Genomic DNA, 71,530 nt, shown 5'->3' on the forward strand with positions numbered 1-71,530 from the left:
GACATTCCTTCTCTTGAAAGATTCAGACTGAACCCCACAGAATGACTGTAATAAGTGCAAGAAGTAAACAATACTGTAGACTCAGGGAGCCACACTTATATGCCACCATTCTGTATTGTGAAACAGCCTCCTGATTTCCCGAAATCTACTCAACAATGAAGAAAATACAAAGAGGCTGTTGGAATCATTTCTATGTATCTTCTGATAAGGGTAACGTCTGCAACCTCAGGTAAGCTTTGAGACTTCAAGGCACGTTGCAAAAGGAAAAAAGTGAAAGGAAATCGCTCTGTTCTTGGGCCAGAATATATTTCATTCACAAAGAAAAAAAAAAAAATCTGAACTTTCTAGAATGTTTTTAACCATTGATCCCAAACAAAATGCTTATCATCTCAAATCTAATACTGGGTCCTTCCCACTTATAAAAACTGTCCCCAATGCACATGGAGAGTGGTAACTAACCCCATGTGTCAACTTCAAATAAGCCAAGGTATAAAAGGTATAAAACAGCTCCAAAGGACTATGCTTTGAAAGGAAGGCCTTAAAGCATTTTGCAAACTTCACATGCACTTGTTTTATATGAGTATCTATAGCCACATACAGCATAAAAAGAAAGCTTTGAAAAGGGAAGGAACTCACTGTACAGAAGACAAAACAATACCCTTTTTATTTTTAAAACTCTGGTGAAATAGGTTTCCATAGGACATCCCATTCAAAAAAAATTAATGTAAACCAACCTGCCTGTGGGTTAGTCACACTATACAGATTTCATCAGAGTGTTTACAGATACCTAGAGTATTTACAAATTCTATCCGTTAGGTAGTAAAGTGTTGTTGCAATTTTTCCAGCACATATTCCACAGTAAAATAAAGGGGGTATATTGGTGTTCTTGTATAAAAATCCTTAACAAATAGAGAAAGGCAATTTTCCTGAGAGAAGATTTGTTCTTGAAATATTTTTCTTTAACAATTGGAAATATAGAAATGGGATGTAGTTGTAAAAGAAGCATAAGAATGTCTAAGTTAACATTTTTCTTTTAAATTATTTTAAGTACCATTAAGTTAAAATGTTTACATTCATTATAAAAAAATGCTGTTAAATCTTATGCAAATGATTTAACACTGATTGCTGCAACGCAAATTGCACTTTTTAAAAAAATTATTGTATACATGGAAGAAAAATATCTTGTTTGCTACCCTGTTTACAAATTCTGACTGACTTCAGATCAGCCACACAATATGAACTTTGAGAAACGTCAGTCACAGTGTATGTTAAAGTTACAATGCAGTCTTGCAAACTGAGTAATATTTTTGACAAGAGACCTCATGAACCGACTCAGCCTCCAGAGATGTGTACCAAATGGCCTCAAGTGATCTTCTCCACGAACGCACGTGAAATCTGGATGTGGAAAAGGTATGAAGAAATTCTGGAACAACCAAAATTGATCAGAAGAAGCACATGATTTTGGACAAAATGCAAAATCTTTTTTAAAAAATCTCTCTCAATATTCCTTAGCAGGCAAGGCCCAGGTCCTAGTCCTGGTTTCTGGAAGCGGAGCAGGGTCCGCCCCGGAGGCGGGCTGGCTGGAGTGGCCCTGGCCAGAGAGGGAGGCAACGCGCCCAGTTGCACCGGCCCTTCCCTTCCATCTTCTCTCACTCTTCAGCAAGCCTCTTGGGGAAAACATCTCTTTCAAAATAAAGGCACGAGAATCACGTTCTGTCAGCGCAGTCGCCACTGTCTGGACTGCTGCACAAAAGCAGACACGAGTGGAGTGAGGCCCGCGGCGGAGCCCTCCCTGCCTCTTGGCGGCATGGGCTCAGGCCAGGGCCAGGGCGCACCAGGAATCCTGTCGCACCGAGGACGTGACTTCGGCCGGCGAGGCCAGACTGACGCCTATGTAGAGCCCATCTTGACCCGAATACTTGAGCTCGCTGTTCTCGGGATTGGTGCTCTCTCCCGCGCCAGTCATCACCGGGGCACCCGCCTGGCAGAAGAGGGGGACAGAGAGGAGACGAGAAGGGGAGAGGCGGTTACCATCCTGCTGGTTAAACACATGAGAACTAATGAACGGGTCAGTGCAGCCAGGGCCAGAGCTGCTCCTGGGCGGACCCAGGGCAGGAAGTGAGGTCGGCATTACTATCCCCTGCCCCCAGCAAGTGGGGGCTTTTCCCTGCATTGCACGCGGTGCCACCGACCTGACCCTGGCCACTCAAGCCTTGGAAACTTTAGAACTCAGGGCAGGAGCCACTGGCAAGATGCAGAGTTGGACAAAAGGAAGGGGAACTGAAGGAATCCTATTTGTCAAAAGTGCCAAGTTCTAAGATCTCTGACGGTGAAACAAACCTCACTGTGTGGGTAAACAGGCATTAATGATGCACGCACAACCTAATCGTTTCCAAAGAGAAACGTGCACACGTGCACACATACATATACACACACACACACACACAGCTCTAACAAGGCTTATCCAGTGATGGCAAAGTCTTTTAGACTTTTTAGAAAAGCTACACAGTTCAACATTCCCTGATAAGTGAAATTTTTTAGCACTGACTTCATGGAAAATAAGCCCGTGCATATACAGGTTTTAAAATCTACCTCATTTACCTTAATTCTTTACAAGAACAGTCCATCTCTGAAGCAGACCACATTATAAAGAAAATGCTAACATCCTCTATCTGCCATGCATGATCATGGCAATGATTTCTTTTTTTTTTGAAACACAGAGTCTCACTGTCTCCCAGGCTGGAGTGCAGTGGCACGATCTCAGCTCAGTGCAACCTCCATCTCCTGGGTTCAAGTGATTCTCCTGCCTCAGCCTCCCAAGTAGCTGGGATTACAGGCATGCACCACCACACCTGGCTAGTTTTTGCATTTTCAGTAGAGACGGGGTTTCACCATGTTGGCCAGGCTGGTCTCAAACTCCTGACTTCAGGTGATCTGCCTGCCTCAGCCTCCCAGGGTACTGGGATTACAGGCATGAGCCACTGTGCCCGGCCACAATGATTTCTTGAAGCACAAGTTCACCTTTCCCCTCTTCCATCCATTCCTCCCATTCACATGAGAAAGGCCAAATAGGAAACATCATATAATTTAGTAGAATCAAACCAAAATAACTAAAATCTGTTTAGACAACAGTTTGAATAAACTTGCTTTTGAGAAGCTTTTTGAAAAATCTCACCATAATCATGTACTTTTTTAAATCACCTTTTTCCTTCTAAAAGTTCAGGAGCTCTTATTCCTTCCAAGCTTTCAGGGTTCCATTCTATAAATTACCAGATACTTGTTATTTGACAGAGGTAGGACATTGTGTACTTTTCAAAGAATTTCTTTTTTACATACATAATCCCATTAAATCCTTAAAACAGCCATTTCTCTGGCAGTAGACACAGGCAGAACAGAAAGGAAGTATGCTGAGCCTCTGCGGCCTGCAAGTGAATGAGGTTCAACTCTACTCGTTTTTCCAACAAGATCTGGTTTGCTCTCAACCCTCACCATAAGCGCATGAGACTGGGAGGAGGCAGGACTTCAGGGAGCAAGCCCTCTGAGTCTAAACACCCAAACTTCCTTCCTCCCAACCAGACAGACCAAACCCAACCCCTCCACAGGTAACCACTCCTTCCCTTTCCCAGCAGAAAGGAGGTTTTATGAAAATCCAGCAACAACACTGGCCCCACACCCAAACTTCTGTTTACATAACGCCAGTGTAAAGACTTAAACTGAGGGTTTTAGGTGCATTAAAAAGCAAATTTCACAAAATCAGTGAGATGTCTAAAGCTTCAGATGGATTCTTGTGGCAATTCTGAAAGAGCTAAAATAATCCTGTCCAACGAACTGAATGCCATGAACGTGGTTATACTTATAAACACAGTGATTAACTTTAGCCCTTAATTCCAGACTCTACGAGAAGCAAATCCAGTGTGGATCCAGATTTAACCCTCAAATAAATAAGCAAAAGGATGATATTCCATTACAAAAGAATTAGTTATTTAGAAAGGAACTATTAGAGTGAGCTTCCTTATAATGATATATGTCACGTCCAACTTTGCATTGATTTTCTTATTCCAAAACTGGCACATTGGCATGCATCTGACTAAATCTGACTTCACCACAACAAGTGTTATTTTCTGAAATGGATAAGGTTCCTGAACTGGCCCAGGAAATAGCCCATCTCAAATGGCAGGGAAATGCCAGGACAGCAGAGGGGTCTGTCACCACCACCACAGCCCGCAACAAGAAACATAACCAGGCTGGGCACGGTGGCTCGTGCCTTTAATCCCAACACTTTGGGAAGCCGAGGAGGGAGGATCACTTAAGCCCAGGAGTTTGAGACCAGCTTGGGCAACATAGGGAGACCCCATCTCTACAAGAAATACAAAAGTTAGCTGGGCATGTAGTCCCAGCTATTTGGGGAGCTGAGGTGGAAGAATTGCTTGAGTCCAGGTGATGGAGGCTGCAGTGAGCTATGATTGCATCACTGCACTCCAGCCTGAGGGACAGAGCAAGATCCTGTCTCTAAAAAGTAAAAATTAAAAAAAAAAGAAAAGAAAAAAAGAAATATTGGCAAAGCACCAACTGACAGCCAGACACTAGACCAGGAGCCTGAAAGATAGTCACCGCCCCAGGAGCTCCCAGGCTATGTGGGGAGCCAGGATCCGTACACATTAGAAAGTCGACTGTTGGCTGCTTATCATGAATGACAAATGAATGGCTGAGACAGGAAGGTAGCCCAGGAGTCAGAAAAGGAATAGCAGAGGGCAAGGACTCCTGGGCAAGGAACCAAAGGCAGCCTGCACAGGAGCCTGGGGAGGAGGGGAAGCAGCTTGGACTCTCAAGTCCTGTCCTGATTCAGTCCCCTGCTGAATGCCGTCCCCCCGAGCCTCCTCTGTGCCCAGGTCCTCACATTTCCCACCTCAGGGATGGCTGTGACAATTAAATGAGCCCATGTTCGTAAAAGCGAAGGCAAGGTGCCTTGCCATGTTAAACATTCCATAAAGGGAAGCTATTGTTATCGGCGAGAGAAGGATGTTCAAAATGGGAGGCAGGACGGATGAAGAGAGGCGGTCACCTGGCCTGCTCAGAAGAAAAGCCAGCTGAAAAACAGAAGGATGAAGCAAAAGAGTGAAGAGACCATGTGGGAGAGGTAACCAGAAGCCTGACATACAACTCTGTGTGCCTCAGTTTCCACACCTATAAAGTGGGATAAAAAGAGACACCGATGTCATAAGGTTATTGCAAGAATTAAATTGGCTAGGCCAGGCGCGGTGGCCCACACCTGTAATCCCAGCACTTTGGGAGGCTGAGGCAGGTGGATCACCTTGGGTCAGGAGTTTGAGACCAGCCTGACCAACGTGGTGAAACCTCATCTCTACTAATACACAAAATTAGCAGGGCAAGGTAGAGCATGCTTGTAATCCCAGCTACTCGGAAGGCTGAGGCAGGCTGCAGTGAGCCGAGATTGCGCCATTGCACTCTACCCTGGGCAACAAGAGTGAAACTCCATTTCAAAAAAAAAAAAAAAAATTAAATTGATTAATATATGTAAAGCCCTTGTAACAGTGTCTGAGAACAGTAAAGATTATGTCAGTATAAGCTACTCTTGTTATCTAATTATTATTGTTAAGGTTAAGAGGCTTAGATGTAATTTATTCTCCTCATTCTATCCTTCAGCCCAGGCATGTTACCCCATCACCAGGCAGGGGCAGAAGCAGTGGGAACATAGTCGGAGCTCAAAGAGAACCACCTCCAGAATGACCCTATTCAAACTGTCACTGACAGTTCTTCACAAAAATAAATCAAAGTGTTCTGTAGCCATTCAAAAGTCTCATGACTCCCTTTTTTACTTTTTTTTTTTTTTTTTGAGATAGAGCCTCGCTCTGTTGCCCAGGCTGGAGTGCGCTGGGTGCGATCTCAGCTCACTGCAACCTCCGCCTCCTGGGCTGAAGAGATCCTCCCATCTCAGCCTCTCGAATAACTGGGACCACAGACATGTACCACCATGCCCAGCTAATTTTTGTATTTTTTGTAGAGATGGGGTTTCACCATGTTACCCGGGCTATTCTCAAACTCCTGAGCTCAAGGGATCCACCTGCCTTGGTCCCCCAAAGTGCTAGGATTACAGGCATGAGCTACCACACCTGGTCACTCATTGACTCTTTTTCAACAAGCCACATTAAAGAAACGTGAACACCCTGAATGTTATTCTTACACCTGAGTAACAATCCCAAAAGCAACTGGCCAAAATAACCTGTCTTTTTTTCAGACAAAATGTTAAGCTAAACCTCAAATTCCACGAGTGATGCACTCCTAAAAATGAATCTGCTCATTTGCAATTAAAAGCAATAGCTGAGCCTGTCAGAAGAAAAATGGGGCAACTACTTGTGCCCAATGCTTGGTAGCCTTATTTTATGTGTAGATATAATAATATTTAAACATGAAATACTGCGAAGAAAAGCTGATGTTACATGGTAACACCAGTTCCCTCACTCATGGCTGGCAGGGCTACATTCCGGTACATGCACCTTACAGAAGGCAGTTAGCTGTAGTGTCAAGAGCCATCCAGAAGTTTAGACCCTACTTCGCCCTGTAATTTCACTTCTGGAAATGTATTATAAGGAAATAATTCAAAAGAAGGGAAAGGTTCCGCAAAGGAAGCCAACCGTCGCAAGGTTACTTCTAATAGTAGAAACCATAGAAACAATCTAATGTCTAATAACATGGGAACGGTTTAGAAAAGCAGGGCACATCCGCTCAATGAACTATTATGCAATTATTAAAAATAATAAGATCATGGAGCAAAATGGAAAAAAATCCTGTAACACCATGTTAAGCAAAAAACAGCAAGATATTAATGACACGTCATAACTGCAATTTATCCATGCACATGTGTAAGTATTACAAAGGTCCCCTGGGAGGAGGGGACAAACAGGGGACTAGCTGAGAGGGCCAAGTCTATTAGGCATCTATAACTTTCTTTAAATATCTTTCTTTGAATACTTAAATTGAATTGCATAGTACATCTATTTAGGTTGGTGTCAAAGTAATTGCAGTTTTTGGCATTGAAAGTAATGACAAAACCCACAACTACTTTTGCACCAACCTAGTAACTTTGGGGATGAATAGAAGACATGAGTACCAGAAAACACAAGGCACTTGAGGGACAAGCCAACCTTGATGGGATCAGAAAGTGGCTTGAAAAATAGGAGGGAACCAGAGTCGGGGCACTAACAGAAGGGCGGGTTAGAAGGGCTCCCATCCACCCCTGAAATCATCTCCCTGCCATGTGGCATAGGACAGGGCCTGGCCAACCGCACACATGTGAAACACACAGTTCCATACAAGTTAAAACACCCAACACGTTGACTCCATGCATCAGTGTAACTTCAGCTCTCAAAACCAATATTCTCTCACTCTCACCCAGGCTGGAGTGCAGTGGTGGGATCTCGGCTCACTACAACCTCCGCCTCCCGAGTTCAAGTGATCCTCCTGCCTCAGTCTCCAGAGCAGCTGGGATTACAAGCGCCCACCACTACACCAGGCTGATTTTTGTATTTTTAGTAGACTTGGGGTTTCACCATGTTGGCCAGGCTGGTCTCAAACTCCTGACCTCAAGTGATCCGCCTGCCTCGGCCTCCCAAAGTACTGGGATTACAGGCATAAAGCCACCGTGCCTGGCCTCAAAACCAATATTCTAAAAGCAGAACGCATTCAGAGTTGGCACAACGACTCTTTTTTTTTTTTTTTTTTTTTAATTTTTATTTTTTTGAGACGGAGTCTCGCTCTGTCGCCCAGGCTGGAGTGCAGTGGCGCAATCTCGGCTCACTGCAAGCTCCGCCTCCCGGGTTCACGCCATTCTCCTACCTCAGCCTCCCGAGTAGCTGGGACTACAGGCGCCCGCCACTGCGCCCGGCTAATTTTTTTCTATTTTTTAGTAGAGACGGGGTTTCACCATGGTCTCGATCTCCTGACCTTGTGATCCACCCGCCTCGACTCTTAAGAAGCGTGGCTTGTCCGTTATTGTTCATCTTTCAAGTCCCTTTCCCTCACTAATGATAGTCAAGAGCTGCCTACTGAGAATCAGTACAATGTGTGTGTATGTGGGCCGGTTGGGGGGGCGCGGGTGGAAATCAGAGAAAAATGTAATATGATCCTGGACCTAATACACACACACACAAACACACATATAAATTTCAATTGGTTAATATATTTTCCCACAAATAATTCAACCCTTCAAAGGACTTTAGTTCAGACTGCAGACATCGCAACCCAGCAAAAGCAGGCACTTCACTAACCTAGACCAACCTAAACAAACGTTCCTGAACAAAAGGGAGGGAGAGCTCCGGAATGCCCACAGCTCAACCATCCTCCCTCCTTTCAGCAGGCAGCACAGGCCAGGCGGAGGTCCCTGCTCTCTCCCTGATCAAAGTGCAAGGAGGGTGGAGCAGAAATCGGCTCTGTGTTTCCATTCAAGGCTTATCTGCCCTCCACCCTCCCACAGACAACTGAAAATGGAGGTACTTCCTGTTGAAAGAATGTGTTATCAGGGCCAGACCCAGCCTAGGCTTACCACTGAAAGCTGGCCGGGTTAGGTGGGAGACAGGCAGAGCAGCTGGGCTGGAAAACTCTCTCCAAAAGGAATAAATGACTTCAGGGAGAGTTTGGGCTGCTACAGATTGGGACATGGAAAATATCTGCTAGCCTGAGAAGCAGCCACATTTCATCTTTAGATCACCTGGAATTTTTTTTTTTTTTTTTTTTTTTTTTTTTTCCTGTGAGGAGCCTTCACTCAATTTTGGACACATATCTGAAAAGTCAAAGATTTCTGATTGGATCAACTCATGGAGACAAATGCCCAGCAGTGTCTCTCTTTGCTGTCCTTCATTTCGCACATCCCATAATGGGGAGGGCGAGAGACAGCTTCTGATAGGAAGGCAACACAGCCCAGAAAAGGAAACCCTAAAAGGGCGTAGCCTTTTCCAGAGAAAAACATGGGTTCTTTGGCTTGTGGATTACATGCATAAATTTCCTTTGAGGAAGAAAACCAGAGAGGAGTGTATCGGGCATGCTCTATCTTCCTTGCTGGAATCTCTCTTCTTGCAGTCTCGGTCTGAAGAAAGAAAACACGGCGCCCCAGGCAGGCTGAAGGACGACCGTGTGATCCTTCCCAGAGCAGACGACTTTGATGGTGATCACACTGCCTCCTTCACTGCAAGGCAGACTGTCGGCTCCCCCAGCCTCTGATCCGTCCTTCCTACACATCTCAGTGAGATTGTGCTTTCGGCTTATTCTTGTGTGAGGGGAAGCCAGCCGTCCCTCACTGCCAAAGCTCTTCTCTGCTTTTGTAACCTCTAGGTTAGACTCCTGTGGTGCTTTATAGCTGCCTTCCTCAAAAGAGGAATTAAAAACTTTGTATAAATTCCAACAAAGGGGAAATGCTTTCCTGCAAATCGTAACTTCCACTATATAAACTACGATCATTTCAGTTTGTCTGGATGTAACAAAGGACCAGACACAAAGTGACTCATAATAGTTTAGAAGGTGACACATGAAAGACGCATGAACACACAGATTCTGTGTCCACCAGGACATGTGAAAACCAATCACAATGAAACTCTCGAATTCTTAACAACTTAATAAAACAAAAAAACACAGACAACTTCTCTCTAGAGGGAGAGTCACCGTCACCTCAGCTGATGACCTAACTATTCAGCAGAACAGTTTTGTATTTTTTTTTTAATTCAACAAACAAATTCCTTACTGGAAATTTCACCAGCTGCTCCCCGACTCTGACCCAACCCCTAACCCTCTAGCCCCTTCTAGGCCTGAGTAGGCAAGGATATAGCCACACCAAGGGATACTGCCCTTTTCAAGAAGAGGAAAGCAATTCTACGCACATAATTTATTCTGGACAAAAGAGCAAATTGTTTTATGTATCTGTGCACACTCAACAGCAAGCATGTTGTGGTGAAGAAAGGCACCAGTGAAACTTTGTAAGTACTCTGGGATTATCACCAAAACACTGATGTACAAATAGAAATTGCAAGGGAGAGGGTTTGTCCCACAACTTGAAGTCAATGAGCACCCTAAAGAAAAAGCTTATCTTCTAAATGAATCAGAATGAATCACACTACTAATCTTCAAATTAAGTGGGACAGAATCCTGAGGCAAGATTTAAAACCTGGTGAATTATGATCTTAATTTTTATAACAAAACTCACTTTTCAGGAGATGGATGAGCATCTTAATCTCTCCATCTTAATTACAGAAAACCTACCAAGAAGCATTTACAATGCACTTAAACCACAGAAAGCATTAGGAAAGTACTAAGTATCAGAAGGAATAAAAAATTTGCTCTCAGAGAAATACAAATCTCTAAAATGTGTTTACTTTCTTAACACCATAACTCTACACCTCTAAATTTCCCCATTAAGAAAGTGAGGATCTTATTCTAATATCTTGGGATGAAAAAAAAAAAAAAAATGCCATGCAAATAAAGCTGATCACTATTAACTTCCAAGACCCGTATTTAAGTAGTGCTATTCTTCTTAAACTTCAAAGAGGTCTCCAGGCATCTCCCACTTACTCTACACAATACTCCTAAGGACCAGATGGTAGGAATTACTTTTCCCCTTTAGTAGAAGGAGGAAAACAGAGGATTTACAGAACCTTGGCAGCTCGCTATACTCACACAGACAGAGCTGGAACTAGCGCCTGGCTGCTGGAATCCGTTTCCTCCCAGCTGCTAATCCGTGAACCCCCAGAATAAACTTTTGACCATATTCAGGCTTCACCACGAATCAAGCAACTAAATTTAATGACAGCTTTAAATGTAAAATACTTGTGTTTAATAAAATTAAAATATGGTTCTGCAGCATGTGGCCCAGCTCTGGTGAAAACCGTGCCAGGCCAACAACCAAAACAGGCAGCACACCATCAAGTCGGATCATGATTTAAGCATCGTCAGATGTTGACTTGGAACTGTTTACTCATAAGACCCCAACAGGACATTAAAATCAATGCCTTGTTATGTACTTGTTCAAATCATTCTTAAAATATGAGGTTAATAATGTCTTTGTGCTCAGTCTCACAAATTCCGAGTACCGAGGCTTTTAAAAAGCCTGATGTGATGGGTAGCTGACTGGTGAATTGTCATACTGCCAACACCTGTCTTTGGAGATGCTTTTTTAAATTATTAAAATTTCAGAGAAAATTAACAGGTAGGTCTAAAGACGAACAGAACTAACAGATTGTACTTAATTCATATCCACTGGATCTTCATACTGCTAGTGACTCTTCTGGCAAACACCCACGAAATGCATAATAAATTACTTTTGTTCCAGTAAAGGAATTCGTTTTCTTCGAAGATTCATTTAGCAATAACCTTTCAGAGCAATCTAAGCCAGATTTCTTAAATTTGGCCATGTTTTCCCGTAACATTATTTCATGTTTTCTGACAACTTTGTATATTCTTATAGGGGTGGTGGGGAGGGGGGGAAAGAAAATTGCAAAGAATCTGTAATTTGAAAGAAAAGCTGTGTTCTGGGATGAGGCTATAAGAAATGGTGAATAACTTCTGCCCATACTTATTCTTTATCCAGTATTCTGGCTATCAGATAGTGATAATGAGTCACTTATTAAATAAACCACAATTCTGTGATAAATTATGTGGACATATGTTACAAACTATTTAAAGCTTTACTGTTTTCTAATGTACATACAAAGCCATTGGAATTGATGTAGCACACAGTGCATTTTTCAACTACTTCTTACCATCCTCCCTCTCATACACACACACACACACACATACACACACACACACAGAGGATTCAAAAAAAAAAAAAAAAAGGAAGTCTAGAAAAAGCCTTGAGATCAGAATGAAAGTATGCAAATCCACATGCTTGAACATTCCCTGCTGGGGTGACGTGTGACTTTCATGCGAAGGCCAATGTGGTCAGACAAGAACTGAGTTATTAGAAGGGGCTGTGAACGTAGAAAGAAAAGGAGCCTGGCACATAGGGAGCATGAAGATAAAACGCCAACGAAATATTTATGTTCATGGCTTGTAGCATGTGGCAAGTGGGATATTAATAACTGTGATGATTGGTCAACTCCCTGGGAGTGGTAACAGCTCTGGACTGGGAGGCAGGAGACGTCGGTTCCAGTCCCGGCTTCAACACTGGCTTGTTTTGTGACCTTAAGGAGTCACTCCGGATCTTGGTTTATAAATGAGGCAATAATAATATCTAACCACACAACTCTCTCACAGACCCTTTGGGAGATTAATGATTTTTTAACCCCTTTGCTACTCATTTAGAAACGAGTGTTTTGGACGATAGACTCTGAAAAAAAAAAATAATAGGCACTTGCCTATTAAGAAATGCTTTTACAGTGATTTCTTCATAAACATTCATTAAAGATAATTTGAACATTCTGAAAAGTTCCAAAACTTAGCATTTGCTTGTGTATGGATTTAAATCGTAGCATTAGAAGGATTTCAGTACTGCAATCTGTGTTTCTCTTAAAAGAACCTTGTTATAACCACATTAGCTATGTCAACAAAAGTTAATTTTTACTACTTTTTTTTTTAACTTAATGTTACCCAACTGCCATATTCTTACTACCACTACACATTTGTTTTCTAAGTATAACACTGATAAGAAAATTTGCATTAAGTGCCTTAAATACATTCTTGGTCAAGAGCAAAAAACTTCTCTCATACTGTTTTCCCACCTGTTTCAGTGGGAGGATATCTGATGCTGAAATTATTAATCAAAGTTAGTCAAATTTCTTTAAGAAAACATTCTTTCTTCTCTCTAAAGATTTCAAAGAAATGAACTGATATCACATATTAATCTAACACGCTGTAGTGGCAACAACATTGACCGCATCAGCCAGACCTGCGGCCAATTGCTTCTCAATTTGACACCGGACCTGGGAACTGTTCTTTACCTTCTGCATCTCACTTAGAAGGAGGAGTAAAAAATAAAATGTAGCTAAAGCACCTGGCACATAAAAGGTACCTGACAGAAACTAATTTCCTGCCTCCCTGTGTTCACTATCTTATAAGTGAGAGAGTATAGGAAAAGGAAAAACTTCCCCAGAGCAAGAGCACTATGATAAAATCGAAGACCAATCCACCACTGTTTGGCTCTCGAGTCCTCTAGAAGCTCTGTGGCATATTCAAGTTAAAAATGAAGCAGTAATTTTCTGCTCCAGCCCCAGCAGTCTCTTGCATTAGAGTTCGCCTTCATAGGTTCCTCGGAGCAACTTAACAGTATAAGCACAACACAAGTCCTTCACAAACGTTCCTTTCAGCTCTTTCACAGGAACTATAATTTTGTGACCAACCATAGTGCACAGTAAATCAAAAATAATTCCATCACTTGGAGAAAAAGACAGCAGAGTGTAAATCTGCTAATAAAGACTCCCCCTCTACTGGAAAATGCATAGTAAGCTACAGGACCTACTAAGGTGTTTTTCTATTTTCACCACGGGATGCAAATATTATATATGAAATAAAATCCATAAAAACAATTTAAAATATTTACCTGCCTAAGCTTTCTTCAGAGGCCTTATAAAGCACATCATATAATCTTAACTTGAGTCAGTCCCTAGATCACTGCTGTTGGCCACAAGCACTTATGGGTGCTTAACTCCTTCAAACGACCACACAGCTCAGGGGTGACTACAGTAGGGAAATAGGTCTAGCTAAGCACGCAGAGTCCCAGAAGCACACAGGGGACAGGAACGATGACACCTATTTACTAGCAAGAAACAGAACAAAAGAGTGGTTAAGGTACACCCAAACAGGCCCAGATGCAGCCAGCGAGGAACCTGAGTCTCTATCTCTCAGGTTATTGTCCACCTCTCTTTGTGGAAGTTGTGTATCACCAGCAATGCCCCACAAAGGTGAAGACACACATTTCCCATCCCTAACACGCCATGTCTAATATGTTTCCATTAGAAGAGGTAACCAGGCAGCCACTCCAACCACCCGGCCCCCAGAATCCCTGAAGGCAGAGAAATCCAGTGCCGGCCTAAAGAAGGTCAGCGCATAGAACCAGCTGGTCGGAGATGTTTTTCCTCCCTAATTGTGAGGAGGAAACTCTGCTTGTAAACTTGACAAGCAGGCGCATGCTACGTTTGTTTACATCAATTATCAAAATACAGAACCCTCCAGTAAGAAGGTCCTAATTGTTGGACTCAAGTGTACAGACAGAAGACACATTTGTCACCAAAGCAGGATTTAAATAAAGTCCATCACATCATTTGGGCCCTGACGTTGATTTGAAATATTTTCAACTATCTACTTTCCACCCGTTCTATCAGCCTCACTTCCTGCCTTTGGCTTCTTACACCCTACACTCCAGGCACAATGAACTAACTATTTCCCTTCAGCTCCAAAGATTCCCATGCCTTCTTCTTTCCTGGATACCTCTGTCCCAATTTTTTCCTTGTAAAAATCCTAACTAATTGTAATTTCCTCTACTCTGTGAAGCCATCTCCAACTCTAGCTATCACTCCTTTAAAGCACGTCCAAATCTGACCAGTAGTAAGATCTATGTCTATACCTGTCTCTCTCCACCCACCCCTACCACCTGCATGTTTTAAACAATTCCAGATGTGGCACTTTGTTTTACTCAAATGGAACAAGGACCAGTAAAGCAAGGGCTGGTCAGATATATTTCTCTCTCCATTTACCTTCAATACTTTATGTTTAATGATGATTTCAATATTATATGGGTAGTTTTAATATTAACTTAAATAGGGTTTACATTTTTTTTTCTTTTTATTTTAGAAATAGAAAGAGACAGGAGTCTTGCTATGTTGCGCAGGTTGATCTAACTCCTGGACTCAAGTGATCCTCCAGCCTCAGCCTCCCAAAGAACTGGGATTCCAGGCATGAACCACTGCACCTGGCCTAATTTTTTAAAACAATTATTTATAGAAACTATTTTTAGGCAGGCATAATATGTTCAGTGACTTCTCATTCTCAGACATTGTCTTATTGCTAATTTTTCTGTAGCCGCCATTTTCAGATATTATTGCTAATTTCATCTCCAAATTAATCCCTATTACAAAAGAAATTAAGAAGACAACTTTTTATCTATAAAATTTGGGGATTGAGCTATAAAGTATCCTCCAGTTTTACAAATTTTGAGTTATAAGAGAAATAGGAGGAGGAGGGCCATTTGTGGACTACTTATTAAATCTTATTGCAGAAATAGAACATTACCATGTTTCTCTCCTAAATAACAACCAAAAAAAAAAAAAAAAACTATAAAATACAATTCAGTCAATAAATGAAATTTAAGGGAAAAAAAGATTTTAATATTCTTACAATCCATAGAGAATAAAAGCCAAAGAAAATTTTTTTTTTTTTTTTTTCCCCCGAGACAGAGTTTTGCTCTTGTTGCCCAGGCTGGGGTGTGACGATGCAATCTCAGGTCACTGCAACCTGCAACTCCCAGGTTTAAGAGATTCTCTTGCTTCAGCCTCCAGAGTAGCTGGGATTACAGGCATGCGCCACTGTGCCTGGCTAATTTTGTATTTTTAGTAGTGATGGGGTTTCTCCATGTTGGTCAGGTTGATCTCAAACTCCTGACCTCAGGTGATTAACCCGCCTCGGCCTCCCAAAGTGCTGGGATTAAAGGGGTGAGCCACCGCGCCCAGCCCAAAGAAAATCTGATTATCTATTTAGATCAACTAAATATACATTTTTTGGTAAATCTGCATGGATAAGAAAATTCTTAGCCAGAAAGAAAGACTATTTTTGCCACAGAAAGAAACCATCTATCACAAATTAACATACATTTTTAATAAACAAAAATAATTTCAAAAGAAAAAAAATAGGCAATATTTTAAGCAGGGCTGCATGGCCATGAGGCCTCCTGATCTCAGACAGAAACACACGGCCCTCCCTGTGCCTGCGGCACACGCACAGCCTATATAACCAAGAGAAACTGAGTCACCCGGTGGCGAGGGCATTGACTTACTGACTCTTATCTGAAGGAATGTCTCCTTTCTGCGCAGACACAGGTCTCATGAAAGCACAGATTAACAAGTATATAAAGCTAAGACATGAGGTTTCAGAGCAGCACAAACATTTTCATGGCATTATGCCGTGCCCTAGGAATTATGCCCACACCTTCATTCCTGCTAGGGGAGGGGAGCCCTGGAGCCCCCTCTCCCAGAAGCAGACAACCACGATAGACCCCTTCCACGATACTCAGCTCCTGTGGCTCCTTTCACGCTGGCCAAGAGAGCTCAGGACGCTGGTGCCATGCTAAGGCCCTGGTGCCATCACTTAAATGGCCACATGAAAGGCAGGTCAGAACCCTGTTCCTGTCATGTCCCAGGAGTTAAAATAAGCCTGCTGGGAATGCCTACCAGTGATCTACAACTGATTTTTCAAGGGGGGATTAAAGTAAATAGCATGTTTCATATGGGCCTCTAGAACAGTTTTTTACTTCCTTGCTATAACTCACAGTCATTAAAGAAAGGCAGTGATACTGCTACTTATACCTCTAAATGGAGGGATATGTGGCCCCCAGTTCCGTCTTCTGCTGGGAGTGTGCCTGAGATCGCCCTTTGCTTTGTAGCTCCGTGGCCCCATCAAACTAGGGTCACCCTGCACTACTAATTTCTACCAGTCAGTCACAGGGAGCGCTGGAGATCCGTGGGGTGGACGCATTACCTTAGGAGGCTTAAACTCCAAGCCAGCCTCAGTGCTGTGTATGTAATACATATACTTTCCAAACACCAGATACAACCTTGCTATGTGGATCTGATATTTTCTTCACACACAGCATTTCACAAAATCCTACAGGCAATCAGTCACAAAGCCAGCTGCCTTCTAACATCACGCACTGTGACCAAAATGGGAAAATGACACACCTTTGTCAACACAGCCACCTTTTAAAAATGCTTCTACCAGCTGTTCACAGATGGCTCCTCCAGCAGACTCTTCATAGCTACTCGGCTGCCACATGGGCCATGCCATACACATGAAGGCTCAGCCCACCCAGAGAGGACATCAAAAAGTGCTAAGGGATCCACGGTCATATGCGGGCACGCCATGAAAACAACCTGGGGAAACCACTCAAGCCTACTACAGGTATTCTTACAGGGGGACAGCTTCCAAAGGCAGCCAGCAGACGAGTAGCTGTTTCCCCACAATGGCCACAGCAGGTAGAGGCTTTTGGAGACATCCATGAAATAAAACCCTGCAAGCCCAGGCACCAGCCGTGTGCTCGGAACAAGGCCAGGAGTCAGTCCCTGGGGAACTGGGGAGGTCTGTAGGCAGGCCGGCAACCCTACCCCCTGCCCAGGTAATTGCAATCAGACAGCGTTTCTGCAGCCCAGCCCAGAGGCTGGAGAGATGCCCCCTGGCTGCAGCTCACACCAGCCACTCCCAGCTTCTCAGTCCCCACGGTGGCTGCCTAGGCTACGGAAGGGATGGAAGCTTGCAGCTGAAGACCTGGTATGAAACTAGTACACTCAAACTCCATCGTTAACATCCTTGTTGCTTTGCCTCCTCCCTGGTGGGGAACTGATCTTTCCTCTGAAGAGCACTGACCAGCAAGCCACCTCCATTTGCTCTGCCCCTGGCAAGAGATCCTTGGACAGTAAGCCTAGGACCACAGATAGAACTCCCAAGGCCCTTCTTCTAGCCAGACCTTGGCCCTTTCCACTGCCTTTTCACTCCTTTCCCTGGAGGGCAACTGATAGGACTTGCTAATAGCCAATTTGGAAATTTTACATCACAAAATCACAAGACTCCACCCACAATGGTTCCAAGTCCCCAAGCCCACTTTGGGTATATATCGACTTCAGTGCAATTTATCATTCAAATTAGTCTTTTTGCCACATTTAAGCTGGACTGTACCACCAACAAAAGTGACTTGGAGCTGGCAGCAGTCCTCATTTCAGTTAGGAGAGAGGCAGCTCCCTCCCTGCTTTAGAAAACCAAATTGTTTTGCCTCTAGCTACACAATTGCTCCTGAGGACTAGGGCATAATAAAGGATATTTTTAGGCCAGGCATGGTGGCTCACGCCTGTAATCCTAGCACTTTGGGACACCTAGGTAGGTAGATCACTTGAGGTCAGGAGTTCGAGACTACCCTGGCCAACATCCCATCTCTACTAACAATACAAAAAAAAAAAAAAAAAAAAAAAAATTGGCCGGGCGCGGTGGCTCACGCCTGTAATCCCAGCACTTTGAGGCCGAGGCGCGTAGATCACGAGGTCAGGAGATCGAGACCATCTCGGCTAACACGGTGAAACTCCGTTTCTACTAAAAATACAAAAAGATTAGCTGGGCGAGGTGGCGGGTGCCTGTAGTCCCAGCTACTCGGGAGGCTGAGGCAGGAGAATGGCGTGAACCCGGGAGGCGGAGCTTGCAGTGAGCTGAGATCCGGCCACTGTACTCCAGCCTGGGCGACAGAGCGGAGACTCCGTCTCAAAAAAAAAATTAGCTGGGTGAGGTAGTGTACGCCTATAATCGTAACTTCTCGGGAGGCTGAGGTGGGAGGATTGCTTGAATCCAGGAGGTGGAGGTTGCAGTGAGCTGAGACTGCACCACTGCACACTCCAGCCTGGGTGACAGCAAGACTCAGCCTCAAAAAAAAGAAAAAAAAAGTTTTTAAATAATCTTTTCATTTCTCAAGAAACATGTTCTATTTACCACTTTCAATCCTCAGTTACATCTAACCTGCCTGTAAAACACAACGCCGTGGCAGGGAGTCCACCTTTATAAAGCCTAAAAACATGCTTTACCATAAGTCTGCAACAAAAAACAACTAAAAGGTTTCTTCCCTTGTGAAACTCTGAAAAGATGTTTTGTTTCATTACAGAAAAAGCTCAAAAGAATTTGGGTCGCAGGACAAAGAAAAATATCAAATATAATTTTAAGCACGGTTTAAACATTCTGTTCTAAATATTTAATTTTTGTTTGTTAAAGCCAGTAAAAATACTGGTGGAAAGAAACCAGGGCTGTGGTTCCCAAATACCTCCGGGGCAGTAGTTCCAATTTCACCTGGGGCACTTGTTCAAAAACAGATATCCAAGCCCCACACCCAGAGACTCTGACTTGGAAAATCCAGGGTGGGGCCCAGGAATCTCTAGTATTTTAAAGTACCCCAAATAATTTCAGGATAAAACTAAATGTAGAAAACAATTACTAAGTAAATAGGCATTTAAATGCTGGTGTTTAGTCCTAATCTAGTCTCTGTATAGTCCCAAGGGTCATAAGGGTACATTTTAGAGTCCTGCTTACCGGAGGCCCTGCCTTGGAGCTCACTGAGGTCTGAGGGAAGGCCCAGTATTTTTTCAAAGTGCATTCCAGGTAATTTGGGAAACATTAGGGTGGGAAAATGCTCTTTACTTGAGGCAAACTGAGTTTTGGTCACAGCTTTACAAAAAGCTAAGTCTGTGATCCTCATAGAGACCCAGGCATCTCCTGTCCGCAGTGGCACAAATCACTCCTAGGTTTTGTCGTAGCTGAAATAAACCCCGGTACAATTAAGGTGCATTAGAGGAAGGCAAGCTCTCCCAGCAAGAACACAATTGGGCAAAGGAAATCAGTGAATACAGCAGCACATAACGCTTTATGATGAGCTTTGCTTTGGGTGGATGATAAAAAAAGGCTGGAATCGATACAATAAACAAAAGCTACTTAAATGTTACAGGCACTGTGATCGATGGCACCACTGACCTCATAGTTCTTCTGATCTACATTAGAAATACATAAATATATACATATAATATATATAGCAACTCTGATAAAAACCTGGAAATAAAACAATTTAAAACTCTTTAAACCAAAACTTCTTGCTTTTACTTAGGTTAATTTAGCCATAAAGAAAATGATACAGATCTTAATTAAGAGGTTTGTAAAGTACTTAAGTTTGTCATTTTGTTGACATTTAAATGTAATTTCCTCTGAAAACTATTCTTAGGTATCAACTAACTAAACTGAACTGTTGCTTTAGATTATTGTACTACCAGATAAGATAAAATTTGAGATAATTTACTAGAGAGCAACCCAGTCATTTAGGAGTCTCTGCTGTTTTAACACTTACCCCTGAGGCTGTAGGTTGTGTTGTGGGGGAAGTATTTTTGCTGCAATCATCTGAGTTAGAAGAGGTGGAAGTTGGAGTCATGGGAATGGAATTATTGCTATTACCTGCAACAGTCAAAATTAACCTTATAAATACACATATGCTCTGCTGTTAAGGTTGGCAAATACTTTACAGTCAAATGTCATTTTAGTATATTTACCAGAGCAAGTCTTTGATTTATTTATGTTCTTAGGTTTTCGTTTCCTGGTTTGAATTCCCTCTTTCTTCATAGCAAGTGGTCTGGGCACCTAAAAAAGTTTCACATAGGCCATAAATTTAATAATATATTGAAGAAAAATCAAAGATCCAACATTGGTACTAAAAGCCCTCATTTAAAAGAATTTGGCAGCCGGGCGCAGTGGCTCATGCCTGTAATCCCAGCACTTTCAGAGGCTGAAGCAAGCGGATCACCTGAGGTCAGGAGTTCAAAACTAGCCTGGCCAACATGGCGAAACCCTGTCTCTACTAAATATACAAAAATTAGCCAGGCATGGTGGCAGGCACCTGTAATCCCAGCTACTTGGGAGGCTGAGGCAGGAGAATCACTTGAACCCAGAAGGTGGAGGTTGCAGTAAGCCGAGATAGCATCACTGCACTCCAGCCTGGGCAACAGGAGTTAGACTCCATCTCAGAACAAGAAAAAGAAACAAGAAAAAAAAAGAACTTAGCATAAATTTCAATCCAATTTTTATACACACTCAAGAGATCCCAAGTGCACAAAGACTACACTTTCCTCATCAAATGCAGAGATTCCTGCAGAAAGAATGAGATGATTTGTCAAGGAGAATTTAATTCCTTCAACTTAATGTTTATTGTTTGAAATGAGTAGCTATTCAATGAATAAGAATTATTTCAAAGAGATCATGTATTTCCTTCCTCCTACAGATGCAAGGTTACTTTTCTATTTTTTAAGATTGAGGTGTTTATAATGCTTTGTGCAATCCTTTAAAATGAACTATGAAATATTTCAAACTGTAACTATTAAATGCATTATTCCTTTGCATAAATGTCTGATTACATTCAAAATTTTTAAGAGATACAGACCAGTGATTGTGCATTTGATTGATTTCCTTAATTGTGCAGTTTTAAAAATGGTTACTACCATATTATCCATTCTAAAATACGCATTTTTCACATTTTTGCATTTTGAAAACTCGAATGTGTCTTAAATGAACGTTTGCAATAGTTCAATTGGTGGCATTTTTTGTCTCCTACTTGTGCATAAGATAATATTTCATATTATAATTAAAATCACCTTCGATTCAATAAATATATTCAGTATGTACACTGAATATATTAAACACATTCAGTAATAAATCATATGCATTCAAATTTTTCACTTGAGTATCTTTCATTTGCTGATTTTTTGTAACTGAAATCACATACAAACCAGACACTAAATATAAGTGAGCAGAATGCATGGCATACCCCATGGAGTTTCATGTAGAGTCCACAAGCATTGCACACGGGTTCACCCTCGGCATTTCTGCGCCATAAGGTGGTAGTTGTGGTGTGACAGTTGGCACATGACAATCCAAGCCGCCGTGATGAAGGCTAGAAACAGTACAAGAACGTAAGTGGAAAAACATAAGTGACATATATATACACACATATATATATATGCTACATACATACATAAAGGTATTTTGTCCCTGTCATCAATAAGCATGTATCTGTTTTATTATAAATGAAATGGTCCTTAAGAAAAAAAATTGCAGTGTACTTAGACTGACTTTTCTGGACCAAGAAATCTGAGGTCTGCATAGTGTGCTAGACCCTATAGATTTGATTTACTCCTCCAGCTACCCTGTCTCTATGGATTCAAGAATACCAGGGAGCAGTCATATAGTTGGCCAACAACTTCATGCAAAGCTTTTACTAGCGTCCTAACAAGGAGAGTTTCACCCACGGTTTCTTCTCCAATTTAGAGTTTCCCAGATACTACTGGTATCTTTTTTAGGGGAATTAAAAGATTTTCTAAAAGTTGGCCAAATAAGAGTTATATTCAAAACACACCGGAAGTAACAACACAGGTAGACATCAACATGAGAGTGCCCCACCTCCCCCCCAGCACACCCCCTACCGTGGACAGCAGTTGGCCGTGCACTATCACAGGTCTGAGATTTAAGTCATGAAATGCAATCACAAGCCACTTGCCAATGTGCTAAATGGCTCTGGGCAGTCTCCACTTCCCCTGAAAACTGGAGATCATCAGGTCTGTTTCTCAGATATAGGTAAAGGAGTAAACCAGAAACTTTGAAAGGGCCTTTGAAAGTAGATTAATGGAAACTTTAAAAGTACATTAATGGAAATGGATTTCAGAAGAGGGGTAAATGTTTTGTAAAAAAAAAGAAATACATTTGAGCACATTCCGTAATTACCATCATGATTGCCTGCTGCCCGTATTTTTGTTTTATTTATTTTACAAAAGATACAAGCCAATTTTATGGCATCACCTTAATGCTGCCATTGTCTTAGATGCAGTGATACCAATATATTTGCCCTATCAGTATCATTCTCAACTTGTGTTCATACAAAGGGTTAATTGGTATTACCAGAAAAGGTAAAAGGCCACCTGTCTGCCACTGTCACTCCCATTTCCATGTTTTCTTTATGCCCACAACATCCTTAAAGGGAATTTATTATCTCTAGATTCCTACATGTTAATTATAAAGGATGGGACTTTAAGCTAATATAATTTCCTACCCAGAATGGCAAAATATGAAACTTGTTTTTAAGTTGCCAAGCTTAAATTTCCTTTTAAATGCTGTAAATTACTATAAAAATTGTGACACAGCTTCAGTTAAAAAAAAAAAAAAAAAAAAAAAAAATTGGATGCTTGCTTCCATAGTAAAATTGGAAGGATACAGAGAAGATTAGCATGGCCCCAGCACAAGAATGACACCCAAATTCGTGAAGCTTTCCCTATTAAAAAAAAATAAATTAGAGAAAGATTCGGGACCAAACCAAGTTGAAAATTACAAAATTTGCGAAGTTAAGAAAAATCAATTGTAAAGAATGGAGAAATGTAAATTGAATCTGTATCGAATATTCACAGATTACAGGACAGAGACTTCCAAAACTTTTGCTGGCAAATTTAAAAGATGAAATTAAAATTTGCACTTATGATTCACATCCTGTTGCATTACTTAGCATCACTCTTTACAGATAAGTTATAAACACAAAGAGACGCTGGCAAACGTTTTAGTACTACAACATTTCAAAGAAGTCAGCGCTAAGAATCAATTTGCCTTTAGTTGAAATGAGTATGCTTGGCTCACAGGAGAGCTACCTGGGAAACTGCTTTGCTAAAATCACAACAACATATTAACAAAACTTTACACATCCAGGCTTTTCTTTTTTCTTTGTGATTAAAAGAAAATAAATTTTTAGGAAAGGATTCCTTTCTCTTCATAAATGTGAAATCAGTAAACGAGGGACAGGAAGGTTCACTTTATAAACCAGTCATTTATGACAGTTTCCAGTGGAATTTGGAGTCAATGTGAAGCAAACTTGTTATCAGAATTTGCCATTATAACAAAGGACTTTATGACTGTCAACTGCAGATCATAAGTGAAGCCAGTCCTCATAAACATGTGAAATGCAGGTGAATGGGTTATAAAAGTTCCTTGTAACAAGTGATCTTAGTCATATTCCTCACTGACAAGGAATTCAAGTTACACCATAAATCTCTTATTTTGCAATGTATTGCAAGTTCAGATTCACAGTGATTGGTTCTATACTGCTGGCTAAACAAACTTGAGTTCAACATTCTGTTTCTGAGAACTAAGCCAGATCCATCAAAACCATAAATAAGAAGCCCACAAGGAGACCTCATTGATAGTGACACACCCTTCAATTGGTATCATTTATAACCCATTTACAAAGCATATTTGCTGACCTTGGTTATAGCCAAGACACCTGCTAAGCACAAAGAAAATTAATTGATTCAGAAATGCTAAAAACTGTTCTTTTTTTTTTTTCTTCTAAGTTATTTTTACTGGTACATGCACAAAACAAATGGCACTATCTAAATATGTTACTAGATCAAATTTATAATGCAACTGGAACCTAAATGGCTATTCTTCCACCACATTTTTGCTCAATCTCTAGAAAATGTTACCTTTGAGAGTTCAGTTAGTACTCAGCTCAATGTGCCTTTCCAGAAAAATAAATCAGTTTCATTGTTCATGTGTTGTCTATTATATGAAAACAAGGAACTTCTGTGGGATATTTTCCACTTACTACTTTTTCTTCTTTAGTATGATGCATTTAAGAAAAAATGAAACCCACAGAGAGTCACACACTGCAGTTAAAATTTCTTTAAAGAAAATTTTAAGCTGTGGGAGGTTGTAACGAGTGTAAGCCATATACATTCATTAAATTAACCTCAGCCACTTTATTTTAAATGCATTAAAACAAAACCAACCATAAAACTAATTGCTTCTCTTTAAGGCGTCAGACTTACATTGTGATGCAATTTCACTCTAATCTATTTAACACAAACAACATGTGTAGCATTTGTTCCTGCTAATTAGAGTATAACAAATAAATTACTGGGATACTTAAGACGTCTGGCATCTAACTGTAACATATTTAGCTTTAAAGGGTTATTAGATTATGAGTACTTCGCTAAACAAATGTTAGCCTTACAATGGGGCTGGTGAAAGCTTTCCTTTATTTTCTCTAACCTTTACAGTGGTAAATACTCTCTCCGGCTAAGAAGCACACATAACAATGACAATATAAGATTAATCCCTGAAATCAGGATTCCCTTACTTTAAAACATGGTGGCCGGGCGCGGTGGCTCACGCCCGTAATCCCAGCACTTCGGGAGGCCAAGGCGGGCGGATCACCTGAAGTCGGGAGTTCGAGACCAGCCTGACCTACATGGGGAAACCCTGTCTCTACTAAAAATACAAAAAAATTAGCTGGGCGTGGTGGCGCATGCCTGTAATCCCAGCTACTCGGGAGGCTGAGGCAGGAGAATCGCTTGAACCATGGAGGCGGAGGCTGCGGTGAGCCGAGATCACGCCATTGCACTTCAGCCTGGACAACAAGAGTGAAACTCCGTCTCAAAAATAAATAAATAGATAAAAAGTACAACGTGTGCGAATTAGTGAAAATGCTCAACTTAAGAACATACAAACCACACGTTTTCTCAAGTTCTACAAGATTCTCTGATTTCGAAATAACAAAAGTTAGAGCAAATAAATTTTCAGCAGGTTCAAGGGCAATCCAAGATATGGAATTTGGGGATACACCTGAGGATAAGAGGTAGAAGTGACCAAGAAGGTGGAAAGGACAAAGTAAAAGGCACCCAAAAGAATGTGGCTGTGAGGCGGCGAGAGGGTGGTTGGATTTCTGGCATATTCTATTCGGGGGGTGGATGGTATAAGTGACCATGGTTTTTCAAGGATAAAATCTAAACCATACCCAGTGAAAAAAGTCTTCCTTCGTCCAGCCTCCGTAGGTCTGTTTTTCTCCTCGGGTTACCATCACCATTTTTTGGCCTATCTTACCAGAATTATTACAGTGCTTTGGCAAGTACACCTAGAGATATATAGATTTTTTTTTTCTTTTTTTGCTTGAAACATGGTAACATTTTGCACCTTCCTTTTTTGTTTGTTTTTGTTTTTGTCATTTAGGAACGTCATTCCCTGCGCGTAAAGATGGGGAAAGGCTATCTTGGCTTCCCAGACGCCGGTTTCGGGGTAACCTCTGCTTGGGCGCCAGCGGGTAGGAGTTGGAACAGCCAGGACAGGATGGTACCGCTGGGTCCCCGCTCGGGTGGGACTGGGGCGGCCGCATCTGTCCCCAGGGAGGGGGACGCCGGAGGCAGGCAGAGCCAGGGCGGGGCGGGCAGGGTCAGGAGAGCCCGGGGCCCGGCCGCGAGCCAGGGGCAGGGCGGGTCACACTCACCACGCGCTTCTGCGGCTTGATGAGGGGCCGGCTGAGGCCGTTCATCTTGCTGTAGAGCCCGCAGGCGTTGCACAGGTAGTGGCCGGTGCCGTCCCGCCGCCACAGCGGCGTCTGGATGGAGCCGCAGTTCACGCACTCGCGGCTCTCGGACAGGTCCTCCAGCAGGTCTGCGGCGACAGCGGGGCGAGAGGGCGGGTGAGGCCGCGCCGGACCCGTCCCTCCCCGCGTCACCCGGGGGACCCGGCCCCCAGCCCCGGTGCCCGGCTTCCCTGCCCGCACCCTTCCCGGCTGCGCTTTTCTCCTTGGCCGCAAAGCCAGGAGCAGGGTTTTTATTTCGTCACTATCGATCCGCTGACCATTTGTCCAATACTTCTGCACACCCGGGGCGCCCCAGTAGAGACCCCGGGAAAGAGACAGTGCTGGAAGCAGAGGACGTCAGAGTCCGAGATGAGCGGTGGGGAGGAGGTCGGCTTGAGTCCCCTGACCCCTACTCTCAGGCTGTCCCCGAGCTTTTAAAGACTAAAATCCATCATCATTACAGTACGTCGTTGCCAAACCCGAGCAAGCCACACAGCAATACTGACCACTGAGCCCCGCTGCAACCCACAAATATCCGGGGACAGAGCAAGGCTGCCGCATTAACTTTTATCTCAAGTTATTTTAAAAAGTATTTTCTACATCTGCCACCGGTCCATATGTGCCTCTTCTCCAATTAAAGATACACAAGTGAAATTAAAAGTACTATTCTTAGGCACCTATGTTAGTTAGAAACTAGAAATGAGAAAATTACTCTCATCTTTTCAGGGGGAAAATGCACTAACATTAAGCACAGAGTTTATTTTCATGCCACGAAGATCAAATGCTAAAATCCCCTGATTTAGAAGTGGGTCCAACTGCTTCTATCCACAAAATTTTTATAAAAGGTTGATACCTTACTCATTGAGAAAATTACCAAGACCTTTCCAGTGATCATTTTGAGTTATACAATCTATTTAAAATGTGTTTATTTTACATAATGTTATTATTATTATTCTTTGGTTAGTTTTCAGAATTCACAATAACCTAAACCTGCTAATAAAACAAATCTTAATTAAGAGTAAATGTAACATTTATTACTTCTCAAGAAGGTTAAATATGGAAGAATAAATGTCTCTAAAAATGAGATAGGTACTTATAAGTATAGACTTAAAAAAAATGTATAGACCACCATTTAAGGTTCTTTAGATTATAGAAGGTTTAAATGTTCTAGTTTTGCATTATTGAAGAAGCATTTCTGAATCACTTTTTAAAGTAAATAAACATTACACTTTAGAGTTTTAGCTGAAGATTGTGTGCTAGTGAACCTTTTTGTTCTTTCTCATCCCCTTGCAGTTTATTGCTTGTGTCTACCATCAACTGTGGGGTAACCATATTTAAATATGACTTTAGCATAAAAACTCTTTAATTCCATTAATACTATTTACAAAACAAGTCTCCTTTCTCATTTCTTATTAAGTTTTAAAGAAACTAGCATCCTACACAGTTCAAAGTTGTCATGGGGATACCGCAACTCACAACAGATCACAAAGATTTATTCTTCTCCGCTCTAAAAGCCACTATTGACTATGGTAATCAGTAAAATACTCAGGACTTCAAGGACACTGAAGTTAAACAAGGTATTTGTCTTTGTTGTTGACTTTAAAATGTTACCTATCAGAGCCCCTCTGGACAGAGGAGTGGGGCATTCCCTGGAAAACCCAGTCCTCTGCCTGGGAACAATAAGAATCCCAATAGAAGACAGCGTGAACTCCCCAGGTAGAACTATTTAGTCATCTGAAAACCCAAAGACAAAATTTAATTAAAAGTCCACTTTGAATAAATAATAAATACAATCTAGGAAGTTTGCTTATTTTTAGTTAAATAAAATCTCTCTCATTCCCTCCCAACCTCTTTCCCAAACCCACCAAGCAGCTATAATCCTCTAAATGACTAAAAAGGAAAAAAAAAAAAAATGCTGTCTGTATATCTGATTGTGCTGGAGGCTTGCTCACCAAGATCCCCCTTTTCAACTCACCATTTCTCTCCTAACATGGCTGTTTGGGGTGCCCTTGGGGAGTGATAGATTCAGAGCAGAAGGGCACCACCACCTGTCTTTCTGTGTGTGACACCAAGACACACGGACTCAAACACAGTTCTGCAGGAGCTTAGGAGGGTGTAGGACCCAGGAAATAAAGGGGTGTGAGAACTCTGAGATCACCCCAGAGTAAGCTCATCCCATCTACCCAGTCAGCAAGAAGTGTATAGTGTGGGTTTCCAGAAGCCTCCAGATTGTGCGGGTTGATCAAGTTCAGCACTCGGGTTTTAGCTCTGGTGTTTAAAGTGTCTGCCTCCAAAAACGGTTTAAAAAAAAAAAAAAAAAAAAAAAAATCTAAGAAACAGGAAACCTAGCTAGGAAGCTGGCCCCAGAGTACCTGTGAGGACAAGCAAAGTTAGGGTCACTCACTCCCCACCCTTCACCCCAATACAGGCTTGGTCCCAGTCGCTTCCTGATTTCCTAACAGACTCTATGCAAAAGCTGGGTGTTCCCAAATCCCTTCCCATTTTTTTAAACATACTTTTTTTAAAAATGCTTAAAAAATAACAAATCTTCTAGGTCTACAGAAAATTTCTCTAACTGTGGTGTGCCCAGAAGATGAAAAAATTAAGGAAAGTATAGGCTAAATTTAAAACAAAATGCAACATATTAACTTGCCCACAACTGCCCCATACTGCCTCTAAAGGGATTTCGCATACAGAACCAGTTACTGTAAACATCTAAAGACTCTCTCAGTCATATGAAATGCTGGAAGATTGGAGGAAAGGAACCTGGAGATCAAGCTAAGGTGTGTCAAGAAATAGGCAGAGTTGCAGGCGCTGGCTCAAGCTGCAGCTAGCCCTCACCCAACTCACACACCCTTGCACATTCCCTACAGAACTCCCCGACTGACAAAAGAAGCTTCACACCCAACCACTGCCTCCTTAGAGATTCCCAGTCTCTCCATCTCTGCTCCTGGGAGCCAAGCATGGGTCCCTATGCAGCAGTAAGGAAGAGAGCCCTCGACTCTCAAGTTCCAAGCCAACAACAGTGCAAATCTCAACAGGGTCCCCGATCCCATTCCACACACGGGAAATATGTTCTCCAGGGCCAGCTTTGCAGCAGAAGCAAAAAGAGGGAATTTCGCTGGGCGTGGTGGCTCATGCCTATAAGCCCAGCACTTTGGGAGGCCGAGGTGGGTGGATCACCTAAAGTCAAGAGTTCAAAACCAGCCTGACCAATATGGCAAAAACTACTAAAAATACAAAAAGTAAGTGTGGCGGCACGTTCCTGTAATCCCAGCTACTCGGGAGGCTGAGGCAGAAGAATCACTTGAACCCAGGAGGTGGAGGTTACAGTGACCACTGCACTCCAGACTGGGTGACAGAGCAAAATTAAAAAGAGGGAATTTTGAGACCAAGTCTTGCAGCACTTGGAAGAAGACAGAAAGAACTTAGGTTATCAGGGAGCTGTTCAAATTTGTTCCTTCACTTTCAGACCACTTGCATTTCCAGGATGTCTTTTGCAGACAAGGTTGGGAATGTCCCATTTTATCCTAAGGAATCGTGGCCCCTAGAAGGACTGACTTGCTGTCCCTAAAGGCAGCATCGAGGCTCCCACGAGAAGCACAGACCTGGGATACACAAGACACCGGGGTAGGACTGTTTGGATTAATGTGCCTTCCTCCACTCTGCCACCTCTGTGACTCAAGGGGCCTCCCCCACACCTCCTCTCTAACAACCAACAATAAAAAAAGGTGTTGTTTCCTTAGAAAGATTATCAAACAGGTGAAATATATAGTAAGAGAAGCCAGCTGAAAGCTCCAAAGACGCAGAATGTTGCATCTGAGAAAAGCAGCCTAACAGGGCTCACACACTCCTGTGCTGGAGTAAACAAAACACTTTTCAAAACGAGGTATTTCCAGGTATTTTTGACAATAGCATTTTCACAGTTTACCCCCTAATGGCTCCCAGACACAGGAATTAAGAGTATGAGTCAAATTGGAAACTGAAAAACTGGTGGGCTAAACTTCGAAGGGAGAATAGGCGCCCCAGCTCCAGGATGCCTGAGTTGCAGCCTGGCCATGTGAGCAGCAGTCCCAGACCAGGGCCCAGCTGATGCCAAGCAAAAGGGCCTATCCACCAGCTCTCCTTCAGCATAAAGTCACAAGTCTGACCACTCCAGGTGCCCTCTCATCTTTTCTTTCCCTCTCTCCCTTGTGGGAGAGAAGATGCCAACCAGCTTCCCTAGGAACATCTAAGCTCTTCTGTTGTGCTTTGCTAAATACCCTTCTCTAGGAAAACACACACACACCCTTTGGAGAGTTAAACTGGGTGAGTCTGCAAGTGCTTTGTATGAGTGTTTGGGGGTGGATCAAGTGTCCGCCACTCTCCCAGACTTACTCCCATCGTGGAATCTCTTCCACTCACCCAAAGTAGGGTCTGCGATGAGGCTCAAGCGCTCGTAGTTACCTCCCAGCCTCATTTTTCCCCAATAGCAGAGGCCATTCACTACTCATCAAGGCCCTGAGCTTCTCCAAGGCACAAAGGTACAGATGTGCATTTAGTCTCTTTCGTGGAAAGGAACTTGGCACAAGAGAATCGCCTCAGCGCTACCAGACTCTCGTCACCCAGCCACAGGCCTGCAAATCCTTCCTGGGACCAGGCCGACCTCCGTGCACCCGGACGAGAAAGTCCTGAAAACAGTGCCTCAAAGTCCTGAAAACAGAGTGGAGTAGCTGCTCCACGTCCCCCGTGCGCCCCAGCGCTTTGGACCCGCAACCTGACCCTGAGGCGCGACCCTTACCTGCACTGGGGCCCCGGGGCACCGGGAGCGGGGCTCCGGCGCGGCTCTGCAGGCTGTGCAGCACCGGGGTCTCGAAGGGTCCGGCAGGCCAGGCGGGCGTCAGTGGCGCCCCCACGTAGGGCGAGTAGGGGCTCGGATGATGATGGTGGTGGTGATGGTGGTGATGGTACGTCCCGTTCAGCGGCCGCGCCGCCGACAGCGAGCTGTACTGGGGCTCGCGGCCGCCCATGGCCGCCAGGCTGCTGCCGCCGCCGCTCACGCCTCCCGCGCCCCCACTACCCGCGGCCGCGTAGCCTCCTGGCTCCCGTGCGGCGCCATTGGCCATGGGCGGGCTGGGCGAGTAAGGGAAGCGCGCCGAGACGTGCGCCGCGGCCGAGCCAGCGCCGCCTGGCCCCGCGGCCCCACCGCCAGCCGCTCCGCCTCCGCCGCCGTACGGGGGGCTGTCGGCCGAGGCCTGGGGCCAGCCGGGATGCGCGCCCGTGCCGCCCGCGTGGTTGGCTGGCCCACTGCCCGACCCCTGCAGGTGGTACGGTAGGCCGGGCAGCATGGAACCCACGCGAGTGGTGGGCACGTAGACCGGGGAGCTGGCCGCCGCCGCGGCTGCTGCCGCCGCGGCCGCAGAGTGCACGAAGCCGCCGGGCGCACCATCGTAGGCGGCCGGACCCTGACTGGAGAGAGCGGCGAGGGTCTGGTACATCTCCTCCGGCTGCTCGGGTGCGAAGGGGCTCAGCTTGGCGCCGCGGCTGGACCACAGCAGCTTGCTGGCGGTCGCGGCTTGGTCGAGGTCAGTGAACAGCAGCAGGTCCTCCCAGGTCGACAGGTTGCCCCCGGGGCCCGCGACCCCAGGCGCCGAAGGTCCGTGGGGAACCCCGAAGGGATGCGAAGCGTATGAGCTGAGCAGCAGCGAGCGGGCCGGGGGTCCAGCCGCTGCCTCCGCGTCGAGCTGAGGCGTCCCGCAGTTGCTGGCGCCGCCGGGGCCCCGCTCTCCGCCCCGGGAGCAGGAGGAGGACGAGGAAGAGATGGGGGAAGGCGGCGTGGAGGGGTCCCGCGCTAGAAAGGCTCCGGAGTCGCTGGCGTCCGCACCCGCGGCCCCGAAGCGCTTCGGCAAGCACCAGCCGCCGTCAGTCAAGGCCATCCACGGTCCGGCGCCGCTGCAAGCTGACGTCTAGCTCCTGAGGCGAGGTGGGGGAGACGGGGATGGTAGGAGATAGACGAGTTACCAAGAGCGTAGGCTGCACACACTACCTCGGTTCCACTCCTTTATTCTAGTTCAAATGGGATCCACCTCCAATGGGATCTTTGAGAACTCAAATATCCCATTTGAGACTTCTCAAAGATCCCATTTCTGCCTGGGGCGTGGGGATTAATAAGGGAGAGGGGAAAGGAGCCTGTGCAGCCGCCACAGAGCCCTGGAAGGGCTGGGATATCAGCCCTCCCTCAAAGGCACCGCTCCGGTCCCCGCGTCCTCCCCGCCCACCCCCTCGGCCGCATCCTTTCTCCGTGCGCGCGCCAGATCCCAGGGGTGATCTGCAGAAGCTGGATGAGGCTATCCTTCCGCCCTAAAGTGTCTTCCCCGGGCTGATGACACACAAAGGAATTTAAGTAGCTGTGCGTGTTGGCACCGCAGCATCCCGCCTCTCTGCGGATGCCCCTCTCCCGAAATGCCTCGGGGTGAGGGTTCCCCACGGGAAAACCGTTCGCGTAAGGAAGGCAACCTGTCCCCGAAAACGAAACCGCCGCGTTCTCCTATACTGGCTCTCCCAGAGTTTCCTGGACTGCGCTGACCAGCCCGAACGCGAGCCCCAGAGAGAAATGCCATTCGGCCCAGGGAAAGTGGGACGCCAGGGCGGGGGCAGCAGTCCAGGTCCTTCCCAGCAGAGGCAGAGCAGGGAGCTCGCGGGGCGGGAATCGCCAGCCCCACCGGCGTCCCCGCGGCGCCGCACACCTTAGACACTGCCCGCGCCGGCAGCCACCAGCGTGCGCGCTCACGCCGGCCGGGCAGCCCGGCCCACCCCGCGGTCATCCCCAGCAGCAGAAAGGCCGGACCCTCCCGGAATCGGACGTAGCGGGGTGGAGCGGAGAGCAGAGAAAAGGAGGGGGAACGCAAGGGGCTGGGGGCGGGGGGGGGCGTGAGACTGCCCCAGAGCCGACGCGACCCCAAAGGGGAGAGCAGGAAGAATGACAGGGAGAATCGGAGGAGTGGGGGAGGAAGGCGAAATGCAGCCGGGCTGGCCTCCTCTAGGCTGCTTTTCCAAATCGCCTCGGCTCATCGGAGATTACCACACTAAAATTAATGCCCACACACAGACCTGGCTAGATAGCAAGAAAGAAGTTTCTCTGCCTGCTTAACTACCGGCTCCCGCCCCTTTGCGCCGAGATAACTCGGAGATAAGGCTGCGCGCAGATAAGCGCTTCAAGGAGAGGAAAAGAGACTAGAAGTTGGTCCGCGGTGTCCCGGGAGCCTGGGAGCCGCCTCAGCCCGCCCGGAGGGGAGGAGGGAGACACCCTCGGAGCCGACTGCGGCCTGGAGAGGGCCGGAGCGCCGGAGGCCCAGGGGCCCGCGATGAGTAGGGGTGGAGGGGAGGGAAGCTAGGAGATCGCGCGAGGAGGAAGCAGCCGAACCTCGGGCGGGCGCTGCTCATGGAGAACGGCCGCGGCGGAGGGTGCTCCCAGGCGTGGAGAGAGGCCGAGGGCGCCAGCGGGCGAGCGCGAGTCCGGGGTCTGCGCCGCGCTGCTGGTGAATAAAAAGGAGAGAGGAGGCGCCTCTTACTGCTCTGCCGGAAAACTGCAGCCTGCGCTCCTGATTGGACTCACCGAGCCCTAAACAAACAGCGCTCGCCGAAGGGTGCCAGGCTGTGGGTCGGAACTGCGCTCAGCGAGCAGCTGGGCGCTGGAGGTGAAGAGGAGGAGGAGGGATCTAGGGGAGGAGAGAAAAGAGGGTGGGGAGGGGACGGCGAGGGGGAGGGGAGCGCGCCGCCCAGGCAGACAATGAGCGCCGCGCTGCCTGCGGGCGTGGGCTGAGCCGCGAGCCCTGTCCCCGGAGTGGGGGCGAGTCCACCCGGGGGGCGCTGAGCCCAGGGACGCCGGGGGAGGGGCGGAGGCCACAGAAAGCCTGACCTGGCTGGCGACCCGCACCCACACAGCGGCTGTGCACCCTCCCGCTCCCGCAGTCACACACACACACCCACACGAGGGAGGAGGGAGCCTTGGCACGGGAGGAGTTGGCAGTGCACAGCCCCGCGCCGCCGCCGCGGCGGGAGGGGCGCTCCAGCCCCTGGGTCAGCACGCCCCCAGAAGGAGGGGAGAATGTGCTCTGCGCCCCCCCGCCCCCCAACCCCCGCCTAGCCCCTTCACAGCAAATGTGCTTTTTGCCCTGCGGTTGTGTGAGACCGACCTTAAACTTTCTCCGACCCTATCTCGGGATGCTAGGGCTCAGGTCGTGGTGGTTTCGGGAACCTCACGACAAAATTCCCCAGTTGACTTTTGGGAACTTTAACTCGGGTGGTCCTGTACGGAAAGGTAGTCTATGGGGTGCGCAGAATGGAAAAGGGCTTCCACATCAGTGGTGTTCGAGGACGCTCTCCAACTTTTGATGTCCCGTTTGCACGGAGATTTCCCTGGAGAGTTTCAGGTAAGTCGCAGATAAGTCACTGCGAAGAGGGGGTGTCACCTTCCCTGGACCCAGAGCTGAATGCTGCTTCCCCACCCCCACGTTCATATACACACCCCCTCTTCGCTCCCTCCAAACAGTTATCACAACTCTGTACAAACTGATACGGTCCCTAGCGGGCAAAGGGACTGGAAATGAACGTCGCGGGGTTATCAGCGCCGATCTGTCAGCGGCGACTCGCGCGGCCGCAGGCTCGTCCGCTGCAGGAGCCGTGATATATGTCTCGCTCCCTTTCGCTCACAGAAAGGATTTCTTCCGACAGACGTGACCCCAGAAGGCTGCCGAGGGAGAGTTTAGGACAAGAGGAGTTGTTTTTGTGAGAATGCATTTTTATACTTTCCCCCGCCCGCTCCTTCTCCCCCCCGCCAGGTAAATCGAAGTAAATGATTTTCTGAAGGTCGGTCTCCCAGAAAGCGTTTGGGCTCTGGTTTTTTGTTTTGTTTTTATTTTCGTGTTTTCCCAGTTAGGGAAGGGAGAGGAGCCTTTGCAGAGTTGAACTGGGGTGGGGAGGTGCGTTGTAAAGTATGGTTTCCAGAGACGGTGAGACCTCGTCGCTAAGCGTTGTTTCCTCTGCATGTAACTGTGAGTTGTGAACTTGTGGCTCCTGGGGGAGCGGGGACAGGTCCTGGCAGTGCGGAGGAAGGGGCGAGGAATTCAGGAAGTTGGAGAGAATTCTTCTTTTTTCATTCTTCGTTGTAAATTGCTTCTAAACACTTCTGAATTTTAAATTGCTACCGAGAAGGTCCAGAAACCGTTCTAGTCCAATTTAGTCACTTTTACTACAATCCACTTTGCCTCCCCCAATCACTGCGGCGGCTCCCAGTTTCAGCGTGGCCGCATTTTGAAAAGGCTGAAGGTAGAAAACTCTGGAATGGAGAGGTTGGCTACTGGAGCAGGATCCAGGGGCTTTAAATTTTAACCTGAGTGCGACTGAATGCGCGACTCCCAGAAGAGATAGCCAGGCGTCCGCCCGGCCGCTCAGCCCCGGCCAGGACCCGGAATGCCTTGCTTTTGGTTCTTTTCGTGAGTTCCACCAAATGTTTAAGTGGACTGCGTTCTGCAGAAGCTCAATTGTAAGCAGTGACGGAAATGTGTTGTGGACATTTGATTTCCTTTGATTCCAACGTTTTGAAATAATGTTTCTCAGGTTTGCTATTAAAAGCAATTTTCTAAAAACTATCTTGTTTGCTAAAAATAAACTCTCTGGCTCAGTTTGCGTCCAGGCTGTGAATGGCCTCCAACCCTGAGCCCCGAGGAGATCGAGCCCTGGCGCGAGCCTGATCTCTGTCCTGTGTGTTTCTTTGTATTTGCAAGTACAAGGATGTCTGCGTGGATATCCCTGGACACTCGATACCCCCCGGGGACCTGCTTTTCCCGCAGCTCCGCAGACACAGCAGAAGGGCGCGCTGGCCCCGGCGCTGCTGGGACAGAGGTGAGCGGCGGGGTGGACATTGACCGATTCGACAACCTTCGGGCTCTAAGGGCTCGGGAAGGGACCCGGCATTTTACCCTCCAGATTCCCAATCTATTTTTAAAAATAATGTTCAAAACAAATGGGAAAAATAAGTGATTGCTCCTTTTCATGGTCACAGATTGTATTTATTTTTTCAGACTGGTTTTCCAACCAAACGAGGGAATGGGTAGTGCATGTTGTTGTTGTTTTTGTGTGTGTTGGTTAATTTCAAAATAAAACTGTTTAACTCGTACAGTTGATTCAGACAGAAAACCAAGCTGCCTGACCTCTCCAATGTGCCTTTTCCCCAGTGCATCTTTGGCGCTAGGGACAACTCTGGGGAAGACAAGCATGTTTTCAAAGCCACTCCCATGAGCCCCAGGCCCGCGCGTGGAGCTTCCTGGGCGCGCCCCAGCTGGTCTAGAAGGCCGGCAGATTAGGAAGTTCTGAGGGAAGAGATGCACCCCAAACTAGGGAGAAACCCAAGAGCTGGGGAGAAGGCACCCACTAGTGTCCAAAGTACACGGACAGCTCTTAAAAGTTCCTGTTTTCTTCATGGGTATATATATATTTTTTTCTTTTCCTTCTTTTCCTTTTTTTTTTTTTCCACCCCCGCCTGTCTCCTCTTTCGGGATTTGCTAATCTTGAACGAAACTGTTTCTCTCTGGACTGTTTAGACCCAATGAGCGGCCCCTCCTGGGCGAGTCGTCCCCCTTACCGTCACAGAGGGCTGGCTCCCGGGCGCGGCCTGTCCCCAAGATTGATTTATTTGGGCCGCGCCACACCACTATTCGCGATTCAAATCCACCCAGAACACTGCAGCCAATTGGGCAGGGGGCGGGGGCTTGGCTGCCAAACGGGAAGGGTGTTTGGGGACCCAGTCTTGCGCCGCTTCCGGAGGAGCGGCGAGACCCGGCAAGGACCATCGTCCCGGTGCACCTCCACCCCCGCGAACTCACGCTCATTTTACTATCCTGTCACAAACTGGCTGCTTCGGCGATGTTTCATAAAGAAAAAGAATGCATTTCTGACTTAAAACATATTTTTAACTTAGATTTTTAACAGCCCAGATTTATGAGGCCTTCTCGCTTATACCATATTTCTTCCCGTCTCGGGACGCTTTTACCCAAGGACCCAGGGTCACCTCAAAGCCCCCCACCCCTGCCAGCGTCTGGGGCCAGTGGCGAGTTCCGGGCGGCGTGTCCCCCACTCAGTGGTCGCACTGCACCGTAGGCCGTCGACCAGAGTCCTGGCGGTGATTTTCTTTCTTTCTTTTAAGTTTAAATCTCGGAAAACCAAAAACACTCTTTAGAAACGTCAGGTGGTGGCGGCGGAAACTCAAAGGTCGCCCCCACCCCCAGCGCCGGCTCCCCGCCACCGGCCACTTCGGGGGAAGGACCGCGCAGAGCCAGCGCCGGGGTCCCCGGGCGGTCGGAATCGAGGCCCGGCGCGTTGCGCAGGCCAGGCCCGGCCCGGAGGCCCCTCGCCCGGCGCAGCCCCCGGCCGACCCCCGCGCGCCGCCGGTGGCCGCCAGCACGGCGCGGAGGTGGGCTCGCGGCGGCGGCGCACGAAAGGTCACCGCGGTGGCATTCCTCTCCGCGCTGTTTACGTGACTTAATGTACTCGCTGCGCCGCGGGTATGTTCGGGCCGCGATAAGGGGGCGGTCGGGGGAGGGTCGCCGTAAAAGCCCCACGCCGGGCGCCTCCAGCCCTCCCCTCATCCATTAACCTTTTTACTTTCTTCTCCCCTCTCTCTCCAAGTCTGTTATCTAGGCCACCCAATGACCGACGAAAGATTTTCCCTCCCTGCTTCTCCCGTAGCCGCTTTAAACCAAATAAATTTAGCTATTAAGGGCCAAAATGTCTGACAAAAGATCGAAAGGTGTCTTTCCGTGATCGCTTAAAGAAGCGAAGGAGAAGCTTGCGGCTCTCAAATACCGATAAAGAAATTCCGCGCCGGCGCCGGCCTCCCTCCCCAAGGCCTGGTTGCTCCCTGACGCCCTAAGATCCCGACTTCGGCGGCCGCAGACCTCAGATGGGCCCAGCGGGACCTGTGGCTGCCGCCTGGGGAAGGTGGAGGTTCCCGGGCTGCGGGGCCAGGGAGTGCCAGGCCCTAGGAGACGGGGTGGACACGGGGGTCCCTGGGAGCTCTGGAGCTCCAGGTGGGGATCTTAAAACGGCCCCCCTGCACTTCGCGGAAAAACTAAACCGAGCTCAGGGGGCCGAAATTACCACCCTGTTTTGATTATTTTCTGACACTAAATAATAAAGATAAAACCCAACCGCCCCCACCTACCATCCCACTCCCTGTGGGTCTGCTAAGGGGCAGTGTGCTGGTCCACGTCGCTGGTCCTGGGGCAGCGCTCCCTTTGAATCCCAGGCTGAAGGTGGTGGGTGGAACTGAGGCTGCCCGGGAGGGTGTGGACTCAAACTACACGCAGGTGGGAGGCAGAGGTCCAATCATTCAGTCATCCTCGGCTTGGGTTTGGTTTGAAGTGTGGTATTTATTATCATTATTAATTGCTACTGGCATCACTACATAAAGCCTAGGGCTGCCAGCTGGGCCGAGGCCCTGCCCCTGGAGTGATCCCTTCCCTTTCACCAAAGGGTGACGGCAGGGAAGATCCAGTTTCCTGATCCTGAATACTAAAAAGTGAGCTTGGGGAGTCAGTTGTGATGTTTTTGAAGTTTTCTCCTTCCCTTAAGTAAAAGGAGTCCATATTCCAGACCAGCATAAACCTTTTCTACCTCTTTGAAATAGGACAAGGAGGTGATGGGGTGGGGATAAGTTTCAGATGAGACCCCTTGGCTTCCCGGGGGCTTTCCCAAGTCTTCTGCCTCCCCCAGTGTGTTCTCTGGCAGATGGTGGGGGCAGGACTCTCAATTCCAAAAGGTACCCCAGGGTCTGCTGTCTGCCCCCTCACACTGGGCTGGGAAGTGGAAGATGCTTCTCTTTTTTTGTTATCTTTCCAAATAAGGTGAATGCCAAAAATCATCCGTCCTATCTAATCCTTACCCCACCGGCCTCTGGGGAGGGGAAAATTAGCGCATCAGAGGAAAAGGGAACATTTCTGCTCCCAAGAAGGTGAAAGGGATGGAGAAATGTCCAACCCACTAGACAGGCAGGACCTAGGCTCTTCCTGGATTTTGCTGGTATCACAAGGTGTGCAGGCCACGCCAGTTCTAGGGCCAGGGTCCATATGCCACTGTCTCTGGGCTGTCTCAGCTCAAAGACCTTCCTGACTGTTCAGTAGTTTTTTGGTTTTGTTTTTTCAAAACCAAAAAGTGTGGGACAGGGAATGCTAAAAGGAAGCAAGGAAAAGAAGGAAATCAGCTTTTGGAGACTTGCTAAATTACAAATGCTCCACTTTGAGTCAATTAAAGGGGCAAAATGTGCCCAAGAAACAAACAAAAAAATTACCCAGAAATATGACCTCTCCATACAGCTATGTTGCAAATATGCAGAGAATTAGGACCAAAGGCTTGTCTACCAGGTTGCCGTCCTCCAGTTCCCTGCCACTTGCCCAGTGCATACTGAGTATGCACTGCACAAGGAAGAAAGAGAAGAGTTCGCTCCTAGTTTTGAAGTGTTTACAGTCTAGAAGGTTGGCACCTCTGTAAAGCCAGTTGGGCAAAATCCCACTTTCCAAGATGGAAGGAGATGACTGAGTCTTTTTCCCTTCTCTAAAAAAGTACTCAAGTCCAGATTGCCCTCTAGGCAACCCAGTGGGTTTGAAAAGAAAGGAGTGGCTCATACACTGAGGGAATTTCTAGGAGCCATTGGGCCTGCGCAGGACCCTGAGCCAGCCTGCCTGGGTTTCAATCCTGATGCCACTGCTGACGAGCTATGTGATCATGGCAAATAGCCCAACCTCTCTTTGCCACAGTTTCTCCATCTGCAAAATGGGATAATCAAAGTACTCCCCTTATAGGATTGCTAAGAGGATGAAAAGGTTTCTTACATGTAAACTGCTAATAGTACCTGGCACATAGTAAGCGCTATATGAATATTATTACTAATATTTATTGTAATAAACTTTCATATACTACACCAAATTTTGATGTCTTATTTGGCCCAACAGGAGCAAAATTAATTCCCAGTAAATAACTTCTTTGAGCACTCATTCAGTTGGGACCTGTGATTGACCAGAGGTCTCAAGCCTTTTCTATGTACCAGCAGTGAAGACTTTATTTATTGCATTATGGTAGGAAAGGAGGTGAAGGGTGAGACAAACATAGGTTCTCTACTTGTCTTTGGTTCCTTTGAAGAGGAGACATCCCTTGTTGTTCCCCTTGCAAATGCCAGCAACAGACCTTCTGCAATGCCTTCTGCAGGACAAAGACAGTAATCTTGAGGCTCCTCCTCTGCTCCAACAAAAGAATCCCTGTCCCAGCAGCACCCCTTCCTGGGAACCTCTTTCTGGCAGTAGACAGGAGTGAATTAACAGATCACTAAGAAGGGTAACCTTGAGGACTGGCATTCGATATTAGCAGGGGTGGGGAGGGGGGAGAGAACTAATGAAAGTCACCCAATCATCTAACTTTAGACTTCTCTTATGCCTTTTACTCTTCAATTTGGTTTTGCTATATATGCAGATTTATTATACTTTAATCACATTGTTTTTTTGAAGGAATAAAAAAGATCTCCGAGAAGCTAGGGAACACGTTAGTGATAGGGAAAAAAATCTAGGCCATTCCAGTCATTTTTCAACTGATTTTCTGTTTTGTTTTGTTTTTTTTCTTATAGCACCCTATCTTCTAAAAGAAGATCTAAACCTTCATAATGAAAACTTTAAAAAGGAATTTATGGGATATAACAAATAATACTCTTCTCTAGATAAAATGACAGGGAAAGAGATTTGTTTTTCAGAAGGTAAAGTCTGGAGGGAACATAAAAGTCTTCCCGTGCCTGCAGCTTTTCTGCCCGGTTTGTGCCCAGCGCCTGTTTTTCTCTTGTCTTTGACAGTTCTGATCTTCTCTACGTTTGATTTACTGAGTGCTGTCATTTCTCTGCTCTTTACTTTCACAATCACACATTCAAACCTGATAAAGTTCAAGACCCTGAATACTTGCAGCTCTCCCAGATTTACAACCCTCCTGCCCCCCAGCCCAGCCAGCCGTCCTGAGGCTGATTGAATCCTCATGGACAGAAGCCTTTGGGAATCAGCGGAGAGCCAGAAGGTCCAAAAGGGCCAGGCCCAGGGGGAACGTCAGCCCCTGTGTCAGTTCTGTTACACATAGCAAGCCTGGGTAGGTCCCTTCCCCTTGAAAGCAATTGTCAACATCCTCTCACTTCCAGCCTGTAACCTGCCTGTGGGCAAGTACAGGAACTGTAATTCACAAAACAGAATTGGTGAGAATTCAAGAGGCTGAGATGGGGTATCACTTGAGCTCAGGAGTTCAAGGCAGCAGTGAGCTATGATCACACCACTGCACTCCAGCCTGGGCAACAGAGCAAAACCCTCTGTCAAAATAAAAACAATAATTTTAAAAAGGCAAGGTGCGGTGGCTCATGACTGTAATCCCAACACTTTGGTAGGTTGAGGCGGGCAGATCACCTGAGGTCAGGAGTTCGAGACCAGCCTGGCCAACATGGTGAAAGCCTCTCTCTACAAAAACCACAAAAATTAGCCAGGCATGGTGGCGTGTGTCTTTAGTCCCAGCTAGCCGGGAGGCTGAGGTGGGAGAATCACTTGAACCCGGGAGCTGGAGGTTGCAGTGAGTCTAGATCACTGCACTCCAGCCTGGGTAACAGATTAAGACCTTGTCTCAATTTAAAAGAGAGAGAGAGAGAGAGAGAGAATTGGATGCAAAATTATGGTCAATGTGCATGCATGAGTGCTAGATTTTCCTGGACTACTAAACAGCCTTGTAATCAAGGGCAAGACACTTAACCTCTTCGTGACTCAGTTGCTCCATACATAAAATGGTAAAAATATTGTTTTCTACAAACATTAATCACAAACTAATGACTTGAGTCCCCTTTCCTGCATGTACATCTGTCAGGGCCCCAGGAAGGCCGCTAGCATGCATGATCTGGCTCTTTGGTTTCTGTCGGGTTAAATACAAACTTACACATTAATCTAAATACTACACCAGTGGGCTAAACAAAAGGGATGATCCATTTCCAAAGGCTGAACAGTTAACTTAGAGTCAAGATTTTCAAACCACTGAAATGTCTTCCGATAGAAGTTGCTATCTAAATTATTTATTCTTTGCCTGTGAAGATAAGCCCACTGAACCACAGAACGCTGACCAAAAGCAATCACTGAGGATGGACTCCCTTATTCTCAATGATTACTCTAAGGGGACTTCATACTTACCAAATAAGCAATTCTTTTGCATCAGCTAATGTTTTCATTTATTTTGAACTATCAGAGTTTTCTGACTAAGGTAAACATTTTAGGTGGCAGCAGTTTAAGTAGGTTTTTTTTTTTTTTTAAATCACTGTTCTAAGTCAATGGACTAAGAAAGGTATGATTCCCACCCCCCCCCCCCCCCGGCCGCCCTGCCTTTAATGTTCATGTCCTACAGAGAGCCAAATTGTCACGATACCTAAGGGGAAAATAGTATTAGCCTGTTAGGGAAGGAAGCAGAGTAGTTGCCTACCTTCTTCAGAAGGGGTTTTTATTTTTAATCTATCCACTCAAGAGATACCCTTTAGAGTATATTACAATGTTGCTTTTTCCTGGCCATAATAATATTCACCTCTACAGAGGTAGATAAAGATAGAAACCTGACTTAACGGATATCAAATAACTTTTTCTGGCTACTCTTAAGCTAGATTACTGCTGTTTATAATACCACAAATTAAAGGCATGCAATTATCCAACCAACAAAAGTGTGAATATTATACCATTTTAAAAGATTGACTACCAGTGCCCAGCAAACTCTAGCCAAAAACCACAATGTGGATCCACAAAACTGTCAACCTTTACATTTCAAAGTCATCTTTCTGTCCAGAGCTCAGCACACTTTGGGCAGAAGTGCAAAAGGCTAGGTGCATAGGAAAGGGTCTACCCAGTGCAACTGCTGCAGCAGCTGCCTGCCCCTCTGCACCAGTTATGGAGGCATGGGTTCAAATCCCAGATATGCATCTTGCTGTTTCTCTTTAGTTGTGTGATCTTGGGCATGTTCCTTAATATCTCTACTCCTGGCCAGGCACGGTGGCTCACGCCTGTAATCCCAACACTTCTGGAAGCCGAGGCAGGTGGATCACCTGAGGTCAGGAGTTCAAGACCTCCCTGGCCAACATGGTGAAACCCTGTCTCTACTAAAAATACAAAAATTAGCAGGACATGGTGGCAGGCACCTGTAATCCCAGCTACCCAGGAGGCCGAGGCATAAGAATCGCTTGAACCCAGGAGGTGGAGGTTGCAGTGAGCTGAGATCATGCCACTGCACTCCAGCCTGGGCAACAGAGCAAGACCCTTCTCAAAAAAAAAAAAAACATATATATATATGATTTTCATGAAGATTAAATGAATTAATATTTATAAAATGCTTAGAAGAGTGTTTGGCTCACCATACAGGCTGTTTGAGATGTTTTGATAAATAAGCAAAAACACAAACGTCTATTTCAGGCCACTTTTTAAGAGGAAGAGAGGAGGTACCAAGGCCTCAAAGAAGTGAGGTAGGAGGGTGATCAAAACTAAAAAGAAAAGACAAGAAAAAGCTTTTGTGAGCATCAGACATTTCCTACAGGGAATTATTTGCAATCATCAACTCACCCTGTTTGTCCCTAGCTGATAGTGCAAGTAAGTTTTTGTTTGTTTTATTTGGTCATTCAGTCATTCAAACTCCTTGATCCTGCTGAGACAAACACTATGGCGGGTACTAGGGGTGCAAAGATGCGTGACAATGCCCTGCCCTCAAGCTGCTCCCAGACAATCAGGAGAGGCAGACAAGGTTACAGAAAATTGTCACACCAGGTAGTAAGTGCCACCGTAGACAGAAATCAAGGGACTGTTGGAGTGCAACCAGGGAAGGCTTCCTGGAGGAGTCTTAAAACTCACTGAGTTTTAAAACTCTTAAAACTGAGTTTTGAGAAATGACTTAATCAGACAAGGTTTAGGAAGTGAGAAGAAGCAAAGATAATTAACTGGAGCCTTAGTGTGAAGTGCCAGCAAGAAAGCGGAGAGGTTGGCAGGATTCGGATACATGCAAAGATTTTTTAACTACAAAATTATACCAAAACTGTAGATGCAAAAATACACCTTTTACAACAAAAGATAAAGAGTGTCAATGAGGAACAAATGATCAGATCTCTAAGTGTATTCACCGGAAAATTGACCTCAAGGATGAAAACCTCTTCAGACAGAGAGATCACTGTTGCATGCTATGAGGGCCAAGTCCTGACTGAGTCTCTTAAGTAAATTATAATTAGATTTGGGGCATTAAAGTGGAACTCAAAATAATAAAATTAGGCTGGAACACTAGAATGTAAGCTCAACACAGCCGGACACGGTGGCTCACACCTGTAATCCCAGCACTTTGGGAGGCCGAGGCGGGCAGATCACGAGGTCAGGAGATCGAGACCATCCTTGCTAGCACGGTGAAACCCCATCTCTACTAAAAATACAAAAAATTAGCCAGGTGTGATGGCGGACGCCTGTAGTCCCAGCTGCTTGGGAGGCTGAGGCAGGAGAATGGCATGAACCCAGGACGCGGAGGTTGCAGTGAGATCGCGCCACTGCACTCTAACCTGGACGACAGAGCGAGACTTGTCTATTCTGTTCACCATGGTTTCCCCAGAGCCCAGAGCAGGGCCTGGCCCATAGCAGGACCAGCCTGGCCAACATGGCGAAACCCTGTCTTGCTAAAAATGTAAAAATTAGCCGGGTGTGGTGGCACACGCCTGTAATCTCAGCTTCTCAGGAGGCTGAGGCAGGAGAATCGCTTGAACCCAGGGGGCAGAGTTTGCAGTGAGCCAAGATCGCGCCACTTCATTCCAGCCTAGGCAAAAGAACAAAACTCCATCTCAAAGAAATAAAAAAGAAAAAAGAAAGAAAGAAAGAAATTCAAACTTCCTCCTTTCCTATTCCACCAGTCCCTGAGATTCTACCTCCTCCATGAGATCTCACCTGACAAATTAGAAGAGGAATAGTGGGTTTTGTTCCTACATAATCACCTCATGTCCATGGCAACAATACTCATGAATAGTCCAGAACCAATTTAACCTCAGCATACAAGAGGCCTCCCATGCTTTAAGTGCTAGTTATGTTTCTGAAGAGTTGTGGGCATGTAGCATTTTTAAAATTCAAATTATTCAAGCCCACCCTAAGTGAAGAAAAAAAATCAAACCACTTTCTGGTTGATTTACACTACAGCTTTTAATTCTTCATTTCAAAGTAGTTATCAAGTAGCAGTAACCTCCAATGTTTATAGTTTATGTTTCTCTGTTCCCTATTGACTCTCCTTTAAGACTATAATGATTTTTTTTTTATTTTTTTATTTTTATTTGTTTTTGAGATAGGGTCTTGCTCTGTCACCCAGGACAGAGTGCAATGGTGGGATCTCAGCTCAATGGAACCTCTGTCTCCTGGGTTCAAACAATTCTCATGCCTCAGCCTCCAGAGTAGCTGGGATTACAAACATGTACCTCCCTGCCCGGCTAATTTTTTTTTTTTTTTTCCAGTAGAAACGGGGTTTCACAATGTTGCCCAAGTTGGTCTTGAATTCCTGACCTCAGGTGATCCATCCGCCTTGGCCTCCCAAAGTGCTGGGTTTACAGGTATGAGCCACCGTGCCCAGGCAAGACTGTAATGATTTTTAAATAAATAAGTTCATAGTTAATGCACTGGGAAGTACAGTTTTTACTTTCAGCTCTTTAAATTCATCACCTATATATTTTTATATATTTGTAGCAGAGGCTGCTCTTTGCCCTTTAATATTTGCTCTCCTTTGTATTTTATTTTTTGGGGATGGAGTCTCACTCTGTCACAGACTGGAGTAAAGTGGCATGATGTCAGCTCACTGCAACCTCTGCCTCCTGGGTTCAAGCGATTCTCCTGCCTCAGCCTCCCGAGTAGCTGAGATTAAAGGTGCCCGCTACCATGCCCAGCTAATTTTTGTATTTTTAGTAGAGACAGGGTTTTACCACATTGGTCAGGCTGGTCTCGAACTCCTGACCTGGTAATCCACCCGCCTCGGCCTCCCAAAGTGCTGGGATTACAGGCATGAGCCACCGCGCCCAGCCCCTCCTTCCTTTCTTATACAGGAAAAGACGTTTTAGCTCTGTTAATTGTTGCCCAGCTAAAGACTACATTTCCCAGATTGTTTTTGCAATTAAGGGGGTCTAAGAGACCAGGTTCTAGATAGTGGGATGTGAGATAGAATTGTAACTTCTGGACCGGGTGTGGTGGCTCAGGACTGCAATCCCAGCACTTTGGGAAGCTGAGACCAGTGGATCACTTGAGGCCAGGAGTTCAATATCAGTCTGGCCAACATGAAGAAACCCATCTCTACTAAAAATACAAAAATTAGCTGGGCATGGTGGCATGCACCTGTAATCCCAGCTACTCCAGAGGCTGAGGCACGAGAATCACTTGAAACTGGAAGGCGGAGATTGCAGTGAGCTGAAATCATACCACTGCACTCTAGCCTGTGTGATGGAGTGAGACTCATGCCCTCCGCCCCACCTCCAAAAAAAATCGTAACTTCTGGGTCATTCCCTTAAAAACAAAGAAACGTGCTTTTCCCCTAACCTTTGCTTAAACTACTGGCTGGAATTTAGACATGATGGCAGGCACTGGATCAGCCACAATGAGACAGAAGCCACATATTGCACAAAGTTGCAGTAAAGGGTGTCAGTCTGTGACATCATAGAGCTTTAGAAAAGGATCACTTATTCTCAGACTGTTCCATGAAAGAGAAATAACTTTTAACTTGTTTAAGTCACTGTAATTTTGGTATTTATCTTTGCAGCAAAAACATATAAATATGTACACTTATAAGAATATATGTAATATATGTGTGTGTGGTCTATAAGAATACTGAAACAAAACCCAGTGCAGGTATTGTCCAGCTTAAGAAATAAAACATTATCAATATTGGTTAGGCATGGTGGCTCACGCCTGTAATCCTAGCACTTTGGGAGGCCAAGGCAGGCAAATAGCTTGAGCTCAGGAGTTCAAGACCAGCCTGGGCAACATAGCAAGACCCCTTCTCTATTTCAGAAACTTTAAAAAAATAATAATAATTTTAAAAAGACATTATCAGTATCTCCGAAGCCCTTGTGCGAACCTCTTTGGTCATTTCCCCCTTACTATCTCCACAGCCAGCAGCAATCAATACCATGAACGTTTCTGCAGATAGATAGCTCAGTTTTCTGACAGGCAGCACCTGGCACCGGGCCCTGTGCACGTCAGCATTTAGCAAGAGTTAGTGCTGATGGAAACGGTAATATTCCTGTGGTCTCTTGAGGTTTCAGGCTGCCCTTCAGGCCAGGGCTCAGAACCCCCAGGGTCCCCAGGAGATACTCTTGCTGCTCCTGCCCAGAATCCCTGGTGCCCTGCATTCCATGGCTGGGTCCCTCCTCCTGGATCTCTGCTGGCCAGAGTTTCCTTCACCCACACAGCAGGTGGTATGTCTGCCTTCACCAATGGCACTCTCCTTTGGCTCCCCGGGCAAAGCAAAAAATGAGAAACTGTATCATCCATTGTTGACAGTCTCTTCCTTGGAGTAACTGCATAGAAGAGTTTAAAATATCTATATATCCATAGATCCACAAAATTATCTACATAGATCTATAGTCAGCTATTAGCTTACCGAGTTGTTAAGACGTAGAACATGATCAGTCAGTGTCTAGTGAGTGAATTCATGGTTCTATGATTGAGATTGAGGCAAGCTTTGAAGATTAGTAATGTTAATAAGAGTTAATATTGGACAAGCACATGCCTTGTAGCAGGCATTGTTCTAAGAGCTTTTACATTTTGTCTCCCTAACTCTTTGAGGTAGGTACACATTTTACAGGGGAGGCACAGAGAGGCTAAGAAAATTCCCCAAGGTCGCTCAGCTAGTTAAATGACAGAGATTAACTTCAAATACAAGCAGTCTGGTTCTAGAGTCCAGGGACTGTCGTTTCTTTTATGCCTAAGACTTTCAAAATCATGCTGTGGATTCTTCTTTTTCATCCAATCCATCTGTTAAATCTAGACTTTTCCTTGCAGCAGTGAGAGGCTTTACAGACCAATCTCTCAAAACAGAGACTAGGACAAGATCAAGTTCCTCTTCTTGCCACCACTCAGAAAGGAGCTAGTATTAAAATTATTTATTGAATGGACGACTTAAAATAATCTCTTTGTAAATGTGATTTCCGGCCCCCAACATACTGGCCTTGTTCCAGTAAGTCCAACTCACAAGTCTGACTCTCAATTCAAAAGAGCCCCATTCATTCACTCTCTGACACATTTATCAGCAATTTTGTAAAAACAAAAAATCATACCTAAGTATATATATACATTTGTATGCACACATACATTTATAAATACATATACACACACACACGCATGCAGTTGATTGTTATTATTAATGATAGCTATGTGCTATAAAGTTACCACAAACACTCAATTGGTGAGTACCGAGCCATTGCTCCCAGGGGAAATAGAGGGTTAAGTTTCTATGAGCCTCTGGTCACCATGTTTTCATCAAGCTTGTTTTATGTGTGTTTCTGTTTAAAGACACCTTATTTCATATGTAGTGTTGATTCATTAACATTGAATTCACAGCCAATAGCACCATAACTCATGCTTGAATGAAGCTTCTCTAACACATATCTTTTCTGGGTAAGGCACATTATAGCTTTCTTGCACTTAGGAACACTAGACAGCACCTTCATACTATGCTTAGAGGCCATTTCAAACAGCAAAATCACCAACAAAAGGCACAAAAATGTGAAAAACGTGGCACTACAGAGACTTTGAAAGGACACTTGTTTACAGTATGAGTGCTGAAACAAGGCAGAACATAGTCCTGTTCAGCCTCAACTGGAAACAAGCATGGTGAACAACTCAGATTTTTTACTGCTCTGCACATAGCTGAGAATGACCAGGAAAGCACCGTGAGTATTGATTTGGGGATTACCAATAAACATTATTGAGTGTGCAAATTTGCAAATATCAAATCTGCCAATAATGAAGATCACATCTATATAGTCTCTTTGCCCTTTTTAAATAATCTATGATAGACTGGGCATGGTGGCTCACGCCTGTAATCCCAGCACTTCGGGAGGGCGAGGTGGGCAGATCACGAGGTCACCAGTTCGAGACCAGCCTCGCCAATATGGTGAAACCTTGTCTGTACTAAAAATGCTAAAATTAACTGGGTGTGGTGGCACACGTCTGTAGTCCCAGCTACTCACGAAGCTGAGGCAGAAGAATCGCTTGAACCCAGGAGGCAGAGGTTGCAGTGAGCCGAGGTTGTGCCACTGCACTCCAGCCTGGGCGACAGAGGGAGACTCCGTCGATATAATAACAATAATAATAATCTATGATAACCAAAGTGTGGGATCAGCATTAGACAGTGATTCCATGATGTCAAACCTTCTGATTTAAAAGTGAAAACAGGCCGGGTGCAGTGGTCATGCCTGTAATTCCAGCACTTTGGGAGGCTGAGACGGGTGGATGATTTGAAGTCAGGAGTTCGAGACCAGCCTGGCCAACATGGTGAAACTCCATCTTTACTAAAAATACAAAAATTAGCAGGGCCTGGTGGCAGGCGCCTGTAATCCCAGATACTCAGGAGGCTAAGGCAGGAGAATAACTTGAACCTGGGAGGCAGAGGTTGCAGTGAGCTGAGATCGCACCACTGCACTCCAGCCTGGGTGACAGAAGAGACTCTATCTTAAAAACAAAAAACAAAAAAGTGAAACATTTTATGTGCCTTCCAGTGTGCTGTCTACACAATGACAAATATGTCAATAATTTCAAATATGGAAATGTTCTTCCAAATACCTAGGAATAGTACTAACAGCAGCTAACATCTCCCAAGTGCTTTCTGTGAGCCAAACGCTCCATGTGGATTGTCTCAATATAATTCCCATAATGGCACTGCAAGGTGGGCATGGTTATTATCCTGAGGGTGAGATGAAGAAACTGAGGCCTGAAGAGTTCAGAGGCTTAACCACAGAGCTCATCACTCCAGTTCTCCAGCCCACGTGACCGCCTGACCAGCCCGAGAGGCCAATCCCTTCATTATTCTCTCTCTTTATGTTATGGGTGAGGGAACAGAAGCGAGGAACTAGCCAAGTGCTGAAAACCAGTCATACAATTGGGGTAAGACTCAGACTTTCCACTCATCATCACTGCACCATTTGCTCCCTGAGTCTGTGAGATCTAAGGAGGGCCGATTACGTCTCATTCATCTTTTTATTCCCCTCGACGCAGTGTCCAGCACACAGAACTCAGTAAATGCTGGTTGAACAAGTTGTTGCCTAAGGTTTTAGATAATTCCCCAAGCCCAAAGCATACATTCCAGCATTATCCATAGCATACCATTCCACACTAAAGACAATGATCTCTTTAGATGGCTTTTTACATTTCAACTTTTTTTTCCTCTCACATCCTCCTAAATAGAATTCTAAGTCAGAAGGTTTGAACATCAGTTTTTGGGAGGATTCCACATTGAATAGAGTTGATGATCAAATGACATCATAAGTCATTTTCTGATCCAATTATCTGAATATAAACAAATCCTTACTGTAGCCGGTGGAAATTTTCTAATCCCAGGCATTGTACAATTGGTCTTAAAGGGATTATTATTGTGAGGGTATTATTGCATTGGGCATTGTTCCTGTACTTCTCAGACTTTGAATTTTTATAAACTTTATATTTCACAACATTCCACTCCTTCAACTTCAACTCCAATTCTAGACCCCCAACTTCAAAACACACTCCACATTTTTTCTCGAATTCAGCCACTTATGAATATTATGTTGGTTGTATTTATAATTCTGAATTGGCCAATAACTTATTAAGCCTCTTAAAACAACTGCTGAGGCAAGAGTTTGAGACCAGCCTCAGCAACATAGGGAGACTTCATCTCTGGAAAAAAAAAAAAAGTCAGGTACGGTGGCACGTGCCTGTGGTCCCAGCTCCTCAGGAGGCTGAGGTGGGAGGACGCTTAAGTCTTGGAAGTCAAAGCTGCAGTGTGTCATGACTGTACCACTGCACTCCAGCCTGGGCAACAAAGTGAGATCCTGCCTCAAAAAAATAAAAATAGTGGGAGGCTGAGGTGGGTGGATCACCTCAGGAGTTCGAGACCAGCCTGAATAACATGGTGAAACCCTGTCTTTACTAAAAATACAAAAATTAGCCAGGCATAGTGGTGCACACATGTGATCCCAGTTACTTGGGAGGCTGAGGCAGGAGAATTGTTTGAACCCGGGAAGCAGAGGTTGCAGATTGCACCACTGTACTCCAGCCTGGGTAACAGAGCAAGATTCCGTCTCAAAATAATAATAATAATAATAATAATAATAATAGGCCGGGCACAGTGGCTCACACCTGTAATCCTAGCACTTTGGGAGGCCAAGGCAGGTGGACTGCCTGAGCTCAGGAGTTCAAGACCAGCCTGGGCAACATGGTGAAACCCTGTCTCTATTAAAAAAAAAAAAAAATTAGCTGGGCGTGCCGGCATGAGCCTGTAGTCCCAGCTACTCAGGAGGCTGAGGAGGAGAATGACTTGAACCCAGGAGGTGAAAGTTGCAGTGAGCTAAGATGGTGCCACTGCATTCCATACACAGCAGCCTGGCAATACAGCGAGACTCAGTCTCAAAAATATATAAAAATAATAATAAAAGAATTAATGGCTAATAAGTACAAATCACCATGAATTTATTAAACGCCAACAATGTCTTCAGCACCCTGAATGTAAAACATAGGCATACCTTCCATTTTCAGGACCCAGATCATTCTCCTCTTTTGTTTTCATCATTCTAATATTAAGGAACAGATTTCAGTCTTGAGAGTGGGCAACTTCCTTTTGCCATTAGGTATAACATAAAGAAACAGAATGATGACTGGCACATGCCAAAACAAAAACAAACAAAAAGAGTCACACCAAAAATAGAGAGAAAAGAGTACACAAGAAATAAGGGTCACTGTGAAGGGCTCATTCAAATAAAATGTCAAGGTTTTCCTTTTTGTTGATCTCAATTTAAAAATACCATCACTTGGTCAGGCACGGTGGCTCACGCCTGTAATCCCAGCACTTTGGGAAGCCAAGGCGAGCAGATCACAAGGTCAGGAGATCGAGACCATCCTGGTGAACATAGTGAAACCCCATCTCTACTAAAAAAAAAAAAAAAAAAAAAAAATTAGCAGGATGTGGTGGCGTGTGCCTATAGTCCCAGCTCCTCCAGAGGCTGAGGCAGGAGAATCGCTTGAACCTGGGAGGCAGAGGTTACAGTGAGCCGAGATCATGCCACAGTACTCCAGCCTGGTGACAGAGTGAGAATCCGTCTCAAAAAATAAAAAATTAAAAAATAATAATAAAAGGAATACCGTCACTTACATTTTCCACTGCTTTGTTCAGCATGGACTAGGGGGCCAGGGCAATGCATAGTGTGAGAACTGGTAACTTACTTGAGGAAAATCAGCCATCATCCTTACCAGTGCTCCTCCCTTCCTGGAAGCCCCCAGTACAGGGAAACAGGGACAAGACTGCCAAGCAAACAAAGTTTAAGCACACTTCACATAAGACACAAGGCAGAACTTTTATAAAAACACTAGACTGGGCGTAGTGGCTCACGCCTGTAATCGCAACACTTTGGGAGGCTGAGCGGGGAAGACTGCTTGAGTCCAGGAGTTCGAGACCAGCCTGGGCAACATGACGAAACCCCATCTCTGTTGAAAAAAAGAAAGGAAGAGAAGGTAGGTGAGGTTGCTGCCCTACAGAATCCTTTTTAAAAATGTGTCACCATCAGATATTTTACCTAATGGATGCACCCCAAATAGATCCATAGCAGAGAGTCAGCAGAGACTCACATCAGTTCCCCGTCCTTCTGTTCCACAACACCAAGAGCAAACATCAGTATCATCCTTTCTCTTATTTGCTTCATATCTCTCTTTTTTTTTTTTTTTTTTTTTTTTTTTTAAGATGGAGTCTTGCTCTGTCACCCAGGCTGGAGTGTAGTGGCGCGATCTCGGCTCACTGCAACCTCTGCCTCCTGGGTTCGAGCAATTCTCCTGCCTCAGCCTACTGAGTACCTGCAATTACAGGCGCCTGCCAGCATGCCCGGCTAATTTTTTGTATTTTTAGTAGAGACGGGATTTCACCGTGTTGCCCAGGCTGGTCTCAAACTCCTTATCTTATGTGAGCCGCCTGCCTTGGACTCCCACAGTGCTGAGAGTACAAGCATAAGCCACTGTGCCCAGCCTTACTTGCTTCATCTCTAACACAGCTACAAGGACAGTGGGCTGGAAATGAGGAGGAAACAAAGGAATTGTCTGTCACTTCCTCCCCCTCCAAGCACCGAATCAGGGGCCCACTGAAGAGGCATTATTCCTGGATATAATCCTAAGGCAGTCATTCTGAGGAGAGAAGCAGCATCCAAACAGCTGTTCTTTTGCCAAAGAGCAACTGCCAGGCCACAGCAGAGGGGCCCCAGTGAGACTTATTGATAGGTGACCATACATTAAGGAGCAAGAGAGCAGAGAATGGGAATGATGTAGAAGGAAGCTGTCTTCCAATGTGAACCCTCAGAGACTCAAGGAAAATGAGATCCATTGACTTCTTTTGAATCAAGATACATAGGAACACCTGAGAAAAAGCCATGAAACGAGCCAGATGGTCTTTGGGCCCCTGCTCCCATACCCAGAGCTGTGTACCCAACAGGGACTTTCAGTAGGGTACCCCAGATTCAGTCCTTCCTTCCTCTATTTCTCAGCACTCACCCCCCAAACAGGTGGCCATCAGGCTGATCTCAGCTAGCGTGCCACTGGGAGGTAATGGGTTAAAAAACTTTTTTTTTCCCCCCCAGTGGACACTCTGTAGCACAGTTTCTTTAAAGAGTGATTGGTAGAATTTCAGACTTCTTGGTGTAGTCTAATGGGAGAGAGTTTTTAGAGGAGTCTCTTAGAAACATTTAATTCCTGCCAGGTAGACAATCACTGACCACACCTACAGGTAAAGTAGGTTTTGCCTAATTATGACCACAGACACGGATCTTTTTATTTCAAGGCATTCTCTGTGCTTCCTAGACCACTTATTTTTCAATCTGTAACTTAAATATTGAACCAAAGTATTATGAACCACTGCATTTTTGTGTTGAAACTACCTCAAGATGGCCAATGTCTCTACTCTTAGAAAAAGTCCCTACTTTGACTAACACATGGGTGGAGAAGGAGGAAATTACTATTTGCTTTTGCTTAGAAATGTGAGCCTGTTTGGATCTCTCAGGTTTCCATAAAAACTGACAAATCAAAATAATAAGTTTGCTGCAACAAATAAGGTATTTTGTGTATAAATATTTAGTGGCAAGATGTGAGTGCTAGAATTTCAAAAATAGTTAAAATAATGATGGTAAATCCTCAACTGCTGTGAAAACAAACAAGATACAGCTTGCTGAACAGGGAATGAACAATCTTCAAGTGCTGTATTATTCAAGAATGCTGCCCTATTTCAGGAATTCCATTTAACTGACTTAAAATGAACCAGTAACAAAGATTCATAGAATGTTAAACTTAGAAGATACCTTAAACTTCATCTAATATGACACCTTCATGGGAAACTTGAGACCCACAGAGTCCTGACAATTTCATTTGTAAGTTGCTTATATGGAACTTGTAACAGATTTATCCATAGAAATAATATGATGCCAGCCTGGGCAACATAGCAAAAACCCATCTCTACAAAAAATACAAAAATCAGTCAGGCATGGTGGTGTGCACCTGTGGTCCCAGCTACTCAGGAGGCCGAGGCGGGAGCATGGCTTGAGCTTGGTAGGTTGAGACTGCAGTGAGCTGTGATTGTGCCACTGTATTTCAGCCTGGGAGACAGAGGGAGACCCTGTCTGAAATAAAAAAGAAAGAGACAAAGAAAAGAGAGAGAGAGAGAGAGAGAGAGAGAGAGAAAGAAAGAAGGAAAGAAAGAGAAAGAAAGAAAAAGAAAGGGAGGAAGGAAGGAAGGAAGGGAGGGAGGGAGGGAGGGAGGGAGGGAGAGAAAGGGAGAGAAGGAAGGAGGAAGAAAGAAAGGGAGGGAGAGGGAGGGAGAGAAGGGAGGGAAGGCAGGAAGGCAGGAAGGCAGGGATAAATGATGGTTAGAGCCTCAAATACTGCCCTTCTCCTCCTCATTGTACAATGTTGTATACTTGAACTGCATTGTTTTCTGCTATTGTTAACTTCAAGGGTATACATTTAATCTACATTCTAGGTGCATATGAGCAATTAACTACCATTCATAACATCATGTCAGAGGGAAAACATGGCCCCCAGAGATGGGTGTACGGAGGCACCTCCAACCCTTGGTAAAAGGCTAGAATATTTTCGGTTCCAAGAAACAATATCTTCTCTAACTGGGTTAACAATAAGAACATTTATGTGTTCATGTAACTGGAAGTTCAGAGCAGAATTGGCTTTAGAATCACCTTAACCAGGATCTCCTGCTGCATTTCTCTGCCACTCCCTTCCATGTGCCTCTGTCATTCTTTGGACTTCATCTTTAAGTTGCTTTTCTTAGGTGGCAAAAGGAACACGATGGTTCCTGCACATCCTGGCATGCAGATGAAGGGCAGTCTGTCACAGGTTCCCAAGCAGGAGTCCTGAGATACACCTTGACTGGACCTGGTAAGTCACATGTCCACTCCTGAACAATGGCCTTCAGTGGGAAATGGAATGCACTGATTGGTTTAGCCAACCAACTGTTAAGGTTGAGATCTTCTCTTCCCCAAGTACATGGGTGACGATGTAAACTAAAGTAAAATGTGAGTTCATTGAGATAGGTGAAGGGAAGAATGGATAGATAACCCACCATGTCCACTAACCTGTCTCTCCCCGTAGTCCCCATCCCCAACCACCGCGGGGAGGTATTGGGTGGCAGAGCTGAGGAAGCTAGATTATCCCAGGCAGGCACACGAATGTGGGGAGCAGAGAAGAAAATGGAAGGATTCTACTTCTGTTCACCCTACCCTAGTGTATACTCTACCCTCACGCTTTAGAAGCCCCAGATCATAGACACCCACCCCGTCTCAAATCCCAGCTACACAGACTTTCACTCCAGTTTAAAACGTTAGGATCTGCCACCACCACTAGAAAGAAAAATATCAATAGAAACATACATTTTTCCTGCATAATTTAGAAGCATCTTATGTGTTTTCTGTCTTCCTCTCAACTCTACTTCCTTGCCAAAGAGAAATACAGCAGCCCTAGAAATATAATGGATTCTGGCCGGGTGTGGTGGTTCATGCCTGTAATCCCAGCACTTTGGGAGGTCGAGGTGGGTGGATCACCTGAGGCTGGGAGTTCAAAACCAGCCTGACCAACATGGAGAAACCCCGTCCCTACTAAAAATGCAAAATTAGCCAAGCATGGTGGTGCATGCCTATAATCCCAGCTACTTGGGAGGCTGAGGCAGGAGAATTGCTTGAACCCAAGAGGTGACAGTTGCGGTGAGCTGAAATCGCGCCACTGCACTCCAGCCTGGCAGCCTGGGCAACAGCGAGAGACTCCGTCTCAAAAAAAAAAAAAAAAAACAAAGTGTCCCCAACTGTCTACAGAATATCTTTCTCTTTTTAGCTTATGATGAAAACAAACGTATTAATAACTTTAAAAATGCAAGATCTCAATCACCAGAATGTCCAAATAACCTAAAATTTTTTCTCCTACATGCCACTTTAGAAAATACAAAAAGATAAATGACAAGAAAACAAGACAATGTAGAAGAGGAATTTGAAAAACAAGAGCTGACAGCCATTGGTTTTAAATGGGACTACCCAATGAGAGTGGCTGTTCACATTGATGTGAAACATTGTCCAGTTTTAAGGTAAATACTTTCCTCCAGTTTTGTGTTTGGATTCTTTGAAGAGTGGAGATCCTGCTATACATGGGAATGTTAATTAACCAGAACCTCGTCACTATTCTGGATAAATGGAAGCTTCTGTGTTCAGAATTTAAAGTTGTTGTTAAGAATTCAGCTTGGGCCGGGCGCGGTGGCTCAAGCCTGTAATCCCAGCACTTTGGGAGGCCGAGATGGGTGGATCACGAGGTCAGGAGATCGAGACCATCCTGGCTAACACGGTGAAACCCCATCTCTACTAAAAATACAAAAAAATTAGCCGGGCGTGGTGGCAGGCGCCTGTAGTCCCAGCTACTCGGGAGGCTGAGGCAGGAGAATGGCGTGAACCCAGGAGGCGGAGCTTGCAGTGAGCCGAGATAGTGCCACTGCACTCCAGACTGGGCGACAGAGCAAGACTCCGCCTCAAAAAAAAAAAAAAAAAAAAAAAAAAGAATTCAGCTTGAGGTAAAGATAAATTTTGTAATTTATGTCTATAAGAAGCTTCTATGTAAATAACTACTATTGTTGTTTGCAAATAATAGATTGGATTATAATGGGTGAAAAAGTATATAATAATTAGCCAAAAGAATGGTAATCTTTTTTTTTTTTTTTTGAGACAGAGTTTTACTCTTGTTGCCCAGGCTGAAGTGCAACGGCGCCATCTCGGTTCACTGCAACCTCCACCTCCCGGGTTCAAGCGATTCTCCTGCCTCAGCCTTCCTGAGTAGCTGGGCTTACAGGCATGCGCCACCACGCCAGACTAATTTTGTATTTTTAGTAGAGATGAGGTTTCTCCATGTTGGTCAGGCTGGTTTCGAACTCCCGACCTCAGGTGATCCACCCACCTCGACCTCCCAAAGTGTTGAGATTATAGGCGTGAGCCACCGTGCCCAGCCTAAGAATGGTAATCTTATTGATAATGATTTTATTTAAGAGCAAATATACCAAAGGTGTCAAATGAGGGGGAAAAACTGAAATAAAAAATGAAAGAGCAAGCAAATAGCCGAGCATAGTGGCTCATGCCTATTGTCCCAGCTACTGGGGAGGCTGAGGCAGAAGGATCACTTGAGCCCAGGAATTCAAGGTTACAGTGAGCTACAATTGCACCACTGTACTCCAGCCTGAGCAACACAGCAAGACCTGGCTCTAAAAATAAAAATTAAAAATGGTAATAGTTGTAAAAGCAAATGTCTTTTCTTGAAGACATACCATGTTATCTGTATAACAGAAGTAATGTAATTTTTAGAGAGGTCCTAGATAAGTACTAAAAAATCTCTGGGCACTGGAAACTAGTTCTAGCTGTGCCCCTGTCTGATCTGAGACAGTGTATCTATATCTCAGGTTTTAATTTTTCTCATCTGTAGAACTGATTCTTTGGCAGAATTGTCTATACCTAGCTGAGGAAGACAGAAAGTCACGCATTAATCAGATACATGAAGATGTCCTTCATCTCGGTGTGTGTGCCGGGCAGCTCACCTTTGGTGGTTTCTCTGTGCTTTCACAACAGGAACAGCACAGAATAAGTGATAGATTACTATTCTCTTCTTTTGCTTTAACTAAAGGAAGATTTAGGCCTATTTAGGTTAAGGATAAAGCTTGTCAAGTTAAATTACTACTAATAAACATAGAACAATGAAACTAGAAAACTACCATCTGGAAAACACCACAGTAACAATTGGTTAGGAGATGACTCATCAATGAAATCTAGGCAGTCACATTATGATGAGAAACAAGATTTTTACATAGTCACAAAACAGGTCCCTAGAATACTTACTGAGGAAACAATCCTAAATTTACAGTGGAGAAATCTGACAGATACCCACTTAACCAGGCGATTAAAGTTAACGTTACTTGTCATGCGACAGACCTGTATCACATGCCTCCTGAGACGTTCTGAGAAGAATCCAAAGCCTCTGCGGTGGCATGAAAATTCCATGAGGAAATATGAGACAATCCAAAACTCAGGCCATTCTATAAATAATGGACTAGTACCTTTCAAAGGCGTCAAGGCTTTGAAAAGACAAGGAAAGATTGAGGGACTGTTCCAGATTAAAGGAGACCAAGGAGACATGACAACTAATGCAACCTGGGGTCTCCGGTTGGATTCTGGGCCAGAAAAAGGACACGGTGGGACAGTTGCTGAAATCTGAATCAGGTCTGTAGATTTGATAAGAGTATGTATTAAACTTAATTTCCTGATTTTGGTAATTGTACTATGGTAAGGCAAAATATTCACTTTGTGGGAATCTGAGTGAAGATTATACCTGTATTTTTTGTACATTCGTATTTTTTCTGTATACTTGAACAAAAACCATCTAGGATAGGCAACGATACAGAAATTTCTTAAAATTATTTTTGTGAAAGTGATACTCAGAGGAAACAACAGAAATCTAACTAAATGTAACATACATCAGAGCATCTCACAAGGTGCCCCTTAAAAAGAATTAGAGAAGATAATTTGAGAAGTGGCTTGCATTTCTCTTTGCCAAACATAGAATCTCAGTACTGGAAGAAACCTTAAAGAGAATACCGGAAAGAAAGAAACCAGCCACAACCTTCCCGTCCAACAACAGAGGAATAATTCTTTAGGGTTCACCCATTCCCTAGACTTATACAACCATTAAAGTGTCTACTGATGAGAAATCGTGTAGCAAAATGGGAAAATGTTTTTATTATAATTTCATTTATTTAAAAATCAGGATACAAGGTATATGTACACTTTCTGGCAGGGATTGGTGGCTCATGCCTGTAATCCTAGCACTTTGGGAGGCCAAGGTGGGCGGATTGGCTGAGCTCAGGGGTTTGAGACCAGCCTGGGCAACATGACAAAACCCTATCTCTACTAAAAATACAAACAACACAAAAAACTAGCTAGGTATGGGGACACATGTAATCCCAGCTACTTGGGAGGCTGAGGCAGGAGAAAAGCTTGAACCCAGGAGGCAGAAGTTGCATTGAGCCGAGATTGCGCCGCCGCACTCTAGCCTGGACGACAGAGTGAAACTCCAGCTCCAAAACAAAAACGAAAACAAAAACAAAGCATAGGTACACTTTCTAAATCCCACTATTTAAAATATACACACATGAAGAAAGACAAAGGACATACATGATGAATTTGATTAACATGGTGAGATTGTCAGAGTTTTGTTTTTTTTCCTGTCTCTATTTTCTGAATTTCCTATGACATTTTAAATTTCAAGTGTTTTCATAAAGAAAAATAAAAGTCTTCCCAATTTTGAGCCAAAATTTTCACCTTATTCCATATAACTACCTCTTACCTACACCCCCCCCACCATGGGTACCTGGGGACTTCCACAGACACCAACCTCACCCAGCCACTGGGCCCCTCTCCATGGAGGCAGCCAACCTTCCTAGGATCTTGCTGCCCTAACTTGATGATGGGAGACTAGTCCTTAAAGCCCCTGAGCTGTGTAGCTTTAATATCACTGAGTTAGCCCACAGCCTACCAGGCATTGTGTTGGTGCCTCTTTTTCATTCTTCTTCCTCCCCTAGGGTGCAGTTTCACTCCCCTGCTTGGCTGCTACTCTAACATCCTGCCTGGGCCTTGCCAGTACTCCTCCTCTTCTCAGGGGCTGAATCCTATTCCCCTTGTAAACAGTTTGCCCGGGCCACTGTGACAAAGACCACAGATGGAGAGGCTTAATAACAATAATGCATTGTCTCAGTGAGTTCTGGGGGCTGGAAGTCCAAGTTCATAGTATCAGCAGGGCTTGTTCCTTCTGAGGGCTGTGAAGGGGCTGTCCGTTCCAGGCCTCTCTCCTTGCCTTATAAATGTCCATCTTCTCCCTCTGTCTCTTCACAGTGTTTCTCCTCTGTGTGTGTATCTGTGTCCAATTTCCCTCGTTTAATAAGGATACTCATCATTGGATTAGGGCCCCCCTAGCCCAGTATTCCTCATCTTAACTTGATTACATCTACAAAGACCTCATTTCCAAATAAGGTCACATTCTGAGGTACTGGGAGTCAGGACTTCAACATATGAATTTGGTTGGGATGGGGACACAATTCCATTCATATCTCAGGTACTAATGGAGCTTTGCTCCAAAAGAGATAGACCACCCAGCCGGGCTCAGTGACTCATGCCTATAATCCCAGCACTTTGGGAGGCCGAGGCAGGCAGATCACCTGAGGTCAGGAGTTCGAGACCAACCTGACCAACATGGAGAAACCCCGTCTCTACTGAAAATACAAAATTAGCCAGGCGTGGTGGTGCATGCCTGTAATCCCAGCTACTCGGGAGGCAGGAGAATCACTTGAACCCAGGAAATGGAGGTTGCAGTGAGCCAAGATTGCACCATTGCACTCCAACTTGGGCAACAAGAGCGAAACTCTGTCTCAAAAAAAATAAAAAGAGAGAGAGAGATAGACCACCCTAGGGCATCAGGGTGCCTCTGACCTGACACTTCCTAGATGCTCCTACTGTTTAATTTTTATCAAAGTCCTTTGGACAGCCTCATGATCCTTGGCTATAGGTGGTTATTAATCTGGCTGGAGGGTTGTCCCCACAGGCAAAACATGAGTGTGTCTGTCCATCATAAAGAATCTGTTTGTTATATGCGCTCTTATGCTTATAGCAGCACTTTTCACAATGGCAAAGATATGGAATCTCCCTAAGTGTCCATTAACAGGGATAAAGAAAACATGGTATATATACACAATAGAATACTATTCAGCCATAAAAAAGAATGACATCATGTATTTTGCAGCAACATGGATGGAACTGAGGTCATTATCTTAAGTGAAACCAGTCAGACCCAGAAAGACAAATATCACATGTTCTCACTCATAAGTGGGAACTAAAAATTGTGTATCCCAGGATGCAGAGAGTGGAATGATCCACAATGGAGAGGTAGAAGGGTGAGAGGATGGGAAGGGGAGTGGATGATGAGAAATTACTTAATAGATACAATGTATGTCATTTGGGTGTTGGATACCCTAAAAGCCCTGACCTGAGCTCTCTGCAGTGTAAGCATATCACAAAATTGCACTTGTACCCCATAAACTTATACAAATTTTAAAAAAGGGGACCAGGCGCGGTGTCCCATGCCTGTAGTCCCAGTACTTCAGGAGGCAGAGGCAGGTGGATCACTTGAGGTCAGGAGTTTGAGACTACCTTGGCCAATATGGTGAAACCCCAGCTCTATTAAATATACAAAAATTAGTCAGGCATGGTGGCATGTGCCTGTAATCCCAGTTACTCAGGAGGCTAAGGCAGAAGAATCGCTTGAACCTGGGAGGTGGAGGTTGCAGTGAAACAAGATCATGCCATTGCACTCCAGCCTGGGCAACAGAGCAAGAATGCATCCTAAAATAAAATAAAATAAAATAAATAAAATAAAATAAAATTCTATTTGCCTTATCACAAACATTACATTTGTCAGTGAAAAAAGGAAGTATTCTTAGACTCCCTATATTTCAATTGTTTCACATTTTTAATAGTTACAAAAACATTTTACTTTTTTTTTTTTCTTTTTTTTGAGATAGAGTCTCACTTTGTCACCCAGGTTGGAGTGCAGTGGCATGATCTCTGCTCACTGCAACCTCCACCTCCCGAGTTCAAGCCGGGTTCAAGTGATTCTCCTGCCTCAGACTCCTGAGTAGCTGGAACTACAGAGGAGTGCCACCACGCCTGGCTAATTTTTTGGTATTTTTTGTAGAGACAGCGTTTTGCCATGTTGCCCAGGCTGGTCTCAAACTCCAGAGTTCAGGTGATCCACCTGCCTCAACCTCCCAAAGTGCTAGAATTACAGGCATAAGCCTCAGCACCCGGCCATTTTTTATCAGTGATGACTATTGAGAATTTCAAGAGATCATTTTGTAAAAGTCTTTGTCAAGAACTATACGTAGGCATTTCAAGTATAAAAATTGGTATAAAAATTTATGAAATCACTCATATTTCTCATTAAAATGTTTCAAGGGATTTTCTTTGAATGTCATATAAATTTTGTATTTAATATTTTCCCTATTTTTTCTCTGGTCAAGTGGCATGTAGTAATTGCTTTATTTTATTTTATTTGAGATAGAGTCTTGCTCTGTTGCCAGACTAGAGTGCACTGGCACAATCACAGTTCACTGCAGCCTTGACCTCCCCAGGCTCAAGTGATCCTCCCACCTCAGCCTCCTGAGTAACTGAGACTACAGGCACGTGCCACCACGCTAGGCTAATGTTTGTAATTTTTTTGTACAGACAGAGTTTTGCCATGTCGCCCAGTCTGGTCTCAAACTCCTGGATTCAAACAATCCACCTGCTTTGGCCTCCCAAAGTGCTAGGATTACAGGCGTAAGCCACCATGCCTGGTCATTAATGCTCTAACGTTAAATCTCCTTCTAAATATTCATCTTTATGCTCTTCAGTGGGCTTCCACTTAGTTTCTCTACAACACACACCAATCTCCTTCCTCACCTCATGGCTATGTTTCTTTTAAACAGGATGTGAATTTGATTTCCTAACTGGATGTCAGGCTCAGGTCCTATCCCACAAGGTTTCAATGAGATCGTGTTTTACAGCCTGGTGTTATAATCCCCAGTTTGCCCTGTTTGTTACGTACGCCCTGTGTGTTTGTATATAGACATCTAAAACCTCAGTATTGTTTCTGGCCTCCTTCCAGCTGTTTTCTCATGTGAATCAGAAGGCCCCTCCCGCTTCCCTGTTCTCCATTCTGCATTGTGCCTATTACTCTTCAGAGTGGCTGGGATCACAGGTTTACCTGCCGTTTTCCTCCCTTCCTCTTACTCTTTTCAAGCTCCATGTAGAAATTAGTATTTATACACTAAACTCCTGGGTTAATCATTATTTCCCAATTTTGTGAGATGCTCTCCATCCCAAACCAAAAGGCCATCATTTCAATAGCATAACTACTCAGAATCAGGATCCACAAATCCAAATTCAGTAACAAAACATCTTGATGGCCTGCCAATCACGTCTCAGACCTTCCCTCTTCCAGACTTACAAACGTCAGTAGTGAGATGCAAAGAAAATAACCAACTGGGCTCCCAGGTCCTAAACTTCACAGACTCTTAGAAATGCCTCCTTTCGTTTCTGATGAAGCCTTTCATCCCCACAGGAGGAAGGGTGATCATTTTTCAAAGTCCTAGGTATTATCTTCAAGCAGGCCATCCTTCTGAACACTCTTCTCAGTCAATCCATTGTTCGATCAATTCTTCCTCCCCCAACATTTCTTGGATCCATCCCATCTCTATCTCTGCCGCGTTGCCTTCATTGAAGCTCTTATTATGTTCTGCTTGAAACATTAAGATGACCTTTTGTACAGGTCTGTGTCTCAGCTTAGTCTCCGTACTGCCACCAGAGTTATTGCCTGATGCTTCTCAAAAACCATAAGTAGCTGGCTGGGTGCCGTGGCTCACTCCTATAATCCCAGCACTTTGGGAGGCTGAGGCAGGTGGATCACCTGAGGTCAGGAGTTTGAAACCAGTCCTCTCTCTGGGTTTCAAGTCCCTCGAACCTCTATCTGGGTTTCCCAGTCCTCAAGTGATGAGGACTGGGAAACCAGACCTCAAGTGATCTGCCGGCCTCAGCCTCCCAAAGTGCTGGGATTACAGGCATGAGCCGTCATGCCCGGCCCATAATCTTTTTCCAATCTTCCCCTAGCACTTGACTTGGAGTGCAGTACATGATAAGTGCATAAACTGTTAAATTTTCAAAAATGTTTGACCTACTTGACCTTATATTGGTTGTTTAAAATCAGCCACAGAAGAAGTATTTACAATTTACATGATGGAAATTGACAAACACTACAACAGGGACTTTGGGAACCATGGGAAAAAGAGCACTTTCTGAAAAGTTTACTAGCACTTGGTTGGACACTGCCTCACGCCAATAATCCCAGAACTTGGGAGGCCAAGTTAGGAGGATAACTTGAGACCAAGAGTTGGAGACCAGCCTAGGCAACATAGTGAGACCCCATCTCGACAAAAAAAGGTTTTTTTCAATCAGCTTGGCATAATGATGCACACCTGTGGCCCCAGCTATTCTGGAGACTGAGGTTATAAGGATCACTTGGGCCTGGGAGGTCAAGGCTGCAGTGGTAGACGATGATGCCACTGCATTCCAGGCTAGGTGACAGAGCAAGACCCTGTCTCAAAAAAAAAAAAAAAAATTTACCAGCACACCACTGATTATATAAGTAATGCATGAATATAATTAAAGTCAACTGCTCTCTTCAGTATCCCTCACACCCAATCCCAATCTCTTCTCCAGAATTGAACACTTTGTGATATTCCAGACTCCTTTTTACACACTTTATGTATTATATCATTTCACAAATGTAAAGCCTGCTAATTCATTGCTTCTGATCCATGAAGCCTTCTCAGACTGCTCCTGCTGTCACTCTTGTGACTTTCCTCTGACCTTCAGCATCAACTAAGTCATTGCTAACTCTTGTGTACCTTGTGTTTGTTAAGATTTTAAGTTGTTTGGAGAAAGATAACATTCATATTTTTGTGTGTTTGTTTCCTTTGAGATGGAGTCTCCCTCTGTTGCCCAGGGTGGAGTACGGTGGTGTGATCTCGGCTCACTGCAACCTCCAACTCCCGGGTTCAAGTGATTCTCCTGCTTCAGCTTCCTGAGTAGCTGGGACTACAGGCATGCACCACCACACCTGGCTAATTTTTGTATTTTTAGTAGAGACAGGGTTTCTCCATGTTGGCCAGGCTGGTCTTGAACTCCTGACCTCAAGTGATCTGCCCGCCACAGCCTCCCAATGTGTTGGGATTACAGGCGTAAGCCACCGCCACACCAACACTCATATTTAAATGCCTCTATGTCACGCAGAACAGACCTTCAAAAATGTCAATGATTTAATTCTATTTAAACTTTTGCTTGTTTGTTTGGTTGGTTGGTTTTTGGTTTTGTTTTGTTTTATTTTGCATTCTTGAGACAGTTTCGCTCTGTCGCCCAGGCTGGAGTACACTGGTAAGACCTCGGCTCACTGCAATCTACGCCTTCTGGGTTCAAGTGACTCTCCTGTCTCAACCTCCCAAGTAGCTGAGATTACAGGCTTGCACCACCACGCCCAGCTAAGTTTTGTATTTTTAGTAGATACTGGATTTCACCATGTTGGCCAGGCTGGTCTTGAACCCCTGACCTCAAGTGATCCACCCATCTCGGTCTCCTAAAGTACTGGGATTACAGGATGAGCCACTGCGCCCAGTCAAAAGTGTCAATAATTTAATTCTTTGGTCCAAAATCTGCTAGCAATCATCCATTGCCATCTGAATATACCATTAGACATGGAAGTAGACAAAAAATCATAAGTACATTTTGTTTTTTTTCCTTTATTTTTTACATAAAGGGCAACTTCAATTTTCTCAAGGTACTGCAGTGCCACAGTTAGGAATAAAAGACAAGGGAACAAGAGCTGTGTTTTGATGTATTAGCATGTCTTTAGGGAAGTAAAGCCTCCATCTCTTCCTATTTCACTCTGCTGCCCTGAAGCCATGGGGAATGAGAGAGAAGCTTCATGAGAACCTTTGGGCTCTCAGAAAGCATTCTAATGCTAAGAGAGCACTCTGACACCCTTCCCTGCAGGCATGGAGCATGCCATCTGACCAGTGAAACCACTGCCTTGCCCAGAAAGACACCGACGCAGCCTGCGGGCCAAAGTGGGACCCCAAGTTTGGTTGACCACATGTCAAATGTGGGAAAAGGGATCCTATCTCACAATTCACCCAGTGTAAGTGAATTTCTTTATGACCCCAGAAGCAAAAAGAGAGGGGGTTCTGCCAGCAATCTCTGTCCTCTCTGCCACAGCCCCTCCTGAAGTGAGACCACCACAGTATCTTATCTGAAGAACTCCAAGGAAAAGGCAATAGTCTATTTACACAAATTAAGCCAGCTAAACCAGCTCTTTCTACAGTAAGATGATAAAATTTAGATATCTGAGGAGAGGTCATAGAGGTCACAGCTTTCGGTTCTTATGAGTTGTTTTCTTAAGGGTTAAATGAAAAAGTTAAAGCAAATATAGTTATGCATGCGAGGGCTTAGCCTTCTTGACCACAGTATGAGAATACCTCAGCAATGAGAAGTTACGGCCAAGGCCAGCTTGTACCATCAATCTCTTCAGAGCCATTTGGAAAAACTGAGAGATGCTGCTCTTCTTGGAAGGCAAATGAGTTCTGCATCCTTTCATAGGTCTTCCTTACTTTTTTTCTTCGCCCGGGCTAGAGTGCAGTGGCGCGATCTCGGCTCGCTGCAACCTCCACCTCCCATGTTCAAGTGATTCTCCTGCCTCAGCCTCCCAAGTAGCTAGGATTACAGTTGCCCACCACCACGCCTGGCTACTTTTTGTATTTTTAGTAGAGGTGGAGTTTCACCATGTTGGCCAGGCTGGTCTTGAACTCCTGATCTCAGGTGATCCCCTCCCCTTGGCCTCCCAAAGTGTTGGGATTACAGGTGTGAGTCACCACACCCAGCCAAGGTCTTCCTTAATGTCATCCTTCCTTCTTTTCAAATAAGTAAAGAGGGTTCATTCCTTTTCACTCGAAATGGAGTTGCTGGCCAGGCTCGGTGGCTCAAGCCTATAATCTCAGAACTTTGGGAGGCCAAGGCAGGAATCTGCCTTGAGGCCAGGAATTCCAGACCAGCCTAGCCAATATGGTGAAACCCCTGTTTCCACTAAAAATACAAAAATTAGCCAGGCGTGGTGGCATTTTCCTGTAATCAAAGCTACTTGGGAGGCTGAGGCACGAGAATCCCTTGAACCCAGGAGGCAGAGGTTGTAGTGAGCCAAGATCACGCCACTGCACTCCAGCCTGGGTGATAGAGCAAGACTCTGTCAAAAACAAAAACAAAAACAAACAAACAAACAAAAAATCTGAGTTGTAACAATTCAGGGTGATTATATAAAGGCTCACTTCTGATAGATTCCAGGAAGTGAGAAGCAAGTTATTGCCGAAGGACAGAGGCCCCAAGATCTCACTAAGGCCAATATGTGCATTCCAGGTACCACCCCTGACGTGTCCATGCTGACTGACCCCAAGACCCCTGAGTCACCTTACATAATTCAACAGCCCTTAATCTTCAAGCAAGATCCCAACAGCCAGCAGATCTGGCAAACATTTTATTTTTCTTTCCTGAAGAAGCATAGGAAAAGATTTTTGGCCTAAGCTTTTAGAGTGGTCAGCTTCACTGTCATCTAGAGCCAGCATTGTGAACCTGCTGTCCCTACTCATAGCCATGATGCTCCTACTGAACCCCATGCCCCTGAGGCCTCCTAGGACCAGCACTGGAACTTTCTGAATTGAGTTGCCATTTTCCAAATCTATCAGGGCTTGCCAAATTCCTATGCCTTCACCCACGCTGCTCCTGAGCCCACAGTCTGCCTCTCTGGAACACTACCATCACTGGAGACATTCTCTGATGTCCAATCAGAAAGTGACTCCTCTCCATCTATTCCTACAGTATTCCTTATGCCTGCAGTAACAAAATATTATCAGGCCATATTATAGGTTTTTGTTTTATAGTCTCCTTTTTCTGATAAGCCTGAGCAAGTCTGTGCTCAGGAACCAAGACTCACTTCCTTTTGTGCACCCCAAAGGCTGTCACAGCACCTAGCACATAGTGGGTGCTCAAATGTCATTTGAAAGAACTGATGAGTTTTAGGTGAAGGATATCATGGTGTCCAGCATGCTATTCTCTCAACTTTTATGTAGGCTTGGCATTTCTCAAAGGTGAGTGTTGTATGAAAGGAGAGACTGGTTAGCACTCCCCTTGACAAGGATGGAAGAGTCCCTTGGGCCTGACAACAAACATGCAGTTAAGGCATTGCCACCTATTTTGTGGCATCTAAAGCATCATTTTTAGGCTGGATGCTGTGGCCTACGCCTGTAATCCTAGCACTTTGGGAGACCAAGGTGGGAGGATTGCTTGAGGCCAGGAGGGCAAGACCAACCTGGCCACATGGTAAGATCCCATCATTCTCTCTCTCTCTCTCTCTTTTTTTTTTTTTTTTTTTTTTTAGTTTTTAGAAAAGAAAAAAGATGTAGAAAAAAGGTGAGAGGCCAATAGCAAAGATTTGGAACCAACCCAAATGTCCATCAATGACAGACTGGATTAAGAAAATGTGGCACATGTACACCATGGAATACTATGCAGCCATAAAAAAGGATGAGCTCATGTCCTTTGTAGGGACATGGATGAAGCTGGAAACCATCATTCTTAGCAAACTATTGCAAGAACAGAAAACCAAACACCACATGCTCTCACTCATAGGTGGGAATTGAACAATGAGAACACTTGGACACAGGGTGGGGAACATCACACACTGGGGCCTGTTGTGGGGTGGGGGGAGCGGGGAGGGATAGCATTAGGAGATATACCTAATGTAAATGACGAGTTAATGGGTGCAGCACACCAACATGGCACACGTATACATATGTAACAAACCTGCACATTGTGCACAGGTCCCTAGAACTTAAAGTATAATTTAAAAAAAAGAAAAAAGCAAGAGTCTGAGCATGGTGGCTGACATCTGTACCTCTAGTACTTTGAGAGGCGAAGGTGGGAGCATCACTTGAAGCCAGGAGTTCACATCAGTCTGGCAACAGAGGGAGACCCTGTCTCAGAAGAAAGAAAAGGGAAGGGAATGGAAGGGAAGGGAAGGGAAGGGAGAAAGAAAAGAAAGAAAGAGAGAGAGAAAGAAAGAGAGGGAGGGAGGGAGAGAAAGAAGGAGGGAAGGGAGGAGAAAGAAAAGAAAGAAAGAGAAAAAAGGAAGGAAAGAGAAGGTAAGGGAAGGGGAGAAAGGAAGAAAAAGAGAAAGCGAAAGAAAGAAAAGGAAGGAAAGAAGGAAGGAAGAGTGGGAGGGAAAGAAGGAAGGAAGGAAGGAAGGAAGGAAGGAAGGAAGGAAGGAAGGAAGGAAGGAAGGAAGGCAGGAAGGAAAGGGAGGGAGGGAGGGAAGGAGGGAGGGAGGGAGGTAGAAAAAAGTGACAAGATGAATTGAAAACAGGTCCCTAGAGTTCCACGTCACAGTACTTAGTATGTTCAATCTGATGAGCTCAGTCCTTCCCCAAGGGCAGCAGTCCTACCAGGAATGGAAAGCCCCATGGAAAGGGGTTCTGTCTGCATGTGAGTGTGAACTGGAAGGGGTAGGGCAGGATTACTGGAATACAATATCCCAGCTTCTGGGAGGAGGAAAAGGGTTGTTCCCGAGCCTTGGGTCTGCTCTCTGCACCCACGGCTGCCAGCCCATCTGCCCAAGGAAGCCTTGAATTAGTACGTTGGAGAGCAAAAATCTGAGATCTAGAACTCCTCCCACTCAATACCTCAATACACAGCTAGCAAGTGTACAAATCCTGCCCCTTGGAAGTGGCCACTGGTGATACCACAGCAAGGCACCTGGCTCCGTAAGTGGGTCTCTGTAGGTCTCTAAGCATCGTTTTCTCAGGTTCATACTCTTCTGCCACCAGGCCATGCCTACTAATCTGAGTAAGTCAAGACGTCTCTCCCCTAAATCGTCACCGCTCTTTTGTCCGTGTCAGCAGCCACAGAGGAACCCTCGGGGAATCCTAACACCTTGAGAATTTTTACTTAATAAAATGATTAGCTATCATCTACTGGGTTCCAATAGCCTAATATGCTGCTAAGCACTAATGTTAATAATAGCATTAGATATTTGTTGAGTGCTGTATGCGGTTAGTGCTATCTAAATTTCCTCATGGAATCCTAATATTGATCGTTCCTAAGCAGTGTTATCTCCATTCTACACATAACAAAACTGAGACGCAGAGACGCCAAAAGCGGTAGAACCAGAATTTGAAGCTATGTCTCTGTCTCCAAAAACTGTGCCTTTATACATTATGCTCGAGTTCTTTACTTAGGCATTTTAATTTGAAATGGATGAGTAGTTTAAGTTCAAAACAGTGTTGAAAAGTGTACAAAATTTAACCTCCTGAAAAGGGTGAGGTTTCTGTTCTCTCGAAGAGGCCCACATTTTATTCCTTTTCTTGCAGCATTAATACTATCCTAAAGGGGTTAGGCCAGCGATGCTGCCCCCCAAACCTCCAGGACCATGCAATGCTGCCAATAAAGGTAATCCCAGCATGTTTTCCCCCAAAGCTCTGGGTGTTAAGAATGGCTGGGAGGGGTCAACAATGGGTTTGAGAACAAAATAACTTAAAGTTCAGCACCATAAGACAGGGCAGGGAAAAAATAAAATGAAAGATGGCCAGGCAAGGTGGCTTATGCCTATAATCCCAGCACTTTGGGAGGCTGAGGCGGGCGGATCGCTTGAGCCCAGGAGTTCAAGACCAGCCTGGGCAACATGGCAAAACTTGGCCTCTTTGAAAAATTAAAAAAAAAAAAAAAAAAAATTAGCTCAGCATGGTGGCGTGCATCTGTAGTCCCAGATGCTCAGGAGGATTGCTTGAGCCTGGAAGGCAGAGGTTGCAGTGAGCCATGATTGTGCCACTGTGCTCCACAGAGTGAGACCCTGTCTCAAGAAAAAAAAAAAATTAAAAAAAATAGATAACCCAAGGTTTCCTTCTCAG

General features: G+C 45.0%; 1 protein-coding gene, 1 long non-coding RNA gene, 1 other non-coding gene and 1 pseudogene across 5 annotated transcripts; 3 read left to right on the forward strand and 1 right to left on the reverse strand.

Moving 5' to 3' along the window:
* Positions 1-638: 638 nt before the first annotated feature.
* On the reverse strand, positions 639-33,754 carry GATA6 (GATA binding protein 6). Of its 3 annotated transcripts, none has more exons than XM_007974473.3 (7): positions 33,516-33,754; positions 30,894-32,065; positions 26,036-26,202; positions 21,542-21,667; positions 20,274-20,361; positions 20,075-20,178; positions 639-1,981 (listed from the first exon to the last, which is right to left on the reverse strand). In XM_007974473.3, the coding sequence occupies exons 2-7, from the start codon at positions 32,026-32,028 to the stop codon at positions 1,814-1,816; spliced, it is 1,788 nt and encodes a 595-aa protein (XP_007972664.2). In that variant the 5' UTR covers positions 32,029-32,065; positions 33,516-33,754; the 3' UTR covers positions 639-1,813. The 3 variants fall into 3 exon arrangements, with proteins under 3 accessions (XP_007972664.2, XP_037838379.2, XP_037838378.2); XM_037982451.2 differs by lacking the exon at positions 33,516-33,754 and adding an exon at positions 32,839-33,443; XM_037982450.2 differs by lacking the exon at positions 33,516-33,754 and adding an exon at positions 32,609-32,828.
* On the forward strand, positions 22,947-23,046 carry LOC119618751 (U6 spliceosomal RNA; annotated as a pseudogene).
* A 141-nt stretch (positions 33,755-33,895) lies between the features above and the next one.
* Positions 33,896-60,234, forward strand: LOC103222659 (uncharacterized). The gene is made up of 4 exons (XR_493498.3): positions 33,896-34,524; positions 55,694-55,800; positions 56,851-56,995; positions 58,873-60,234. It is a non-coding gene; the product is annotated as an uncharacterized lncRNA (long non-coding RNA).
* An 8,486-nt stretch (positions 60,235-68,720) lies between these two features.
* On the forward strand, positions 68,721-68,847 carry LOC119618694 (U6atac minor spliceosomal RNA). The gene has a single exon (XR_005235065.2). It is a non-coding gene; the product is annotated as a U6atac minor spliceosomal RNA (small nuclear RNA).
* Positions 68,848-71,530: the final 2,683 nt, after the last annotated feature.

Source organism: Chlorocebus sabaeus, chromosome 18 (assembly GCF_047675955.1).
Source record: "Chlorocebus sabaeus isolate Y175 chromosome 18, mChlSab1.0.hap1, whole genome shotgun sequence".
Taxonomy (NCBI): domain Eukaryota; kingdom Metazoa; phylum Chordata; class Mammalia; order Primates; family Cercopithecidae; genus Chlorocebus; species Chlorocebus sabaeus.

Excerpts from the sequence above, each read along its gene's own strand:
- GATA6 (XM_007974473.3), bottom strand. The coding sequence starts at position 32,028 with ATGGCCTTGACTGACGGCGGCTGGTGCTTGCCGAAGCGCTTCGGGGCC. Across the intron at positions 26,203-30,893 it reads GCCCCGGGGCCCCAGTGCAG|ACCTGCTGGAGGACCTGTCC; the intron begins GTAAGGGTCGCG and ends CTGTCGCCGCAG. Across the intron at positions 1,982-20,074 it reads CACAACCTACAGCCTCAGGG|GCGGGTGCCCCGGTGATGAC; the intron begins GTAAGTGTTAAA and ends CTCTTCTGCCAG.